The 57,374-nt window shown below is 31.2% G+C and overlaps 9 protein-coding genes and 1 pseudogene across 11 annotated transcripts; 2 read left to right on the top strand and 8 right to left on the bottom strand.

Annotated features, from left to right (window-relative positions):
- Window positions 1-4,377: 4,377 nt before the first annotated feature.
- Window positions 4,378-7,126, bottom strand: LOC114178506 (putative cyclic nucleotide-gated ion channel 16). The gene is made up of 6 exons (XM_028064446.2): window positions 6,640-7,126; window positions 6,354-6,566; window positions 5,929-6,242; window positions 5,705-5,816; window positions 5,383-5,619; window positions 4,378-5,252 (listed from the first exon to the last, which is right to left on the bottom strand). Exons 1-6 carry the CDS (start codon window positions 7,081-7,083, stop codon window positions 4,482-4,484), a joined length of 2,091 nt encoding a protein of 696 aa, XP_027920247.1. The 5' UTR covers window positions 7,084-7,126; the 3' UTR covers window positions 4,378-4,481.
- Window positions 7,127-15,103: 7,977 nt separating this feature from the next.
- LOC114179280 (WAT1-related protein At5g64700-like) lies at window positions 15,104-18,848 on the top strand. Its single transcript, XM_028065550.2, has 7 exons — window positions 15,104-15,455; window positions 15,575-15,637; window positions 15,836-15,952; window positions 17,525-17,774; window positions 17,866-18,024; window positions 18,135-18,286; window positions 18,418-18,848. Exons 1-7 carry the CDS (start codon window positions 15,283-15,285, stop codon window positions 18,527-18,529), a joined length of 1,026 nt encoding a protein of 341 aa, XP_027921351.2. The 5' UTR covers window positions 15,104-15,282; the 3' UTR covers window positions 18,530-18,848.
- A 2,924-nt stretch (window positions 18,849-21,772) lies between these two features.
- LOC114178126 (uncharacterized) lies at window positions 21,773-26,470 on the bottom strand. The gene is made up of 2 exons (XM_028063853.2): window positions 26,088-26,470; window positions 21,773-23,779 (listed from the first exon to the last, which is right to left on the bottom strand). Exons 1-2 carry the CDS (start codon window positions 26,271-26,273, stop codon window positions 22,124-22,126), a joined length of 1,842 nt encoding a protein of 613 aa, XP_027919654.2. The 5' UTR covers window positions 26,274-26,470; the 3' UTR covers window positions 21,773-22,123.
- A 3,484-nt stretch (window positions 26,471-29,954) lies between these two features.
- LOC114177408 (Plastid-lipid associated protein PAP / fibrillin family protein) lies at window positions 29,955-31,715 on the bottom strand. Its single transcript, XM_028062734.2, has 7 exons — window positions 31,354-31,715; window positions 31,137-31,252; window positions 30,813-30,935; window positions 30,594-30,692; window positions 30,458-30,502; window positions 30,281-30,354; window positions 29,955-30,105 (listed from the first exon to the last, which is right to left on the bottom strand). Exons 1-7 carry the CDS (start codon window positions 31,613-31,615, stop codon window positions 30,018-30,020), a joined length of 807 nt encoding a protein of 268 aa, XP_027918535.1. The 5' UTR covers window positions 31,616-31,715; the 3' UTR covers window positions 29,955-30,017.
- Window positions 31,716-32,495: 780 nt separating this feature from the next.
- Window positions 32,496-35,116, bottom strand: LOC114178353 (BolA-like family protein). The gene is made up of 3 exons (XM_028064195.2): window positions 34,934-35,116; window positions 32,976-32,998; window positions 32,496-32,852 (listed from the first exon to the last, which is right to left on the bottom strand). The coding sequence occupies exons 1-3, from the start codon at window positions 34,994-34,996 to the stop codon at window positions 32,657-32,659; spliced, it is 282 nt and encodes a 93-aa protein (XP_027919996.1). The 5' UTR covers window positions 34,997-35,116; the 3' UTR covers window positions 32,496-32,656.
- A 1,506-nt stretch (window positions 35,117-36,622) lies between these two features.
- LOC114178352 (carbamoyl phosphate synthase small chain, chloroplastic-like) lies at window positions 36,623-39,026 on the top strand. Of its 3 annotated transcripts, none has more exons than XR_014993510.1 (10): window positions 36,623-36,856; window positions 37,050-37,182; window positions 37,268-37,356; window positions 37,447-37,507; window positions 37,601-37,668; window positions 37,770-37,898; window positions 37,967-38,073; window positions 38,152-38,499; window positions 38,572-38,756; window positions 38,828-39,026. XR_014993510.1 is itself a non-coding variant. In XM_028064194.2 (10 exons), the coding sequence occupies exons 1-10, from the start codon at window positions 36,757-36,759 to the stop codon at window positions 38,908-38,910; spliced, it is 1,284 nt and encodes a 427-aa protein (XP_027919995.1). In that variant the 5' UTR covers window positions 36,641-36,756; the 3' UTR covers window positions 38,911-39,026. The 3 variants fall into 3 exon arrangements, 1 of the variants encoding a protein (XP_027919995.1); XR_014993511.1 differs by having other exon boundaries at window positions 36,624-36,856; window positions 38,676-38,756; XM_028064194.2 differs by having other exon boundaries at window positions 36,641-36,856; window positions 38,591-38,756.
- A 200-nt stretch (window positions 39,027-39,226) lies between these two features.
- LOC114178497 (histone H3.2) lies at window positions 39,227-39,910 on the bottom strand. Its single transcript, XM_028064434.2, has one exon. It carries the CDS (start codon window positions 39,795-39,797, stop codon window positions 39,387-39,389), a length of 411 nt encoding a protein of 136 aa, XP_027920235.2. The 5' UTR covers window positions 39,798-39,910; the 3' UTR covers window positions 39,227-39,386.
- Window positions 39,911-42,020: 2,110 nt separating this feature from the next.
- Window positions 42,021-42,706, bottom strand: LOC146887438 (histone H3.2). Its single transcript, XM_085670882.1, has one exon. The coding sequence runs from the start codon at window positions 42,642-42,644 to the stop codon at window positions 42,234-42,236; it is 411 nt and encodes a 136-aa protein (XP_085527008.1). The 5' UTR covers window positions 42,645-42,706; the 3' UTR covers window positions 42,021-42,233.
- Window positions 42,707-46,526: 3,820 nt separating this feature from the next.
- On the bottom strand, window positions 46,527-47,542 carry PSAN (photosystem I reaction center subunit PSI-N, chloroplast, putative / PSI-N, putative (PSAN)). The gene is made up of 3 exons (XM_028064192.2): window positions 47,092-47,542; window positions 46,893-47,018; window positions 46,527-46,767 (listed from the first exon to the last, which is right to left on the bottom strand). Exons 1-3 carry the CDS (start codon window positions 47,386-47,388, stop codon window positions 46,678-46,680), a joined length of 513 nt encoding a protein of 170 aa, XP_027919993.1. The 5' UTR covers window positions 47,389-47,542; the 3' UTR covers window positions 46,527-46,677.
- Window positions 47,543-51,122: 3,580 nt separating this feature from the next.
- LOC114177320 (RING-H2 finger protein ATL78 pseudogene) lies at window positions 51,123-51,987 on the bottom strand (annotated as a pseudogene).
- Window positions 51,988-57,374: the final 5,387 nt, after the last annotated feature.

Here is a 57,374-nt window from a genome sequence, read left to right as displayed (position 1 = left end):
TTCAAGAGTTACATTTTCTACCAACATTATCGTAGCTATAATTTACAACATTAATGGTTGACTATTGGATTTAATGGGTTATATAGTTTTAATTAGATTTAATTTGAATATGTAAATCTAGTGGTTGTTTTTCATGATATAGAGTAAAAGGGAAAAGGGAAAATTTTGAATAATTAAATTTTTTTATATAGTGAAAATTAGACTTCAAATATTCTTATGACTCCTGGTCTGTGGAACTGGGAAAGACAGTTATGCTGTACATGCATAACATGTTGATTAAGAGAAAATCTATGAAGATGACATTTATGTTCATTGATAGATACATTTAAATAAGGTTGCATGATTTTGTAAGATAATTTTGATAGATACATTCAAGTCCAATTGTATTCTTTCAAAATTGTACTGTTTTAAACTTATTTTTTAGATATTTTTTCTTAATATGTGTTGAAATAAAAATATTTTTTAGACTCATTAATTACAATTTTAACTTTGTGATGGTATTTTTTTATATTTTAATCTAAAATTTAAAAGAACACAATTAAAAAATGAGTTAGAAAATATAATTTCAAGGAAATAAAGTATAGTTTACAGTGTAAATTAAAAGAGAAATGAAATATTGAGTTGGGATTTAAGAAAAAACGATGTAAAATAGTCTTGCATATTTTTTAAAGGTTAAAATACTATATTGGTCATTATTTTTGTACCAAAATCTCAATTTGGTTATCATATTTTTATTAATTTCAATTAGGTTCACATTTTTATAAATCAGTAACAATTATATCATTTCGTTAGTATAGAAACTAACACCATTAAGTAACAATTATGGTTTACAATTTTTTTTAATGTAATTAATTTATGAAGTTATAAGATTTAAAATAAGTTCATGGATTTTCAGAAAGATATTAAAAACTACAATTAACAACTAAACGCATGTTAAAATTTTGATTAAGAAAAAATAAAATCAATACATTTTTTAAATATTTAAATAGCCAATTAATTTTAATTTCGTATAATTTTTAGTCGTCCTTTCACTTTCGAGTTTGAATAATAAGTTTAAAAATATGGTTTTTATTATCTATAAATACAAAAATAAAATATTGGTTCAACATAGAATTCATAATGATAACATCATAAAAAAAGGCTACCAAGTTGCATATGAATGCTTACATGACCTATAATAAAGAGATAAATATTATATGTGATTAGGAAAAGAAAAAAAAATAACAAACAATAAGAATATAAGAAAAGAGATAATTAAGAAAAGTCTCAATATGAAATGGTTGGAAGAGATTTCTGCATCTTACTGAAAAGAAACATCTTACAAGAAATACAACTAGAAAACATCAAAATCCTTTTTCAAAATAATTCAATCAAATTTGTACTTTTGGATATCAACAACTTTTATGATACCTCCACTGGAAACTTTTATTTCCATTTCACAATTGTTTTTATTCACCAATTATATATATATATATATATATATATATATATATTGATTAAATTGTTTAATTTAATATTTTCTTATCATTCATTGTTATTAAATGGATGCAAAGAACAATAGAGGCTATCAAAATAGTTTTTTTTTTTATTTGGTCGGAAAGATTAAGTTTTGGTCTTTTGGACCACAATGGGTACCATCTCTATTTTTTTTTGTTCAAAAACAAATAATGGTGACTGTGTGTTCAAAAAGATTTTACATTAAGATAAAATTATCCACAGCCCACTTTCCATGTTACACGTGTAATTTGCATATTCAACACGTGTGCCTTTTTGGTTTCCTACACTCATTTTCTCACAGACCACATAAAATATACATAATTCACAAATAATCAAGTCTGTTTATACATATTAACATTTATTCAAATATTATTTCTTTAATAGTATTACTAGGATAGTGTTTCCGTTGAAGTCTTTTAGATGAAAATGAATTTTAAATGTAAAAACGTTCATATAAACTTTTAATATACAGTAAAATAAAACAAATATTCGTACACGTATATTCTTTTTATTTATATTTACAATGACAATCTAAAATAATTTCGATTCTAAATATAATATATTCCTATATATAAAGTATAAACATGCAACTATATATTAATTTCAACATTTTACTAAATCAAATTTAATAAAACAACGTCAAAATTTTATAGATATATTAGTTATTAAATCATTTTTCACTGTCATAACAGAATAGAATTTCACAACATTATATTTAGAAGATATCCAATAAAATAAACTTCTAAAGAAGAGGTTACTCTTTTCTTCACTTTGAAAAAGTAAAACTTCAATAAAAGTATTTTTGTTAAAAGTAAGGTATAAATTGAAGAAATGAAACTTAATATATTAAAAGAAATATTAAATGCAAAAATATGAAAGTTAAATGTAGAAAAATAAATCAAGTGTTGAAAATGAATGAAAGAAAATTATGAACAAGCAAGTAAAAGACGCAAATTAAACGTATTATGAGTTGTTAAATTGCATAAATATTTGTGTTTTTATTTATGTATATGGCGTGAAGTAGCCCAAGTGTTTTATTATATTTATAAATATTTATTTTTGCCGATAAAAAAACTACATCGAGTATTATTCTATCCACTTGTTACGTTTTTCTGAATGATGATGAGTATCGCTCCATAACACCCAATTACTCCCTCTTTCAATTTTCTTATACCCTTTTTCATTCATAAATATTTAATGTGCATTATTCCCTATCAAACAACCATGGATATAATTAATATTCTTTTTGTTGATAACTTTCATCAACTAAACTATTATTAACTCAAATAATGAATATCATTTACCGTAGATCAAAGAAGGAATGACTCTTACTAACAATTCTAAGATTAATTTTTTTTCCCCTTGATATAACCTCTAAGATTTATTGCACTCAACTTACTAATAAGAGAATTAATTATTGGAAGTGAGTGGATAAAATAGATAATTAAGAAAAAAACAATGAAGAATGAATTATTTAATTTTCTATTTACATTTTTTTAATAAATTTTTATTTATTCTCCATTTATTTTAAAACTCTTTTATTTCCATTCTACAAAAAAAGATGATTCTTTTACAAAAAGATAAAAATTAATTAATTATTTTTTGTTACAATATATATTTATATACTAACATTTTTTTTTATACATAAAGAAAGAATTTGATTTATTATTTTTATTTTGACATCAACCTACTTGAAGAATAACTTGAATTAGATGAGTGTCACTTGAAGATGAAGAGAAATTCTTCTTAATAAATTCAACATAGAGTCATCAATTGCCTCCAGAAATCCCTTTCACAATCCAAAGTAAGAAATTCCTTTTGCAAGTTTTCTCACAAGTTCAACTTTGTATATATTTCAAAGGTGAATTACAAGAGGTGGTGATGGCTATTTAGAATCTCAAAAGTGAAAACAACAAATATATATTGTAAACAAACCACACACAAAAAAAAAAAAAAAACATCTCAATAATAATTGGATGAATAAAGAGGTTAAACATATTTAGAGACGATAATATAAGGCTAACCATGTGGACTAACCTGTTAGTCTACAAGAAAAAAGGTGCAGGTGGACTGAGTATTTTAGTCTATTGAGCCACTTAGACTTTTTAAAAGTTAATCATTTGACAAGTGTATCAAGTCGTACAAGTAGTAATCAATAAAACTCGATATCTTTTTCCAAGAAACTTATGCAATACTAAGCAACTATACAACTAGTAACTAATATAGACTAAAGAATGTCCATAATTTTGTGTTATGTGCGAGAAATTAAGATGAATAAACAATTGAAAACACTTTGGAAGTTTATTATAGGATGGAAAGATTAAAAATGAAATTGATTGATATTGTTGGAATTACATTTCACTCTCATGTACTTAATCACTCAATTCCTCTCCATTATAATGTCAAAGTCAACCCACAAATTTATTCAAATTGGAGTAGAATGAGCATGAATTTTCTTATTAAGTCAATTCTTTGAATCTCTAAATACCCGTAAATCGATCATTATGCGATTCAACCAAACTAACCCTCCTAATAACATTTTATAAGATTTTTATTCAACCATTTAATTTGTATTTTATTATGAATCACAATGTCCGTATTTACAAAAAGTTGGTGTCAAAATAATTCTCTCCAAATATACGTATAGTCTCGGTTAATCATGAAAAGTCAAGAAATGGGTTCCGTATTGGGCATCATCAAACTATAGCATGAGGATGATTAATTGTGTTCCACCAGATATATACAAAAGAAAAGGAAAATTATATTATTAATTACATCTTTTTGCCTTTTATTCATGTAATTTAGTATGGATAATTAATTTTTTAAAATAAAAAGATAATAATACATTAATAAATAATCTAAATAAGCTAGTTATGGGGAGAGAGAATCATATACCATCTATGAAAGTAAACAAATGGAATTGATAATATCATTGTCAAGAAAAATTGAATCTTTGACTCATGCATGTATATATACACTCTGAGTTAATCATGGAAAGTTGAGAAATCGGGTTCCGTAGGCTTGAACATCTTGGGCATCTTCAAACTATCAGAATCAGGAAGATTAATTTTGACCTTCTTAATCTTTCCTTTTCTGGTGTTCGCAGCGAACTTAGAAGCCAAAACGGTAGCCCCAAGATTCTGAAAACCCACACTGGGACCACTCGAACTCTCACCCGCACCACCTCCATCACCACCATCACCATCAACACCCTCCTCCTCCTCTACTATCTCCACCACATTCGAGTAGTACAGGCTCTCCTTCCCCAGCAGCTCCATTGCCAGCTTCCTCTTGCGGTGTCGCCGCCACGCAGCCTGGATGAAGTGTGCCCCCCATGCCCTCCAATGGTGGGAATAGTACCGGAAGGCGTGCTGCAGCTTCTTGCTGTGGAGCCGCTTGAACTGGTTCGCCACGAACTTCAGGTCCTCAGCGCGGAGCGCAAAAGCCTCCACTTCGGTGATGGACTTCACGGTGCGCGTGGAGGAGGGGAGGTTGAGGTTGGAGGAGGGCATGAGGGCCCACGTCAGCAACTCCTCGCCGCAGAAGTCCCCCGGTCGGAGGGTGATGGAGTTATAGAACCCTACTCTGCCACCGTCGGTGGTGGAACTCTCCACCTGCCCTCTGATGATGAAGAGCATCTCCCTCACTGGATCGCCTTCTCGCACGATGTATGAGTCTTTCGTGTTCAGCGACGACACCAACCTCTCGCATATTGCATCCAGAAGCTGGTCATCCATTTGTCCGAAAAATGGAACCTGAATCAATTCGACACCACCACGACATGTTTCACCAAAAATTCCATTTGAAACAAAAATGTTTTATTCATAAACACACACACACACACACGTTGTTTTGTTTTGTAGTGATAAGAAGATGCTTACTTACCCGACGAACAATGTCGAGACAGAGATGCCTCTGAATCTGGCGGCGAAGATCCAAAGGCAAAGCACACAAAATGGCTTCTTCGTCTACTCCTCTGGTGGCCAACCATTTATATTGAACAAACCTTCGAACACGTTGCTGCAGTTCTGGTGGAAGCTGCCGGTGATTCATCCACTCTTCTGTATCTTTTTGTCTAAGTCTCCACTCTTCAATTCTTGCAGTTGTAGATTGCAGATAATTCTTTTTTTTCAAAAAAGTGAAAAATCAACCCAAAGTGAAAATAATGAAATATATTGAGTTTCGATAGGGTTTGTAATATTTTTACTTGCATGTTACCAATGAGATGCGCGAACAAGATTAGACCTGCAATGCATATGAAACTTGAAAACAATGTTTCACCACTGTAAGTGCTAGTCTGAAGGTTTTGTCCGTATGAACTGCACACACAACGAACTAGAGAACCGTAATGAAGTCTTCAATCTCAAACCAAAATTATATTGAACATCAAATACGGAAAGAGTAAGTGAACTTAATGGAAGATGAATGCACCTTAGATTCTTCAAACCCCACCAGAGGCAGTAAAAGTATTTTTGGATGAATCTTGAGGAGGAAACGTGATCGGTGAAAGCATCAGCAAAAAGTCCAAACTGAAACTCGTTTTTGTTATTGAGGACGTCGCAATTACTGAGAACTCTGGTGCGTTTGAACCAAGCTTGCCTTTCCCGGTGGTCGAGGGTAGCACAGTCCAGAAACGAAGGAGTACAAGATGGGGAGTGTGTTCTGTTCATCTCATGTTTGCATGTTATTATCCAACACTCGTACTGCCTCTGAATTGAAGCTACATACCACGTAGCTCCCAAAACCTGCATTCACCACAACATTTCAAAGTAATAACATTTATCTATTTGTTACTCCTGCATTTCTCAACGAAATTCGACAACAAGAAATGTAGCAGAGTGGGTATGAATAGTTACATGGCTGGCGAGCATGTAGGAACCAAGATTGTACAAGGCTCCTGCCAAGGCAGTTTTGGCGATAAGTCCACTGGTCTTCAAGATTCTCCGTTGCAAAGGAAAAATCTGAAACAACCTAGGAATGAACTGAAGGAGCACAATTAAGGACAAGGTGTGGTTTACATGAGCAACCGTGGAATCTTTCACCGCCGGAATCACGAACCAGACCACTATCTGGAATTGCGTACAAGAAACAAATTATATCAAATACCATAAAATGACATATAAGTGAAAAGAAAAGAAATACCTGAGGAAGAGGAAGGGTTGCGAGGAGATCGACGATGAAATCATGTTTGAGGTAGCGTGAGGCGATGTCACGAGGATCTGTGACGAGTTCCTTGCGGCCATAAACGCGAGAGGTGGGAGCGATGTAGGCGGTGCGGAACTTGAGGACCATGTGGAAGAGGAAGAAGAGGTCGGCGATGGTGCGGGAGAAGGTGACGAAGACTCCGAGGACGAGGTCGGTCTGCATGCAGGCCTTGTCTCCGGTGATGGGGAAATAGAAGTAGAGAGGATCGAGGAAGAGCGCGGCGATGCAGACGTAGAGGAAGGTGCGGTTCCATTGGGCCACAAACTTGGATTGAGGGTTTAGGATTTGGTACCACCATGGCACTTTCTTCTGCAGAGAGAAAGATTTGGGGAAATTGCTGAAGTGCGATGAAACTGCGAGTCGATAGAAATCGGTGTTCATTGTTGCTCTTTCCTCTCTTCTTTCGTTACCAGATCATCAACCAAGGAACATAGACAGAGAGAAGGGGATTCCAAAAAAATGGGTTGTTATATAAGGAAAGAACCGCGATGAATATAGCAACGTAATGTGCATGCTTGGTCCCTGTTTTATGTTTTTTTTTTTATTTTTTTTTAAATTACGTCATAATAATACATTTATCTAAATTTCAAAATGAAAAATATTTTCATATAAGAAATAAAAAACATTATTTTTGTTGATTAGATAAATCATTAATAAATATCTCAAAATAAAGAATATATAAATGATATATGATTGTATAAAATTATTAACTATATTGTTAAAAACAGTTTAAAATTAAAAAAATACGTAAAATTATATCTTTACAAAACAATTTTTATATAATATATTAAAATCCGTACCTTTTGAACTAAATTTCATTAATTAATATTTTGAAATCGTGAACACAGCTTTACCTATTTAAGTAATATTTTCAAATATACACACGGTTCTCTTTTAAATGACAGGAAGTCACAAACAAATCCCCATGTTTATTTTATTTTATTTTTATATTTATTTTAAAAATATATTGATATATTATTCTATTTTTTTATTAATTTAGTTTATTTTCTTTTATATTTAAAAATCATAATTTCCCCTCTTCTAAAATTTTTGTTCCCCTTTATTTGATTTCTCTCTTCTTTACCTCAATTTCTCTCTCACATCTTTTTTCTATCTTATTTTTGATTCTCAATCTTTCATCATTTTTAAAATCAAATTGCATCAAAGTGAAATTGAAGAGTTAAAAAATATTTTAGACCAAAATAATTTCTTTTTAGTATGTTAAATTTTTATCTTTTTTTTTCAAAACAATATGTTTTTCTCTTGTACGTGACTTTTCTATGACATATCTTTTATCTTTTAGAGATCATAAAACCATGATCTAATTGTTGATCGAACTCTTATTTATATAAATAAAGCTAATTTAAGCTTTGATATGTAAGGGAAAAACAACATTAGAAATTTACTTCAAGATAAGGAAAGTTACATGTTAATTTTCTTAAAATATTGAGTCTTGGTTTTGAGATTTAAGTTGGGGTATTCATAATTTTATCTTTTCTTAAATATGTGAGAGGTGACAAATTTATATTAGAAATATGATGGAGGGTGAATTTTTATAAACAAGTATGATAATCTATATTGAAAGGGATATTGCAACAAGTTTTACTTCTGATTCAATTATTGAAGATTTTAAGTTATTGAAAAAGCGTAGAGCATCACTTTAACTAAAGGTAGTTTTTGCTTTTTCTAATATATTATTATTTATGATAAACTTTACGTTTCATTTTCATATATATTATTGTCATATTTGTTTTTATTCTACTATTATGTGTGCTTTTTTTGAGTAGAGTAAAAGATGAGAAGAAATGATTTTTTTTAATTAAAAATAATAATTCATATATAAAAAATATAATTTGGCCCTTCTACAATTTTTGTAAAAGTTCCACCACTAATACCTATATCAGTAATTTTGTTAAAAAATATCACTAATTTGATACCAAAACCTTCATTTTTAGAAGTTTCATGTATACCTTTCACATAATTATATAAAAATATATCAAACTTTAAAAGATGATATTCATTTATAATGAAGTTGTATTATTTTTTCAGCAGTTCAAGAATCACTCACCTCGAATGATATTATCCAGACACTCAGATAGGAATGATCAAGATATCTCTTGGAACAATGGAGTTAGGAGTTACAACATTTTCTAAAAACTTTGTAGAATATGATAAAACTTTTAGTTGTGTTAATTATAATAGTTTAGAAAAATTTAATGATTTTAGTTAAAACTGTAAATCCACAACTTTGCAGGTATATTTTTTTAACTGTTCTGGACCTTTTATGTTTTCAAGTATGGGAAAATTGTAAATACAGACAAATTAAGAAAAATAGCAATTTTTGATGTCTATATTTGCATTGACAAACATCAGAAAGTTGTTGTTTTTAACTCCATTTGATGCCATTTGAACATTGGGACCTCCAAGAACGGATGTTGAAAAACGTCAAGATTTTCTACAATTGACATTAAGGGATTGGATTTTAATTTCGACGTCAATTTAAATGTTATCTGATACGACATTGGAGTTGGAGCATACGTCAAAAGTCCAAAATAACTTTAAAACTTTTTTTTTTGTTTTAGTAAAATTATTTTAACAAAAGTAGTACAAACTTTACATAATTTTTTTTGTTGTAGTTGTAATCGTTACAAGTTTCGTTCAGTGGCGGATCTTGATCAAGAATTTTGGAGGGGCCAGAATAAAATAATTTTTTGATCATTTAATTGGACCATTAGTATAATACTTTAAAAAATGATTCTTCTATAAAACAATTGGATCGTTAAATTGAATTATTAGTATAATGCTTTAAATACTTTAAAAGTTATAAAAAAATATAATTTAACTTGTTTTCATCTTCACGTGTAGCTTCCCTTTTACTACTTATACAAAATAAATTAATTATTTTATTCTTCATTGATATGCTTTTTTTTTTAAATATATTAAAAAATAATTTATCATAATCTAATAAAATATTGAGAGACATAAGTATTAGAAGAAAAATATATTATAATCAAGTCACAATTAAAAATCGATTATAAAAAAACATATAATACATGATTTTTTTTCTTCTATAATCATAAAAAGTAATTATACAAAAGGCTTATGAGATAAAAAATAATTTTAATAACTATTAAAGTAATATTTCATTATCAAGTAAGACAAGAGAGAGTTACATTTTTTTTTTTTTCTTCGAGAAATGAAGGAAACATATGAGAAATGAGAACAAACATAATGAGTATGTGTCTAACTTCATTTTTCTTAAAAAAAAAACATATGATAGTGAGAGATGAGTACAATTTTGTCAAATTTTTAAAAGGCAATGACAGAAGAAAATAAAAAATATTTTAATAAATGTTTGGTTTAATTACTCTTTTGGTTATTGTTTCCAAAAATGTAAGTTAATCTTCCAATTCTTTTAATTTCAATTTAATGACAATTTGATATTTTTAGACGAAAACAGATACTAAAAGACTAATTAAACCTAAATATTTTTTTTTATTTTTTATTATTTTGGATTTTATGTTTTATTATTTATTAACATTAAATATTATATTTTATAAAAGAAATAAAGAGACACAATTTAATTATCATCAATTTTTAAAATATACTATTTATAATTTTAAAATTTTCAAAATTTTTAAAAATTAAAAAAATGGATATATAATTTTGAAAAAAAATCAAAAATATTTGGGGGCTAGGCCCTCCTCTCCTCTCATGCTCCGCCTCTGGTTTCGTTGTAATGGAAATGACATAATAATAACAAATTTTCTTTCATTCTTGTTTTAAGAGGTCTCTTGTTATAAACATTTAAGAAATATTAAGGTTGGTGAGCTATATATTGAGACATTATAAAGTTCACTATTTCTAAAAGGAAATTCTATATTAACAAAATTCATTCTACTCTACCTAATAAAATCTAATATTTTTTTATTTAATTCTTTTCAACTATTTATATTTTAAAACAAAGATATAATTACTGGTATTATATATATGTAGATGTAATGTAGAAATGAAAATGTTCATGGATCATTACCATTACTAGAAAGTAGATCATTAATATTCTATTCAACTGTATCTTTAAATATAGACCCAAATATATTTTCAATAACTTTTCTTTTTTCTTTTTACTTTAATATATAAAGTATATGTAATAGATCAAATTTTTGGTTACGTTAATTTTCTATATGACTATAGATTAATATTGACTGAAAGATATATTTCTTATATAGTATTTGGAGTGTGTTACACAAATTCTCGTAGCCACGTGAATAAAGTGTTGCAAAGGTATAAAGAGAAAGCATATACCATAAATCATAATTTGGAAGCAATCCAACCTAAAAACCTACTTACTATATGAAGTGCAAAAACTTTACCTTAAACAATAGGTTAGTGGACTTAGTTTGTCGTGTGAAGTGCTTAATTGAGTTGAAAGAATTTTTAATAATGACCATATTTATTCTAGTTATTGTGATTCCCATCTAGTTTAAGTCCTATAATGAAATGAAAGGAAATGTCTGTTTCGTAGAAAAGGGTTCTGAACTCAACTATGTTTCCATCTAACAACTATCATTGCTCATGTGCTCAATGTGCTTATTATATGTGGCTTTGTTCTTTTTATTAGAACTTGAACGAATGGCTTATAATTAACAACTTGTTTGGTGAGTACTAAATTGGCTTTAACCTCTGAGTTTCTAAAGTTTTGTTTCAAAGGTTTTCCACGATTTTAAGCGGGCGTGATATGTATAAAGGAACATATCAGGAATCCTAATAGCTTTGTTTTATTGTTGTAATCATTTATTTCCCATGAAAGAGACATACCATGAAACAAGTTTTGTTTCTTTTTGATTGAGGGAGGAAAAACTCCGTCTTTTTCTTCATTTCAAATAAACCTATCTTCTCCACAAAACTGCTTAAAATTTAAGGGTAATAACCTTATTAATAACTTTTAATCTTACGTAAACAAGTTGTAATTCAAGTTGAAAAACAATATTACAAGTACCTTAATTTTTAACACCAACTTCTACTAGTTGGAGTTGATTTTAGACTTAGATTCCAAAAATAGAATTTGTTGTATTTTTGAATCCCTTGGATGGAAAAAATCGATTAAAAAAATTCAAAGGATTTCACTCAAAGTTAAAGATAGTGAACTAAGTTTTCATCACATATTAAACTTATTATAATTTTAATTAGTTTTTTTTTCTCTTCATTTACAATACTTTTACATTAACGGGGATGGTAACAAGTTATAATAGTAGAAGTAATATTTATCCTTGTTATTTGTTGGAGATCTCACATCGACCAGAGATAAAGTGCCTTTATATTATATAAATGAATGCAAACATCATCTTATAAGTAGGTTTTGTAGGGTAAAGTTAGACTTAAAGTTCACATCTAACATGATACCAAAGTCATGAATTTGAGATTATCCTAGTAAAATTTGTTATTTGTTAGGTTTATTGTGTCACTCGCAATCGAGAGATTTGTTGCTTGTTGGACCTATTCCGCCACCCGTGGTAGGATCGTTATCGGATCATTCATTAATGTCTAATCTCACCCTTGAGATGTATATATCTTGACATGAGGAGAGTGTGCTGAAAATCTAACCAACTAGAGATAAGACATACTTATAATATATAAATATGTGCAAATATTATTTTATAAGCCAGTTTTGTGAGGTTGAATTATACTTAAATTTTACTGGTTAACATTATTATTACGTATTTGTGCGAGAAAAAAATAAACCTATATATAGATTTTTGTCTATATCTGTTATACACTTTTTTTTTATCTCTATTTTTATCATATTACATATATAATCTATATAACCTATCATTTTTTTTGGGTTTAATATGTTTTTGGTCCCTCAAGTTTCAGCGAAATTTGGAATTAGTCCCTCATCAAAACTTTTGACCAATTTAGTCCTTCATCTTTCAAAATGCGTGAATTTAGTCCTTTTAACCAAATTTTGTTAAGTTTATCTGACGTTTCGAGCGCATTTCATGATAGTATTTAAGTTAACATTGAAGCAAAAATGTGTCAAACAGTATAAATAATTTAAATACTATCATGAAATGCGCTTGAAATGTCAGATAAACTTAACAAAATTTGGTTAAAAGAACTAAATTCACGCATTTTGGAAGATGAAGGACTAAATTGGTCAAAAGTTTTGATGAGGGACTAAACCCAAATTTCGCTCAAACTTGAGGGACCAAAAACATATTTAACCCTTTTTTTTTCTTTCTCTAAATATATATTAAGTGGTACCGGTAGTGTAGCGAATGAATCATTATTGATGGTAGGCACCATTGATTGAAAAAGTAGCCAATCTGGGTATGGTTAGAATCTGTGCATAGATTGATATATAGATTTAAGTAATTTTGGGAATAGGCTTGGACATAAGAGAAATGGTCCTGTTGCAACTTTTTGTAGGTTTAAAATTGTGTCATGGTAGGTTTTGTGAGAGATGAATTGATTTTATATATCTGCATGGAAAGCAACTAGGCACTTATGACGTATCACCATCTGTTTGCTTTTGTTATACCGTCCAAAAGCTACTTCACAAACGTGTCAAAAACACCCAATAGCAACCTCGTTTACACTCGTGGTTCAATTTGCAACAACTAAAGTAGCTACATATCCTCTGTCTTTTTCTCCCTTTTTCTACGACCCAGCACTGTCTTTGTTTGTGGGGCTTTTCATAAAATATTGGACCTAAAATAAATAAAGCTTTTGTTTTAATCAATATTTTTATGATTCGACATCTAATTTAATCATTATGTCCGGTGGTTAAGTTGTGTGAAATCACTTTATGGTTTTCTTACTATGTTATCAGAATCACCTGATATGTCGCAAATGTTTGTTAGAGAATCTAATTTAACATCTATAATCATATTTTTCATTTCATTATATTTAAACACCAATTTCACACTGCATTAATCTTTATCTACATTATTTTGTACATCTTCGTAGTCTTGTATATTTATGGTTCAAGAAGCATACTATAACAAGAATAGTTTTACAGGAAGTAGTTTACTCACCCAATTACGAAGTAATACTAACAAAACACACTTTGTAAGTTAGTGCAAGACCTAGGTCAATATATGACTGATTTTACATACAAGTATGTGAAAAACATATGATTTTAGATTCACTTTCACTGTAATTGACTGATTGTAAACAGTAAAATTTTCAGCCATGTTCCTTCTGAATTTATCATTAAAGAAGTGATTGACGACCACTAACAATTATGTATCATTATGCAGATGTCTATAAAGGGAGACTCTATCTGTTGTAAAGTTAAAGTTGCACACTAGTTAACATGATTCATCATTGCGATCAGGAATATAAACGAGATATCAGAGAATTAAAAAAAAAAATAATTGATTTAATCAATGCAGATATATTTCATAGTGGAAACAGATGAATTCTGATGTTATTTAAACAAGAGTAATATACTAATACCTATATAAACACCACTGAATGCATCACTACATTTAGCATCGTAAATGTTCATGTATATTCATAATGGAATTAGTGAACACTCAGAATATTAGATAACATCTGAAAAAAAAAAATATTGATTAAATGTTTAAAAACAGTGAATATTCCACCTATCATAGCTTATTTTATCAGCCTCCTATATGATGACGCAGCATGCAATGGAATCCAAATTGTGGCAAACCTTCTCTGTGTTGCATTGCAACACACAGTAGCCATTGCTGGGACTGCACTTTTACCAATTTCACCATTGTGAATATCAACTCTGTATTTATATAATTATTTTTTCGTGTGTACGTATCTCAAAAACATTCTCTTAAAACATAAAACTGGATGACGAAACATTTTGCTGTATCATATATAGCAGTGATATTTTTCATACCGTCTCTGTTGATGAGTAAGAAGTGTAAATTACCCTTTAAGAAAGTTGAGAAAAAAAGTGTAGATTATCATCATTTGATTTGGGTAAGAAATTGAAAAAGAAAAAAAGAGCGTGAGTCCAAACTTAAGTTCACTCTTGTCAATCCAATCCAGCCAAGAAAATTCAAAGAAAGTGACCACAGTACAGCTTTTGTTTTCCGTTCGTGCCCTTCTGAGAGACAACAAGAAAATTGACGCTGAAGAATTACATGAGTTAAAAATCATCTCTTAACACTTTTAGTACTACAGAAAAAAAGTAATGAATCAGAGTTACTATAGTTGGAAAGAGAAGTGGCACGTGAATGGAAAAAAACAAAGAAATGTGAGAGTAATTAAATTGTGTTGATACTAGAAGGTGTAGCAGTACGCAGTGCAGTAGGAAATTAAATGCATGAAAGTTTGGCAGTGTAATAGTAGAAAGAAAGGGTGGTCCCCAGACATATAAAGAGAGTTATGATATTCACCACACAAGTCCCATAATAGAAAGACAAAAGCCAATGGGAGCGTGTGTGCTCCTCACTACTTTGAGCAATATCTTAATTGCCCATAAAAAGGTGGAACTCTTGCACAAACATCTGTGTCATTCAACTCTGAAGCATATCTTCATTCTCATCACTTCCATTTTGACCCTAAATTAGGTCACAGATCGTAACAAAAAACACCATGAAAGGAAACAAGCCTTATCTAGTTGTGATCCTCATACAAGCCATCTATGCTGCCATGTTTCTGCTCTCAAAAGCAGCATTTGACCATGGCATGAACAATTTCATCTTTGTCTTCTATAGACAGACCGCAGCCACCATATTCCTCATCCCTTTCGCTTTCTTCTTTCAATGGTATGCACAACACAACACACCTTATTGCATCAACATATATATATATCTCTCTAACTACGTACCCAACTTCGATCTCTTTTTCTCAATTTACTGATGCGATTTTTTGTTATTCAAACCAGGAAAACTGCACCCCCTTTGTCGTTCCTGGCCTTCTGCAAGATCTTTTTTCTTTCTTTTCTGGGGTATGTCCAAGTATTCAATATTTCAATTGAATAATTGATGCTATTATTATGATTAGATCCTATCCAAGTTGAAGAGTACTGATACATATATAAAGCTAGCTAGGTTTAAACTTTACGTTATATATCGAATTGAAATATGATTCACGTGAGATTTTCTTTTTTGAATTGATCAAAAGTGTCGGTGATTATAAATTTCAGGATCACTGCCAGCTTGGACATATATGGTATTGCCCTTGTTTACACTTCTGCTACTTTGGCTGCTTCTATCACAAACTGTCTCCCAGTCATCACCTTTTTCTTAGCGTTGCTGTTCAGGTACAATATTACTCAAGGAGTGACTTGTTTTCGGTGATTATGGTATTGCTTCGGATTAACTATGGCTCAAAACAATAAGTATTGTTTTGTGTTTGATCTACCTCATCATATATCACCATTTACTTTGTATTTCATTCAATTCAAGTCTCTCAGAAAACCGAAATTTATCAAAATGGGTGAGTTTCTTGCTGTCAAAATCCTAAAAGACCTGATAATATTCGATCACTGGTGGAGATTAAGATTCACGGGTTCTTTATGAACAACATACCTGAAGCACATAAAAGCACCTCTTATTTATTTTTTCTCTTGTTCAGATAGTTAAAGCATAACTTTAAAAGATGTAGTTGTAGTATGCAGGTGAGTATTTAACCGTCTAGAAAAGTATATACCTTGTAATAACCAAAAACTGACGATAAGAAAATTATAATAACCCTTAGCCAAAAGGAAGTATAATCGGAAGATTGATGATGGTAGATGATAGATGATAGATGAACCCCTCTTTATATCAAACACAACAACAGTCATTTTTTCTTTTTAAATCTTTGTTCTTATCACATATCACACTTCTTATTTTACATTTTCCCTTCTTTGTTGTTAGGTATTGAATTGAGTTTGATATTTTCTAAACTTTTCCTAATGCTGGAATAGAATTCCATTGAATTTGAATCATGTTTTTTAAATGTGTCAGAAAAACAGTTTAGAAAATGCCAAACATAGGGAGAACACATGTACTCTCTCTGATTAAAAATATCAGGGTTGTCTACTAAAAAGAAAGAAGCCCGAGGAGATTTTTTCCCTAGCAAAAAATGCATTATCATGTGGTCACTTTTCATGAAAATTAAAGGGAAGGAACAGGTAGGGGTTAGCAGTTATGCACGGATAAAAAATATGCTTTCTTTATGGTATATCTTCATGTCGGAAGACCAAAATTTCAAGGACAGACGACCCTTCAAACTGTACTTCATTTTTCATTGAATGCATATATAGGTCCTTTTCCATTTCTGAAATAGGAAGTTTTGCTGGTCTTATTCCAATGAGAAAACTTTTGTTGTGCTTGGTAGGTCATATATATCAAAGGAAAAACACAATGGATTCACAAAAAGTTAACTGAAACAAGAAAATCTACTCTCTTTTTTTTAACTGAAACACTTTTATTTATTTCTTATTTCATTTTCATCAACATACTACTGTGACCTGTTCTGACAAGGTCTTAGGCGTTTCCAACTGGGAAAGTGAACTGCACTTATTTTCATGGTTTAGCTTTTGGAATGTATTGCATGAAAGTGGGTAACTTTCAGAGATTGGACCAGTTAGTAGCAGCAACAAACAAGGTCCATTTGTGATCAGGTTTTGTAGCCACAGTATCCTTCAATGCATAGCTGTCCAATATATGTGTCTTTTTGTTTTCAAGGGAAACGACACTTTCACAAAAGAAAAAGTGCATGTTATAAATGAGCACGTGCGTTTATACACATATATCTATATGATAAAGTGTCTGAGAGTGAACCACTTTGTTAGGTGTTTGAGCTTTGACCAAACATCTCTGACAGATAAGAGTTTGGTTTGTTTCAGGATAGAAGTTTTGAAGGTAAAGAGTGCCCCTGGTGTTGCTAAGTTGGTTGGAGTAGTGGCATGCTTAACTGGAGCAGCAACCCTTGCTTTCTATAAAGGTCCTCATTTGGAACTTTTAAGCCATTATAACCTTTTAGGGTACCATAAAAACCAACAACACCTGGGTCATGTTGCATCTCGTTCATGGATAAAGGGTTGCTTCCTCATGCTCCTCTCCAGCACCTTTTGGGGAGTGTGGCTTGTGCTACAGGTAAATTTAAATTTTCTTCCCTCATATTCAATATTCTTCTTTTCATAATTATTCATATCATTCTTCAATGTTCTTGTTGGTAATTGACCAGACTTTTGTCATAAAAGACTACCCTTCAAAGCTGCTCCTCACAACTCTTCAGTGTTTCTTAAGTTCGATTCAGTCTTTGGGCATTGCCTTGGCAGTAGAAAGAAACATTGAGCAATGGAAATTAGGGTGGAATGTCAGACTCCTTGCTGTTGTTTACTGCGTAATCCTCTAAATCTTACCAGAATTAAATTCATGACATGTTTTTTGTATGCAATAATATTATCAGCTAGCAAATTTAGTACTAATTTTTGAATTAATTTATTGTGGTAGGGAATTATGGTGACTGGTGTAACATATTACTTACAAGCATGGGTTATAGAGAAGAAAGGACCAGTGTTTCTGGCCATGGCAACACCACTGTCTCTCATAATGACCATCTTCTCCTCCACATTTATCTTGGGCGAAATAATAACTTTGGGAAGGTTATTCATCAATCATCGTCCTTCTGAACTATTTTCAGTAGTTCTAAAATTTTCAATCTTCTTCTTTAATTGCACTTTGTTAAGTAGCTATTAATTAATTAATTGTATGGTTGGTTTTGATGTTTGAGAAGCCTTTTAGGAAGCATCGCTTTGGTTATTGGACTTTACTGTGTGCTGTGGGGAAAGAGCAGAGAGCAAATGCCAAAAGCTTCCTCGGATATGGAGGAGGCACCATCGAGTTAGAGTGATTCACAAATCACAAACTTCTATGACACGTGATATATACTATACTTACAGCACCACCAACACTTTCTTCAGTAACCTTTTTCCGATACTTTTTTTATGAGAATCATAGAAGCAGTATTTGAGAAAAAAAAATGTGAGAGAGTGTTATCATATACACTTGAATAGTATATTGTTCGGTAGTGTTAATCTGTCAGAAAAAAAAAATGTATGGTTGTAAAGGCATATGTTAACTGTGTATAGTTTGAATTAGTGCCCAAATTCTGTTAATATTTATTACGTTTTAATTATAAAGCAGCTTGTGTTACTTGTTTCCAAAGAACTTGTATGAGACAATTTTGGTGATTGTTTCCTACATAGAAGATTCATGAGAAGATTCTTATATTTGACTTTATCTAGATCTAATATATGTTTAACTATAAATAGACTTAATAATTCATATATAATTTTAGAACACCAACGAATTTGGATTTTTTCTGGATTTTTTCATTATTTTTTTATTGTACTTTGAAAACACATTGACACTTATTTTAAAATTTTAAAATATATTAAAGATATTTAAAATACTAATATAGTATATCTTTGATTTTCAATAAAAAAAACATCACAAAACTAAATAGAGAATCACCTATTCACAATTTATTGAGATATCTGAGCGTTATACTAAGACAAGGTCTTTTGTTTTATAGAAATTCTTTAAATTAATGTTTTGTTTATGCCAATTGCTAAATTTGAGATAATTATATAAGCAATATACTACCATAAGGTACCTTCTTAGAAACTCTCTAATCTCATTAAAATACAACAAATAATACAGTGTTTTCAAGTATTTGGCAGAATAACGATAAAAAGCCATGACAAGAGATGAAATACATTCAATTAAATTGTCATTTTTACGAGAGAGATAGTTTGTTAAAGCATTATTATGTTAATACATGTTAACATGAAATACCAACTTGTTTTGACTTACTCATCAAAGCTCTTTCTCACAATGTTTTTTTTCAAAATTATAGGCTAAGTTGAGTATGGAGATATTAGTGATCAATTATTTGTTTCTTTTGCAATTATATTTTGTTGCATATTTATTTATCTGTCTATCTATATCTTTTTAAATATATAATAAAAGAAACTTTTATCTTCCGTTTTGGTGGAGTGTCATGAATAAATAATATGATATATACAAGTGATTTAAGATAGATATAGTGTGTTTCTTAACTTTTTGTCTCGTATAATAGTGTTGATATGTAACAAAATTTATACGTATTAGAAATAGAATGGTCCGTCCTAGTTGGAGAAAAAACTTTGGTAATTTTAGTACTATAACCTAGGTATGCCTTTTTCTTTTTTCATGCATCTCAAATTTTGTAGTTTTCGAAAATGACTAAGAATAGAAAAGGGTTTTATAATTGATATTCGTATATTTTATTATTAAAAATTATAAAGTATAAAAAGAATTTCATTTAAACGAGATTCATTTTATAAAATCATTCATCTCTCTAAATTTCTTTTATTTAAACCTCCTATACCTTATCTTTAAAATTCTAAACCTCTCATCAAAAGCAACAAATATGTTAGATCATATTTTGTTATAGAGTAAGTTCTCTTTTTGTTCTTTTCTTGAGTCTATTCTAGTTTTTGTCGCATGTGACCTTTGAGACGATTGCATGTGGCTTTAAATAATTCTAATTGATTCTCTACTATTTTATGTGATCATAAGAGTTTGTTTAGATTATTAATTCGAGCTTTTTTGTGTAGTTAGAACTAAACCTAAGAGCTTTGATATGAGTGGACTCACTTAGCTAGGGCTCTTCATTTGAGCTAAGGAAAACTAGTTTATTTATAATGATTATATTGCTTTAAGTTGATGTATTGAATATGACGAAGGAATTGAATTGAGATTTTAATTGTTAGAACTGCTACTTTTGGAATTATATTGGTATTGTTGTTTATGGAGTTTATTTGATTTGACTAGAACTGTCAATTTTGTTCTGTCTAAGGGTTATTTTGAACAAAATAAAGTATTTTAAACTAAGAAAGAGTAAAAATTTCATAGATGGTCAAGTTAGACAATTTATCCGAGTCAAATTAGAAGTTGAAACTTTGATACAATGTCGAACGATACCACACAACCATTGGGTGTCACTCCTAAAAACCAAATCAGTGAGCTCTAGTGGTCCAGGGCACCGAGTGCAACTCTGGTATCGCTAAACACTCATAATTGAGTGAGTTAGAGGAATCCAGGATGTCAAATGTCACTTTGAAATCATTAGACACTCACTTGACCCTGAGTCCCTAATAATTGATTATGTTGACAAACAGTTATGTTATAAGCATATATCATAATCAATTATAAACAGCATATATTATAATCAATTATAAACGAATGCATGTTTTTAACATAACCAATTTTATCTTTATTATAATTAATTATGAATCTATTTATTTTTTTATGAATATTTTCATTTTTATTCATTATAATAAAATAAATAATTAATATAATATATTAAAAGTAAAAAAAAAGTTATTTTTTTCAGTCACACCTTTTATCAAAGATATTCACTTTTACCATATTCAAATATCTTCATCTATACAAAGTCTAAGAAAGTAAAAGCTAAAGGTAGGAAATTATGACGTATGTTATATTTGTTAGTAACATATTCTTAGTTCTGTGTGTTGATTTTGTGTGATTGAAAATGCACTTTGATTTACACTTATAATTAACAATTGACCATGACAATTTAACCTCCAATTCAATTGACTATGGTGCAAGCTTAGTGCATCTGGCTTTACCTATATGCATACAATCACTAACACATAAAACAAAGTCTTTAAAACTGTTTTTTCATAATATATATTCAAAAAGTAGTATCTTTTTCCCAAAATCATACATACATGATACGAATATATTTTTATTATTATTTTTAATGATCACGCAAAGGCCACGATTAAGAAAAAGCTAATAGACTTGTCAATTAATAATTTCAATCCCATAATATATTCTATCTCTTTTTTCAATCATTGCTTGTTGCACTTCATACATTACCTCCCCCTCCTCCTTCAAGTCTCATTTTTTTCCTCTCAATATTCTCAAATTATCTTTTTTCCGTTAACTATGTATATCTTTCAACACATCATAATTAAAATCATTTTTATAATTACGAAATTAGTTTATAGATTGATTTAAATATATACTTATCATTGATTTTAATTATATAAAAACAAACATTTATCATATATAGTGTATAAAGTAATAAACTAAACCCTTAGATTTATAAACCAAAACTAACTAGTTTGTTCAGCTTTATGTAACATTTGTACAGTACTTGTAGTATTGCACAAAGTTCCACGGGATTCCCACTTGCAGAACACAACAAAATTACAATTTACATTCTTGAAATTGACCTACCGATACAGATAAGAAATGATAGAATGGATTGACAAGAACAAAAATTGGTTCTTCAAACTATATATGAAAAAAAAAAATAAAGAACACAATGAAAATGTAGTTGGAAAATCTCACACAATGATTCGATTGGGATGAAACAGAGAACAACCTGAAACTCTGCAATGTTTCTAGTAGTTCATGATTCTCATTCAGATTTCAGGTTTCAGCGATTCAGTGCCAGCATCAGCAACCTTAGTTACCTTCTCCACAGACTTGGCATCGTTTGGAACAACTTCAATTACTTTCTCCTCAGGAAGAGCTACCTCCGTGTTTATGCTCTCTTTAAACAGAGTCTCGGGTTTTTCAGCTTCTGAAGCATTCTTCTTTGATTCCCCACTTGGCTTTTCTGTTTCTGATGGTTCAATAGGTGGCTCCTCTTTGTGTTTGATGGGTTCATTGCTTCGTGGTTCCTCTGAAGATGTCTCTTTAGTCTCTATATGTTTTTCCTTCACTAGCTCGCTGCTTTTATTCTTTTCCTCCGAAGCTTTCTCGGCTTTTGGTTCTGGTTCCTCTGTTTCCTTAGCAGCTTCATTGTTAAGAATTTCCCCTGAAGGTTTCTTAACTTCTGAGTCTGGTTTGACTGTTTCCTTAGCAGGTTCAGTTTTATGAGTTTCCTTTGAAGGTTTCTCAGCTTCTGATTCCTTGGCTGGTTCACTTACACTAGTTACCTTTGAAGGTTTCTCAGCTTCTGATTCTAGTTTCACTGTTTCCTTGGCTGGTTCACTAAAACTAGTTAACTCTGAAGGTTTCTTGGCTTCTGGTTCTAGTTTCACTGTTTCCTTGGCTGGTTCACTAACACTGGTTACCTCTGAAGGTTTCTTGGCTTCTGGTTCTTGTTTCACTGTTTCCTTGGCTGGTTCACTTACACCAGTTACATGTGAAGGTTTGTCAGCTTCTGATCCAGGTTTCACTGTTTCCTTGGCAGGTTCACTAACACTAGTTACCTCTGAAGGTTTCTCCGCTTCTGATTCTAGTTTCACTGTTTCCTTGGCTGGTTCGCTTATACCAGGTATCTGTGAAGGTTTCTCAGTTTCTGATCCAAGTTTCACTGTTTCCTTGGCTGGTTCACTAACACTAATTACCTCTGAAGGTTTCTCCGCTTCTGATTCTAGTTTCACTGTTTCCTTGGCTGGTTCGCTTATACCAGGTATCTGTGAAGGTTTCTCAGTTTCTGATCCTAGTTTCACTGTTTCCTTGGCTGGTTCACTAACACTAGTTATCTCTAGAGGTTTCTCAGATTCTGATTTTAGTCTCACTGTTTCCTTGGCTGGTTCACTAACACTAGTTACCTCTAAAGGTTTCTCAGATTCTGAGTTTAGAGTCACTGTTTCCTTGATTGGTTCACTAACACTAGTTACCTCTAAAGGTTTCTCAGATTCTGAGTTTGGTGTCACTGTTTCCTTGGCTGGTTCACTTATACCAGTTACCTGTGAAGGTTTGTCAGCTTCTGGTTCTTGTTTCACTGTTTCCTTGGCTGCTTCACTTACTACGCTAGTTACCTCTGAAGGTTTCTCAGCTTCTGACTCTAGTTTCACTGTCTCCTTAGCTGCTTCATTGATAAGAATTCCTTCTGAAGGCTTCTCAGTTTCTGATGTTTCTATCTTCACACTCTTTAATTCTTGTTTTGGCGATTCCTTGCTTTTACTTTCCTCGGACAGCTTCTCCTCTGGTTTTGGAGATTCTGGTTTAATTGTTGGCTGATTGCTTTTAGTTTCCTCAGCAGGTTTTTCGCCGTCTAACACTTCTTTCACAGTCTCCTCCACTGTGGTTTTCTCATTTTCTGTGGAAACCTCAGAATCTTTATTCTGCAAAACACACAAAGTTATAAACCAGAAAAGATAAGAAAGAGCTAAGGAATGACATTGTTGGATAATAGTCTCTTTGGAATGGTTGGATATCGATCAAGTGGGAACTGATGAAGAAATTTTTTATATTCCTTGTTTTCTTCCGCCGTTTTCACAAGTTAGGCACTTGCTCGATTAGGATATCACAAAACAAAAAATTAATTGATGATGTTAAATTCGAAACTTACTGTAATAAATCCAAAAGTTCTTACTGGTTTTTCTCTAAGGTTGGAGATAATTTCTTTTAGTAATGCAATTCTAATAAAATTGGTTCAGATAATTATGCTTGAATTCAGGGAGTTGTGTTGGGTAACTGAAAATGATAATGTGGATGAGTTGAAGGGTATACGAAGATACGCCTCCAAACTTTACCTTTATTTATTGAAACAGTGTGTACTCAAAATTTAAACAATGCATTAATTAAATTTACTAACAATAATACATAAACAAAGCATGGTTCGGGACATAAATAATTGGATATGCAGTATTTCATTCATGGTACCAACACTTCAACCAAGTTTCACAATGAAGTGGTTAATTTTAACCAACATAAAATAAAAAATACTCAACAAATTAAAGAGAGAAAAATGTCATATTTTAGATTCTCTAAGTTTGTGACAATGAGTGTAACGCTTCTATTTATATTTTGTGTGTGTGAAAAAAATGGGTGCAGACACTTTTCAGAGTTTAGTGTCATACTTTGTTTGGTTCTAGATTCAGTGAATTACAGTTTCAAAACACACATAAGTAAAAATTATTATAAAGCTTTATTTTTTTAAGAATACTTCATTGTCCACACTTTACTTTTCATCCTGTTTTCTTTCACTTCCTAAACATCCTTAAAAATAAAACTTACTTTCATTCCAACTTTTTTCTTTTCCAAAAAAAGTAAAACAATAGTATTGGCCATTGGGCCTTTGATTAAATAAATACCCCTGATGCGTTTGGGAAATTCAAGACACCAAATTTAGGGCGCAAAACATGCTAAAAATTGGCTTAGGGAAACCCATACTCTAATTATATTACCAAATACTACATGGTACAAAACAAAACCAGTTAACATTTATGGTTTACACCAAGCATTATTTGTACGACATCCACACCGCCAATCATGCACAGATATACATGGACATCACAACATATCTAGGTCCATTTGTTTGTCCAGGCTCCACTTCTGTAATAGTCAAACTTTTGACTTCTATTATTTTGTTCTTCCCAAAAAAGCAAGACAGATAAACTCATCACAACATTTCAAAATAAAAAAAGAAAGCTCTGTACTTTCTTACTTATTTCGTTCTCAATCATAAAACTTCACTTTATTTATTGTTTCCAAAATTATAAAAATTAGTCATAAAAATATCTTTTTTTTGTGTTATACTTTATAAAATCGAATCGGACAGCATTAAGAAATATAAAATATAGTTTCTGAATCCTAATTTTTAACCTTGCAAACATAACCCTCATAATGTGTGCTACGAGACTCTGTCCCAGTCTTTTGTTTCCAATCATTAATGTTTTGTGGAGAACGGACACACCGATTAATTACTATAATGAAAGCATGAGAACGATGATAGCGGTAAACGTGATCAATTGGATCCAAACCATGGTGGATCGCACGTTTCATTGTCATGTATTCTGCGTCTGACTTCTACATTCGAAATTTAGTATGATTATTTTCAAAAATTTATTTTTAATGCGTAATTAAGACGCGTTCTTAAATTAATGCTAATCTTTACAGTCCCATCAAAACACGAATTGATTAATTTAAAAGTCAGTATCATGATTTTTTTTCACAGAAATATTAAACCCTTTAATTTTAACCGGAAAAGATTGGTAAACGAATGAGAGGAGGAGTAGGTGATGGAAAAGAAAAGAAAGGATAATAAATATAGTTAGGAAAATATTGTTAAATGTTTGTTGATGCGCATGATTGGGGTAGCTACCCTAAAAATTTTGCCATTAAACCGAGACAACGGTGATTCTGTTGGGTAAAGGTGCAGAGTGGACCAAGAATTAGTACGGTAAAGTAGCAGTGAATAAGTTAAAAGGTGTGTGTGAGTAAGTGAGCATTTCCTTTTCTTCGGATGAAACGGAATCACACGACAAAATCTGTTTACCCAGAAAAGGAGGAAACAACCAAAACAATTAATTCTACCACTATTCTCCATTCCGTCAATTTTTTGAAAAACAAATCAGTGCAAATATTTCATGCAACATTTTGGGGAAATTTGACGCATAAAATAATCGGAAATGGTTGGTTTGTGCGTACCTCCTTGAACAACAAACTGAGAGAGCGTCGTTTGTTTGCTTGGTCATCGTCGACGACGTCGGTGACATTATTAAGGTTGTCTTCGGTTGGAGGTTTGGTTTGGAGGGTGTCAGGTTCGGTTTCGGGTTTGGCTTTGGCATGGTTGTCTTCCAAGGAAACCTTTGGCTTGGTCGCACATCCTCCCATTGGTGTGGTTTGTGAGAGTTATTTGTTTTGTTCGTAGGTTTGGAAAGAAAGAGTGGGAAAAAGAAGAGGAGAGAAAGGTGCGGGGAAATGAATGGCAGTGAGAGAGAAAGAAAAGAGAAAGAGAAAGAGAAAGAGAAAGAGAAGAGAAGAGCATGCGGTGGCTGAAAAAGTTTTAGCAATTTAAAACCATAGTTTGTAGTAGTTTCTCTCTGTTCCTCTCCTCTGTTATGTTCTCTTCTGTCCCCACAGACCAACCACGCACCCAGTAACAAAAATCCCCCAAAATATAATAATTATAATAACCAAGGCCTCTTTTCTTTTTCTTTTTTTCTTTTTTACTTAAGTCTATATTAGCATACATTTCTTAAAATATTAACTGGAAATAAAAGATAAATAAGTTCACAATTTAATTATTTTTACATTGAAATTAAAAAACATCATTGATATCAGTGATGAGAATGAGAGAAGAGAAATTCTATTAAAAACAGCTACTTAAAAGCGTATCAGATAAAGAATATATTATTTAAATAGTTTTTAGTTTTTAACTATAAATGTCAGATCATCGTTAAATTATTAATGTTTCGAGACTTTAATCAATCAACAGTATTTTGAATCTCTTAGTGACAAACTACCATTTTAGTGAATTTCACTGAAGTTGTTAAATATTAAGAAATTCTAACAGAGAGAAGTGCGACAAAAGAATACATTAAATACTAAATCATTAATTTATCAATTTAAGTTTTTATATTAATATTTAAAAATTGTAAAGAAAATGATTTCAAGGTACAGGGAATGATTCAAACCGTGCTATGTTTTTATTAAATACAAAAAATAAAAAGTAACAAAAATTAAATAATTAACTATACCTACCTAATAACATTAAGAAGTTAGTTGAATGTATTGTCAGTACTCTATAGGTTTCACTTTACATTAATTGATTCATTACTAAAAAACTAATTTTAAGATAGGTTTTGACAAGTTTCTATACCATAAATTTTATAAAAAATAAAATAAAAATAATTTGGTATATAAACTAATGTATACAAAAAAAAAATTAATATATATTTTTAACTTAATTAAGTTCTTGAAAGACGTAGAGCAATATTTTGTAGAGAGTGAAAGTGATTCCAGCTAGATGGGAGTTGGAACGACAGGTACGAAGTGAAGACTTTGTTAGATGTTTTCTATGTATTTCTGTTTTCATTAGTTGGTGTCACGTATTGGTATTGCTTCCCACTCCACAACCTCAAACCTTAAACCTAAATTAATGAACATAATACTAAAAATGTTCATATGTATTCAGTGCTTAATTATTATAATGATATTGGTGACATATCAGTGTTAAATCTTACTTCAATTACATCACACAGCCCATGCTTCAAACACTTCTTATTACTTCACTTCACTATCATTGCAAATATGATTAGTTTCTGATGAGACATCTTCAACATCTTCTCCACTAACATTCTCCATTTTTCTTCACAGACAATTCCACAAACATCTTCAATACATTATTCTTTTTAATTCATACCATTTTCAAATTATAGAGATTCCTTTCTTTACAGGGGAATCAATCAAACATTTTAATTCTTCCACAATTTTTTTCTTCATATAGAGAGAGAAAAAGAGAATACATAGAGAAAGAACGAGGTATTGATTACATTATAATGTATTAATGTTAAAATAATTAAATTCATAATATATGATGGTAATAATATTGATATGTGAAAGGAAATTATTTCAGTGCTAAATTATATAAAAACAATTGCTTTTGCTACAGAAAAAGAAAGAACTTTAATAATTGAAGATTAACAATAAGTATTTGGTTGTATTACCTTATGTTATTTCTGTCATTAGACTTGTTTTCGTCTTTTTCTTATTTAGTTGGAGTTATGATAAAATCTTTTCAAAATGTCTCTTCTAATTTGGATTTTTTCTTATTCATTAGAAGAAGTTGGGTTGTCAAATCATTTGACTTAATGTTTCGTGCATGTAGGAAGGAATTACATGCTTTTTATTTCATCGTTTTTCTATTTAAACAGAATCTTAATCAAGTTTATAAGGAAACTCAGTTTACAGTTTCTTTATAAATTAAACTTTAATTCTAAATATAGTAGTGGTGATAAAAATCCTTAATCAGTATAATCCAATAATAATTATCTTTTAATCAACCCCAATTAACAAAATTGATAAATACTAAAAATAAACAAACTAATATCTCGTACAAAAGCAACATGAATATGATTTATATGTCTTTTTGTCTGACCTAATTTTTGTGTTGAATTGTAGTTGCTTGACCCATTCAAGCCGTCTTTGATACAGTTGAGTCTTCTTTCTTATAACTAAAAAAATTAGACGGCATAAAAAAATCATATTTGATTTACGAGGAATAAAGTATAGTGGTATTTTCTTATAATTGGTTAAGTTTAATTTAAGTTTTGATTCCATTTAATTCAGTTGAGTTGAGTTTTAGATTCCTTCAACGAGTAATTTAAAAAAATGTTTTATTAAAAGGTTTAATATAAATATTTTTAATACTTCTTAGTAATTACAACTTATAAGAAAATGACATTATTTATAATCCATGTTTAAACCATACTCATAATAAAATAAAAATTTATTTTTATGATAGTAGATAAATAATATTTTTATTATATTTTTGCAATAAAACCGGATTGAGATAGCTCTAATATGATTCATTGAGTTTGAAATTCACAAACGTGTTACCTAATCAATTTTAATTCATCTAAAAAAAAGCCAACTAAGTTGGATTGAACTGATTATAAAAAAATAATGAGTGTGTCGATAAGTTTAATTTCTACATAATTTAAATATATATATATATATATATATAAAGCAAAACTAATAAAATCACGTGACTATAATAAGTTAGTCATTTGATAACAAATATAATAATTTATGCTCTTTAAAATCCCAACAACACTTTATAAAAAGGATATTTAAATATTTTGTCCAAAAGCAGAACACAATTATTTCCATAATAAAGAATATAATGTCATCATAGCAATTCTAATTCGTTTTTGTTCATAGAAAAAATAATTTATCTTTCCGTATGGAGAAAATTTTAACAAATATTTTTTGGTTACTGAGTCTCTAAACTATACAAATCATATATAAATGCTTACAAAGGTAAAGTAAGCTATCACTAAAGCATTACTAGATACTTGGACTCTAAGAAAAATGTTTATTTTTCTGCTATCTGCACCCCTCTTTAACTTTTCACACTCCTTTTCTTTTTGTTTTTTCTTTTCAACTTGTTTTCCCTTTTATCCTTATCTTCTTAAAGATTCAATTATTACTTCTTCAAAAGTGGTAAATTTTTTAATTTGTTTTCTATATTTTGCAAAGTTCAAGATCAGATCACTTTATCTTTTAATCAAAAAGGCTTCTTGTTCTTGAGAGAAGGATCTCTTTGCCTTCAAGAGAGTACTCTGATCAGTAGTATAACATTTTAATGAAAATATGCATCGAAAAGCTAAAACTGGTGAATAAAATTGTACAAGCAGAAACAAGTGATGATGACTAGTGAGAGAATTAATAAAACAGTGTTACAAGAAAATTAGTTGCTTCCCTTAAGCAACATAACATTCTTATTTCTACCGTAATAAGTAATTTGTATAAGAATTTTGAGCAACAAAATTGTGAAATGAAGAACATATATGCAAGGATACAAAAATGGCTCGCATAGTATTAATTTTGAACATCAAAGAGGAAGAGCAATAGTTAGGAGTTTTCACTGTCATCAAATTTTTCCAGTACAAAGATATTGCTTTTGTCGTCCCTTCCTATTCTCATCGAATCATCAACATATCTATGCCATGGCAGACTTCAGAAACAACAACGAATTTCATCAATTAATAGCAAGAAACCATAGCTATTTGATTTTAGAAAACTGAAAGATCAAATATGTGTGAGTGAAGACTTTTATAGGATACTATACGAAAAAATAGAAAAAGAAAAAGAAAATCTTGAAAGCATTAGGATACGTGATTTCCAGCCATCCCTCTGGGTTGAAGATGCTGAGCAGAAGATCATAATTTTTCCGGAACACATTCATCAACTGCCATGCAAGGAGGAAAAATAATTTAGCTACGCAAAAGAATATTTTCGTTTAAATATTTAAATATTGTTTTCATTCCAAAAAAGGTAAAATAGTAAGATACCTGATCAGGAGTGATAGTTGAATTTTCGAAACTAATGTCAACCCTCTGTGAATTTGAAGCAGTAACTAATTAGGAAGTTATTTGGTAATGTTTTACAGAGAAAAAAATGACCAAAAATAAGTATTGGAGTTTTAACTGTTGTGGAAGCAATCTTGTAAGAGGCTTCAATACTGAGTTGTCCAGACAGCAAACTCAATCCCCTTGCACTGAACTTGATCATGTTAACTGCTTTGCTCTCCATTTTCAAATCACATTACCAATGTTCAAACTCAGTACATTAGAAAGTAAAATTGAAATAGTGGATTAATTGAAAAGTCATATGATACATTAATTCAGAACTTCATTGTCTTTTTACCTTGGATATGTCAATGGTCTGGAAAAATTCATCCAGTGAGATAAAGTCTCTGAGGCCTAACTTTGTCCTCTTTGATCCCAAAATTGAGATTGTACTGTAAACAAGCCTCCAACACCCAGCTACCTGCCCATGATAAAAACATTAGAAAATGTTTCATGACACTCATACCAGTAGACACCTGAAGAGGGAAAAAGATTAAGGAAAAGTGTGTGTGATGTGATGAGAAAAGAAAAGAAAAATAGAGAGAAACTAGTTGTGTCAAATGGGGTGTTTGAAAAATACTATGTTAGCTTGTAAATGTCGATGAGAAAGGATTGGTGTTACCATGTGAAGTTCTTGAGTTGGGTATGGAGTAGGATTCAGAGATTCTAGCTGCTGCACCAGACTTTCAATTTCAGATTTCTTGGCAGATGGCATTCCGAAAATTCCCCTATTGATTCCTTGAAACACGTTTGTTTGCAACCCGCTTCAGTCATATTACTCATTTTGGAGTCTGAAATTTACAATAAGAGAGGGAGATGAAAATAATGCAAGTGTGTACCTTCCACCGCCTGGTAAAGCTCTCTTTTCTTCTGAGCAAGTGTTTCAAGCTCAACTAAGCCTGACCCAGAATTGTGTTCTGCAACTCTAATGATTGTAACGGGTCTAAACCATAATGGTCTCTCACCAAATCTTGAGGTGTTTATTCTTGAATGATTTCTGGGTGGGGCAAAATTTCGAAGCTTCATGGCATTCATGGTTCTACAAATGAGAGGACTCGCATGGGAATCTGTCATTGGAGGGTGGAGTAGGTTAGTGACCATTGAATCTTCATGTGGACAGAGTGGTTGCTCTATCTCTTTTGGTGATAAGGAGTAACAAGGCAGAAATTTTCGGCAGAAGGGAAACTATGACACGTTTGCATTTCTTTTGTATAAAGACTGTGCTGTGGATAGGTCTATCGAGACATGTGGCTTAGAAGTTCCCATTCCAAGGACACCAGATCCAGTTGATAGATACCTTATTATACGGTGGTTTTCTACGCAACCCATGTCCCAATAGCAAAAAATTCAGCCGGGAAAGTGGTTTTCAACCATTATTTTGCAGATTGACAAAAAAAAATAAGACCATTATTCTGTGAAGTTTCTGTAAAAAAATACTGAACATTTATGAATTGGCCTTGGCCTTTCACGCTGCATACAACATTCATCTTCTTTTAGGAATTGATTGAGTTGGCATGCCTACTTAGTTACAAAGAAAGTGCATATGTGCAAAGACGTCTCTGAAGCGTGTGAGTATACCTGCTAGTGAGATAAGCAGGCACAAATACGAAACTTTGGAAAACTGCAACAAAATTTCCAATACTTACCTGGCAACAATTCGTTAAACCTCGAGTTAAAACTCATGTGGCAAGTACTTCGATTGAACTAAATTTTGGAAGTGGACAAGTTTCATAGAAAGAATGCGGTAAGAAATAAAATCTTACAAGAAACAAAAACGATTGTCTCCAGACACCAAAAAATTATCCTTGATTCATCCTCGTTAAAATAACAAAAAAGGTTAGAAGTCATGATCACTGGTGGCACGAAAGGTGGGCGTTTTAAGACTACAATTGATTTCAAAGTTTCTACTTGAAGGGGTCGCTCGACAAAGTGTAGTTGATGAAAAAGTTTCTACCCAAAGAGGATCACGTTACTTAATAACTAGGGGAAAGAAAGAAATTTTGTAAATTTGACTTTAGTACTACAGTTACAAATTTGAGTGTCGATAAAAGTACATAGAACTAGAATCCATAAACAGTGTCAAAAGTCAGCAACACACTGGATTTCTTATTTGTAACTATTATTGTAACCGAAACATATGGTCTAGGCAGCAGCATTTGATTGGTTGGCTTCTTGCTGTTGTTTCCACTGCTCTGGGGTAACAGTTTTCTTTATCGAGAGAGCATGAATCTCTTTCAGTTCCTCCTCTAAGGCAGCATTCACCATTCGATGCCTCTCCAGTAGCCTTTTCCCTTCAAATTGTTCTGATACGATCTCCACAACAAAACTTGCACCGCACCTAATAGTCACAACACGGAAATTACAACACTGTAAGATAAAAAAAAAAAAAAAAAAAAAAAAGGAGGAAGCAAGCAGTGCTATAAGTAGAGGACACGAGGTCAATAAGTGGAAAGAAACTTACCCTCCAGATGTATCAACCACTTCCTGAAACACAAATAGAATAAAATTAGAATGGAAATATCGAAGAAAAGTGAGTGTCAAACTCAGTACACCCCTGAAACAGGCATATTTCATCTTTGGTTTTTTGTTTTCTTTTTCGATCGGCAAAATATATTTATAGTAGAACACTAGGGTGCTCCAACCCTTTGGTGCATAAAATTTGTTCTGTTGTACGTAACTACCATGAACATAGACAAATTATATCATTATTAAAAGAAGCTAGAATTAACAGACAATCCCTAAACCCTTATAAATAACCCCTTGAAGTTTAACAATTTTTCACATTAATGCACAACAAATTCCATATTACAGACCCCATGTGACAGGCAAGGGGGAAGCTCTTCATTAACGTACTGAAAGAAGTTTTTGTAATAAAGCAAACCACAATGTTGGAAAAAGTAAATTTTTTATAACAATAAGATCGGACATGTGCGAAAGATTCAAGATCCAACACTAAATGAAAGTACACTGCATAAGTCATTCCCACTGTCAAGTATCAAAGGAAATTCCAAAATTGTTATATGGATTTCTGATAGCCATAGATAAAACAGGTAGCCTGTAGAACAAGAAATTTTTAGATTGCATAAAATTTCAATGCATTATCTAAACATCCAAGATCCAACAGATAAATAGAAGCACCATGAACTATCTATTCCTACGCAATTAAAAAAATATATATATCAAAGGTAATAAATTTAGTAGGAGAAGAAAGTTTATATGTCAGTGACTCTTTGATATCTAGAAAAGGTTGCAGTCAGATAAGGAACTGACTACCCTGCATGAACCAGCCTAGTTGGCGAGGGAGATAGTTTGCACAAGATCATTCCGCCTTTGTGCAACAAAAAATTGGAATATGGATATACTTAGGACAAAAAATTACTAATGTTCATTAAAAGGAGCAAAGAACAAGAACAAAGCAGTATAACCCTATGGAAAAGAAATCACAGAGCCAAAGATATATATTCTGGCGGTACATGTTAGAGATTTGGATATGCTGCATGCCACTTTGCCAAGTACGTGGGCATATACTTGTTAGTTGCGGTATGCTTTTGTACTTGCCTTGTGATGCAAGTGTTTCCTTCCCTCCCACACCCATCAAAGAGAAATATTCAAAGATACAAAGAAATTGAAGAACTATTAGACACACAGACATAACCATCCACAATCATCATCATTTGCAGAGTGCAATTGGAGGTCTTCGGGGCATTCCCATTCCCACTCCCTCCCAATACTGCTGCAAACCCATTCTCCAGTTGGGCTGCTACATCTCTCCACTTCCCATTCAATCTTCATCAAATCCAAATTCCACCCACTACCCATCTTGACTACTGTCATTTTCTTGACTCTGCAAGAATGGAACTAACACAATTCGCTGGTTAACCATGAATTGCATTGCTACTCACAAACCAATTCATTGGTTCCCTAAATAGACCAATCCATTCGGTATTTACTGCCATATAGAAAGTAAGAACCTTACAAGCTAACAAAACCTTTAGACATTAACTTATAAAAAAACTTATTTTGATTCCTATTTTATTTTCTTTTTTTCTAGAAATGCTTTATAGAGAAGTTGATCCAAACAAGTCTTATTCTAGGTTCTCTACCAATGCTACGAAAGAAACAATTTTCATATAGAGCGAAACCATTCCTGGGATTTGGGTAAAAACAAGAAAGGAGAGCTCAATTGAATGCAGAAATTAAAGAACGTGACTTTGGACAACTCTGGATAAAGATTAATTAAAAGCTAGTAAAGAAATTAGTAAAAGGGGGTGATCAGCAAACTAGAAAGTTATTATGTGGCATAGCATGCAAAAAGGGTGAAATGCTTCTGAATTTGATATCTTAAAAGAAGAAACAGAGAGAGTGGGTTTGAGTGAGCGAAGTGCAGAGTAAGAAGAGGAAAGAGAAGGAAAGGCTTACAAGATGAGAAGGGTTGAGTTTGGCCTTCAAGGTTGCTTCAACGTTTTCCTTCGTCACGCCCATCTTTCTTCTTTTCTTTGTTGCCCTTCAAATTATTTTCTCTGTTCTTTCGCTTTCTCCTTCAAATAATCAATATATATGTATATATTCGCCTTCTCATTTTGGGTTCGCAGCACGCTCATAAAATGAAAGCAGTGACTAAAGTAATAATTTTTTTAAAATGTTCCTAAAAGGTAATAATTTTGTGTTTTAGCCTTTTAGGTTTCTACTTAAAGGCAACAATTTCATTTTGTTGACTAGATATAAGAAATTAATTTTTTCCTTGATATTTTTTTTTTCGCATTTCATTGCTATTGACATTTTTCAGTGTATTTAAGTGATGAGTTTCGACTCATTATTTCAACTTTATAATAAAGTAGGTCATTTCTTCTTTCAATTGCAATAAATTAAAGTTCACAACCTAGCCAATCCTTTGTGTACGTTGTTAGCCAAATCATCTTCCATGCTTTGTATAAGTTGTTGGATATTTTAAATATCATTATACATTATACTTATACTAATTCTTTTTAACATTATTGTATTATAAATGATAAGTTCATAAAAGGGTAGTACATTATAACTGCATAACAATTTTCTTTTTCATTGCAATATTTTAATATTAAATTAATATTATGTAATACAATTTATACTAATTTTTTATATAGTTTTCATAAATGATAATATAATAAAGTTTAACATATCTAATATTAAATATTATTAATATGTTAGAAATATACTTAATTTAAACCAATTTACAATTTTTTTATAATATCTATATTTATGTCTTTTTTAAATTAAAATCAAATTTAATTTTTTAATAAACATTATAGTTTTATTAATTTCAGCGGTGGTTTTCACTTTGAGTGGGTTATCACTGTTATGTGCTCATTTGGACGTTTTTGAAGTGCCTTAAAGAGACATAATGCTATATTACCATATTGTATGGGGTGCTTTAGATGACATCAAAAAGGTATAATTCACAATCGATGATGGAACACTACACATCTAATTTGGTTCAGTGACTCGTAAGCAAATTGAAACCACTAATAAAAACAAGATTAAGTGCACTTTAGAAAACAAATTTAAAAGATAAATTCACTTGATATTTTTGTAATTGTGGTCAAAATTCCAAATAAAGTATCACGGGAATGTTTGAGACATCCGCAATATAGTATATACTCACACATCTCTTACAAGATAAAGTTGAATAAGTTGTCATGCTAAATCTATCCTCCATTGTAAGATTAAATGGCTTGACATATATTAATAATAATTTAACATGTACTTGAATATTTAAATAATAATTCACCCATATAAGATGATTAGTTTTATAATAATTATAGTGAAGTTAATGTAAATAATTAAGAGAATATTTTTTATACTGAATATAATCTTATTTTTTAAAACTGAGAAGAGATTAACTAGGAAAATACTGTCTATAATTAATACGGAGTATTTGAAAAGTAGAAAAAATATTCTTTGCCACAACTTGTTTAGACATTGATGGTGCAAAAAAATCTAAGTCGCAGAAGTGCTTGGTGAACCACGCAAGTGGAATTTCCCTTTTTCAGAAACCAAAGAAGAAAAGGAGATGAAGACGGAACAAGCACATCAAAAATTAAAAACAGAAAAAGAAAAAAAAAATGTGTATGAAAACGAGTGGTATCTGTTCTCAAAACGACAGAACAAGAAACATAAAAGGACAACTTTCATGGAAAAAAAGAAAAGAAAAAACCATAATCCGAACCTGAACAGAAGTGATTTCAGAACGGTTCTAGGTGGCAATGGCAGCAAAATCTTTGGGCGTCGGTGTGCCTCTGAGTCACCTCGTCGGTTCCAAGTCGCCACCTAGGCTTTGCGCCTTAATTATCAGATGCTCTGCTAGTAATTCCTTCTTCTTCCTTTCTCTTCCATTTTCTTTACCAACAAACCGATTTCGTGTGCCATGATTTTTATTCCAACCTTTTTTTTTCCTTTTGGTAGTTTATGATTTGGTTTACGCTTGAAGTGAACACATTCTTTACGTATACATGGGGCTTGAAGAAATTGATCAATTTTTTTTTGGATTGAAATGTAGAGAAGGGTGAAAGGCCTTGGAAAACTTCGGATGCTAGGCTTGTGTTAGAAGATGGATCAATCTGGAAAGCAAAGTCGTTTGGTGCTTCAGGAACCCAAGTGGGTGAAGTGGTTTTTAATACATCATTGACTGGGTGAGATGAGATAAATTATGGATCATACATGCATTAGGTCTGAATAAGGATATATGTAACTTTTTTTAATATATGTCCACTGCAGGTATCAAGAAATTCTAACAGATCCTAGTTATGCTGGTCAATTTGTGCTGATGACAAACCCGCATATTGGTAACACTGGTGTAAATTTTGGTGAGTATTTTTAGATTTAAATTCTAAGTCTCTTGAATCTTGGTTCTTGGAAATTGTCTAAAAGTTACCTTTTGATGCTCTTACTGCCAGATGATGAGGAATCAAGAAAGTGCTTCCTTGCTGGTCTAGTAATTAGAAGTTTAAGCATCAGGTTAATTTACATTCTCCAGAAAGCTTTTCACTGATTGAACTTTATATTTTACTATGCTTACTTTTTCTTTGTCCTTGTAATAAATCTATGTAGTACCTCAAGCTGGAGATGTGTAGAAACTTTAAGTGGTTACTTATCAGAAAGGAATATCATGGGAATTTGTGAGTAATGTATACGAATGCATAAACCCTGCAAGTGTTACTTTGATAAATTCGTTTGTAGCTTTTGGCTTTAACTTTGGTGATGCTTTGTGATGCAACAGATGATGTTGACACACGGGCTATCACACGCAGATTACGACAAGATGGCAGCCTTATTGGTGTGTTGAGTACCGACAATTCTATAACAGATGAGGAACTACTTAAGATGTCTCGTTCTTGGGACATTGTTGGTATGAATATGAATCTCTGAGGCTCTGGAAACATTGTAGAAGCGAGTGACTGTTGTTTCATTTTGCAGGTATTGATTTAATAAGTGGAGTATCATGTCAAACTGTGCATGAATGGGTTGATAAAACAAAGCAAGAATGGGATTTTAGTTCTGGAGGGAGTGGAGAGACTTTCCATGTAAGTGTTAGAAAGAAGCATTCTTTAGGCACTTCCACATTCCTTTTTCTTTGTCTGATGCCGTTTAATGAATCACAGGTTGTTGCTTATGATTTTGGAATCAAGCATAATATACTTAAGCGTTTGGCGTCTTATGGCTGCAAAATCACTGTTGTACCATCGACGTGGCCAGCAACAGAAACTTTGAAGATGAATCCTGATGGGGTGCTTTTCAGCAATGGCCCTGGAGATCCATCTGCTGTTCCTTATGCAGTTGAAACAGTGAAGAAAATTCTGGGAAAGGTGTCTGTTTTTGGAATTTGCATGGGCCATCAATTGCTGGGTCAGGCTTTAGGAGGCAAAACCTTTAAGATGAAATTTGGCCATCATGGAGGGAATCATCCGGTTCTTAACCTTCGAACAGGCCATGTTGAAATTAGTGCTCAGGTATGCGATCTGATGAACTTTCTACACTAAAAGAAAGAGGGTTAGTAACATTTGATCTTAAAATAATGACAGAACCTTAAAATAATGACAGAACCACAACTATGTCGTTGACCCTGCTACATTGCCAGAAGGAGTGGAAGTTACACATGTTAATCTTAATGATGAAAGTTGCGCAGGCCTTGCTTTCCCTGCTCAAAGAATAATGTCTCTTCAATACCATCCCGAAGCCTCACCAGGACCTCATGATTCTGATTACGGTATGAAATACAAACTGCTGCTATAATTATTCCAGTTGCAATCGTTATAAATATTGTTGTTCATTATGCAGCTTTCGGAGAATTTATAAAACTAATGAAGCAGCAGAAGACAAGGAAACTTGAACCGAAAATATCTACATTATCTGGTGCATAACCATTGAAAATGTTTACTCTGCATACTGCTCCAAGAATCACATAATAGTGTAATTTTGAGAGTGTTGGTTAAGGTATGATCAATTGGGTACCCTCTAAGGGTTGAATTAGCTTTTATATACTCTGTTTCTGATTGAAGACGGAACATTGTGTGAGTATTTTATAAAAATAAAAACAATGAGAACAATTTTTACTCTCCCATCCACTGATAGCGTAACAGAGAACCAACAATTTATTTTTAATTCTTGCAACAATAATTTGTAAGAACAGAGAATTATACCTTGAATAAAAACAAAATTAAAGATGCTCGAGACAAATATTTGAAAACTAAAATTATGTAACATGATTAAGTACATAAGGGTGTCAATGGAAGAAGTCACCAACTCCAGATTCTAAGATGCACACATAGAAACCACAAAAGACTGAAGAAAAACACACAAACCCTAAAAGCAACAAGTAATAACACAATGTTTAAAATTAAGCCCTTTCGCCTCTGATTCTACGAGCAAGTTGAATGTCCTTAGGCATGATGGTGACCCTCTTAGCATGAATGGCGCAGAGATTAGTGTCTTCAAAGAGTCCAACCAGGTAAGCCTCAGCGGCTTCCTGAAGGGCCGAAACGGCACTGCTCTGAAACCTCAGATCCGTCTTGAAGTCCTGAGCAATTTCACGAACTAAACGCTGGAAGGGGAGCTTTCGGATCAGAAGCTCTGTGCTCTTCTGGTACTTCCTGATTTCCCTCAGAGCAACGGTTCCTGGTCTGAACCTGTGGGGCTTCTTCACACCGCCGGTTGCCGGAGCAGATTTCCGAGCAGCCTTTGTGGCCAACTGCTTCCGGGGAGCCTTGCCACCGGTGGACTTGCGGGCCGTTTGCTTTGTACGTGCCATTTGGAAGCTTCTGGAAGGGTTGTGTGTTGGTTAGTGGAAGAGCTGAGAAGCTTGGAAACGACTCTGGTGTAAAGGAAGAAGCAGACTCTGGTGTGAAAGAAGAAGCAGAGGGGGTTCAATTATATAGGTGAGACTCTCAAATTTTGGAGGGAGATTTTTTTTCATCTGAGCGCTTTGGATTTTTAGTGATCCGTGTGAGACTGGATCCAACTGTCAAGATTCGGTCTCGACGTATCACCCGGATTCATGTTTTCCATCTTTTAGATTTTCTTTTAGGCTTTTTTTTTTCTCGAGAATATTCTCGAGTTTTCGGGTTCATTGGATTGGGAATATCTGTCCCCTTCAATTTGGTAAGAAGGATTCTACTTTAGTTGGTAAAAATAATTTCAATAATTTTAGAAAAATTATTGAAATCATAACTTTAAGCTGGTTTAAATGAAATTCTCTAAGTATTTTAATTTGTCTATGGTATAGGATAAACATTTTTCTACATAATAGGCAGATATTTTAAATATATAACTATGTATTAAATATATAATAAATAATTTCAATTATACTATAAAGTGTTTTTGTTTATTAATAATTTATCTAAAACTAATCTATTTAGTTTAATATTTTTATATGTAAACAATATATCAAAAAATATAAAAACAAAAGATAATCATTATCCGAGAATTTCTTTTTTTTATACATCTCAAAATATCAATTTTATCATTTAAAATATGATTATTTATTAAATTTTTAAAAATTGATTGTTACTTTTACAATTTTTTTTTTATTTATTAACAATTACTCTCTTATCTTTTTTATATATTTTATTTTATTTTTAACAAATATTAGTTTTGTTTTATATATTAACTTAATAATATTATATTATCATTATCTATTAATATCACATATAGTTAAAAGATGCGTACACATAAACGGGACAGCACCTATGTACGTAATAATAGTAAAAATAATAATAATTTGGTTTTAATGGACGGTAAGAATAAAAAAATACTATATTATTATTAACATATATATATATATATATATATATATATATTTATGTTTATATTTAACAACAGAAAGTTTGATAGGAGAAAAAATTATATTCTTAAAAACCATAATCCCCAAATTTTAATACTTCTAAAAGACAAAGTTATGTATTTACAACAATATTTATATGTTACTTTTATTACAAAAAAATATTTTATTTTTAATTTTTAATTTTATAAAAGTAAACTTCTATTTTATTCATGGAAACTTTAACTAGACAAGATTAATTTTCTACAATATTATGCTTCTGACGAAAATTGATCAAAATATGTTCTACAAAAATATTGATTACCGATGAATATTTAAGCTACGTATCCTTTAAAATAACAGTATTGGAAATGACTTCTGAATTTAAGATATTTTGTCAATATTTTCATTAAATTTTTGTCTTTAAAAGATTTTTTTAAACTTATGAAAAACAATATATTTTTTTTAAATGATTGTAAATATAATAAATAATATAAATAGAATATAAAAACAAAATTAAAAACAAAATTTCTAATTAGTACATGATATTGAAAATTTTATTATCCAATTTCTATATTTTATATATTTATAACAAAAATAATAATAAATAATATCTATATTGATCCTCTTTAACAGAAATCTTGATATACGTTCCAACAAATTAATGAATAGTTTCATTTCCGTTCATTAAAAATCATTCTTTGAATCAGAAAACCAAAAGGTTTTAGGTTTTGAAAATCAACAGAAGAATTCAGAATTAAATAAATGTGAGTAATGATACCAAATGCATGATTTATTCAACCTATGGTGTGAAAGAAAAATAAAATCATAAATGAATTTCTCTTCTGGTCAGACAAATATGGAAAGACCTTTCACTTAAGTTTTAATATTTATTTTGACTGAAAAACGAAATTGACCTTTTATTGTACACTAACTAACTGAAATATATATTGCTTATTTACTAAAAAAATATATATTTTAATCCATTTTTTGTATCTATTTTTAATTTAATATTTTAATTACTATCATTTATTTTATTTTTTTCAATAATGTAATGTGATGATTTAATAATAATTAAATTGATGAATTAAAAGCGGATAAAAAATAAATTAAAACATCATTATTTATTTACTAATAATGAAATCAATTATTATAAATTGAAGTATCCTAATTTGTACTTAGAAAAAGCTAAAAAATCATTAGAAACTTAACAGGTTTCGAATGTCAACAGCACTAGTAAGTAATGTCTCTGTTTGTTTTAATCAGGAAAAAACTTGAGTACTACACATAGAAGAACAGAAAACAGAGATCAAAACATGGTATACTAAACCCTTCAAGATCCATAAACAAACGTACCGTCACCTATACTAACAAATGGCAAACCCTAAAGCCAAACAAAAAAAAATTAAAAAACAAAAATCAAAGAAACTAGGCCCTTTCGCCCCTGATTCTTCTGGCAAGTTGAATATCCTTAGGCATAATGGTGACTCTCTTAGCATGAATTGCACAGAGGTTAGTGTCTTCAAAGAGTCCAACCAAATAAGCCTCAGCAGCTTCCTGAAGAGCCGAGACAGCACTGCTCTGGAATCTCAGATCTGTTTTGAAGTCCTGCGCGATCTCTCGAACCAATCGCTGAAAAGGAAGCTTTCGAATCAGAAGCTCTGTACTTTTCTGATACTTCCTGATTTCCCTAAGAGCAACAGTTCCTGGTCTGAACCTGTGGGGCTTCTTCACACCGCCGGTTGCCGGAGCAGACTTTCGAGCAGCCTTCGTTGCCAACTGCTTCCGGGGAGCCTTGCCGCCTGTAGATTTACGGGCTGTTTGCTTAGTACGGGCCATTTGGAAGATTATAGAAGATTCTGAAGATAGTTGTTTGGGTATAGATGGATGAGGGTGAAGGACAGAGGATTTAATTATATAGGTGAGAGCTTGAAAATTGGAGGGAAAACAAAATCCATTTGGAGTGATCCGTGTATGGGTTTATCGGACGGTCACGATATAACGGGGATTCATCTTTTTCCATATTATTGTTCGTTTGGCGCCAGCAAAAGATTTGGTGTATTCATTGTTTCAAAAGTTTACCTTTTAATCTTATCATATATAAGTTTAAATACTAAAAATTATTTTTTAATTAATTTTGTTAATATATTTTTTTATTATTATGTTTTCAAAATTTGATGTGTATACAATTTACCTGCATAAAATAAACAAGAATAGAGTGAATATATACTCAAATTTACTTGCATAAAACGATAAAGAAATTTGTCTAAGTATTTAAAAAGATACATAACTTATTTCTGTCCGATTCCAATATAATTGCTTAGTTACGAAAAGTAGTTGATAAATTAATTAAAAAATATTTACTCAAACTGCATATCAATATAATTTAATGTTGATTTGGAATTTGAATAAAAAAACAGTTTAATATGATTACATAATATCTTATTGGTTCTTCAAAATTAATTCAAGAGTGATTTGATTATTTTACTTGTTTTGGTATGATTAAAAATATATATATATATATATAGAAAGACAGAAAAAGAGGGAGGTAGAGAGATAAGCATAAAGATAGATCCATATAAATATTAGAAATTGTACTAGATTTTATGAATGAATAATAAAGCTAAATATATTGACACAATTTATATCAAATAATATTGAGATATTATGAAGAAAAATCAATAGATGATTATCCAATACATTAATGTTTAATCATGCCTGTGAGAAAAATATGTAATTCATTAACTATTAAGATTATCTACTTTGTAATATTTTATTTTACAGTAGAAAACTAATAAAATAATATATTTCATAATAATATTCGAAGGTAATTGAACAGAATAAAAAATATATTAATACATTTTTTTAAGAATTTAAATTATAAAAATATACTATTTATATAATAATATTAAATATACAAAAATATTTTTATAAATAACGTATTAACCACTTGTGCATTTGCTGTAATCTTACAACTCTAACTAAAGATTTCCCATCCTTCAAAGGTGTCTATAAACTTGTATCTCTATTTGCTCACACAAAAATGGTGATTATTGGAAAAGAAGAAAACAACACAAGACCATAAAATGTGTGGGTAGGTTAATATACAATAGAGTTATCATAAGACCATTTAGATCATACCAATTATAAGTCATACATGGAGAAACTAGAATAATTCATATAATTGCACACGGATATCTTGGAGAGTTTGGCTGCTCAACAAATAAGTACATTGTCATCTTTGAGACTCGTTGCTTAACCAAATTAGTTGGGAGTTTGACTGTGCAACCAACAAGTAGATCGTCGTTTGGGAGACTATTTGCTCGATCAAATTAGTTGAGAGTCTAGTTGATCAACCAACAAGTAGATTGTCATTTAGGAGACTAATTGCTCGACCAAATTTGTTGGGAGTCTAGTTGCCCAACCAACAACAGAACACCATTTGGGAGATTAATTGCTTGACCAAATTAGTTGGGAGTTTGGCTTCTCGGCCAACAAGTAGATTGGCATTTGGGAGACTCATTACTCAACCAAAATAGTTGGAAGTATGGCTACTTAACCAACTAGTAAACTGACATTTTGGAGACTCATTGCTCAACCAAATTAGTTAAAGTTTGGCTACTCAACAAACAAGTAGTTTGTCATATTGGATATCTATTACTCAACCAGATTAGTTGGGAGTCTTAACCAACAAGTAGATCATCATTTGGGAGACTAATATTTCTTTTTGTATTTTTTTTAGGGAGACTAATGCTCTTTTTCATCTTTTGGGAGACTAATGTTCCTTTTCGTCTTTTAGGAGACTGATGCTCATTTTTGTCTTCTGGGAGACCAATGCACCTTTCCGTATTTTGGAAGAGTTAATGCTCCTTTTTGTCTTCTTTAACATTTATCCAACAAAAATCTAATTAAAAGTAACTAGAAAGAGCCAAACAAAGCGGATGCCAACATGCACAAAATTTGTAAGTTATAATTATGTGAGTACAAAATCAAATGTAAGATTAAAAATAAGTAGTAAAGAACACCAAATCATGTAACAAGACAATTATAACTTCAACAACCAACCACACATTCACTAGTCTTTTCCTTAAAGATCACCATAATCCAATTGCCAAGAGATAAAAGATCATAATTCAATCAAGTGGTCATGATCGTGTGCTAAAATTTGACATTCTTTGGCCCTCCACTATAAATTTAGTTATGCGTTGTTCATGAGATCTCCTTCCACCATTTTCACATCCTACCCCACAAATCGCTTTAAAGAATAACAACTCATGAAATCTACAACTAATAACAAAAGTTGATACATTTAAGAATATAAAACAAAATATAGAACAATAGATAAATTATAAATTAAAAATCTATGGGAATTTGATGAATTATGAAACCACATGTCCATTGCTTGTCTTCCAAAGCTCCTAAGGAGTACAATGGTGATAGTGCTTCAAAAGGCAAATTGGGAAGGCACACTTTTCCTTTAGACGTGGTGGGTTTATGGAACACGATAGTCACGAGCCCCATGTTGGATGCTAATATTATAGTCAAAAGAGTAAAATTTGATCAACCAGAACATATATTGAGTTATATGCCTTTTCCCTAATACTGATTGTCCATCTATCCTTGTCGACCTCTTAACTTTTTGCCTCCTTTATTTTTTGCCAAATATCTTCTTTAATTCTGCCATTCACATTTATTGTCGTTCTTAATTGTCCCACCCTTAGCATCTTTTGTGAAACCTTCCATCAATGTTTATTAAGTCCGATCAAATCCCCAATAATATTAGACGTCCCACCACACAATTAAATCAACAAACTTTAAAACTCATTGTATAAAAAATATATTACAACTTTTATATAATTATTTTATCTCATATCAACAAATAGGTTTCTCTATCACTAAAATACTATTATATTTTAATAAATATAAAAATATTGGTAGTGTAACATAATTAAATTGTAACTTTCTAAATAAGTATACATTTACACATATTTATTAATTATTAATTAACTTTAAAGATATAAGATTATAATTTAATATAATAAGTTGTTTAACTCATATACTATGAACATTTTTAATCCAAAAATCCGAAATGATTTAATTTAGTATGAGTATTTTTAATCCAAATTCCCAACTAAATTTATCGATGGAGAAAAAATACATCAAAATTCCAAAAGATAATAATTTTAATTGTTTTATTTTTCATCTTCTCTGAATTGTTTCGGTTTAATGCAAAAGGCTTAACAAAAAGGAACAAAAAATAAATTTTGTTTGATGCTTATTTGATTCACATGCGTTTTAATAATCTAGCATATTAATTAAAAAGATTATTAAATATAAATATAAGAAAAGAGTTGTGATAGAAAATGTCGCTCATAAATATTGTAAATATAAAACGTCCATGATCAGTATATGTGTCATATGCTTCCCATGTAAACTTTAGCTTTTTGAATCATCAAAGGCAAAATTAGCGTGTGATTATGCTCTGAGAACGAGTTTTCAGCAATGAATGTAACTTATTCATTAATCGGAGGTTTTAAAGTATGATTTAGTATAATATATATTTTGAAATTATATCCAAGAACACAACGGATAACAACAAACTGCAAAAAAAACAAAAAAGCATATAAGTTTGATATCTGTTCCTGGAGTTCTGATTTGGAAAATAATCAGTAAAGTTATGAATTTCAGAAGAACAAAGAAGGCATTTGGAATGGCTTCATGTAAACGAAAGAGGCGAGTAAGATTTAATTTCTAATGTTTTTACAACCAACATAGATTATCATAAACAGCAGCAATGATAATATTAAGAATAACACAGAAAATTATGGCACATTGTCAAGGAGAAGCTTGACACGGGAAAATGTTGTCCATTTCACCATTTCCAGAAAACATTAGAACCACACTTGTATTTGTCCTTCCCTTCACATTCTAGCTCCAAATCATCAGAAAGAAAAGGCACTTTCTGCATTCATCAAAAGAAACCAGAGTAAAACTTTGAATCAGTGTTACACAAGTTGGATAAAGATCACAACCTTTTTCTTCATATTAAAAACTCATAATATTCACGAAAAGAAAGTTCAAAACTACCTTTTGCTTAGCTAGATCTTGGCAACCGGTGAAGTTTTCAGGGAACTTGCAAGTGCCAAATTCCACAGTGTATGCTCTTGCAAAATTGGCTCCAGTGGTGGCTAATCTTTTCTTGTCGTTAAGTTCCTGTAACAATATAATCCATTAGAAACTAGTTGAATTACGATGAAAAAGAGAGAAACCAAGGGTTTGAAAAGACCTTGTTGGTCTTGCTCTTTTCAAGGTATTCTTCAATGATTCCTGCATTGGCTGAAGAGTTGGAAGCAGCAGCTGCAGCAGTGAAAAGGGTAGCTGCTAAGTAAACAAGGGCACTTCTTCTTCCTTGGTTTGATTCAGATTCAGTAACCTTTGCTTGATGAGCCTTTATCACAGGCAACTTGAGTGCAGAAACTTGAGGAGATGCAACCGAAGGCATGGAGGCGAGCTTCGCATTCAGATCGGAGCATCCTGATCTGGCATAGTTACAGGCCAAGACACTGGAGTTCATGGCGGACATGGTGGATGCAATTAGTTTTCTGGTTTTGATCGAAGTTGAAAAGAAAAGAAAAGAAAACTAGGTTGATTTGAAAAGACCAAAGGCCAACTCGAATTGTGTGCTTCTTAATCCTAGTGGCTCTATTTTTTTGTTTCTTTAATTCGTTTTTCTTGTGTTGTTTGAGGCTGAGGTTTTGTGATAAGGAGTGGATACGATAAGTGTAACGTAATTTGAGGTTGTGGTTGGAGTGTGGATAAGGTGCGATTGCCTCACTCCTTATTGGCATATCTTGCAACCATTTTGCTTTTGTGACACTTCAGCTTCTTGTGGTTGCTATCCCTGGCCCCACTTCAAAATTCCCACTTCTTATCTAGTCTTCATTTATTCTATTAACTTTTTTTATGCATAAATTAACTTAATAAATTAATTTTAAATATTTAAAAAGCGTTTATGAAGAATTTTATATATAAAGAAATTATTCGTTTATTACGCTCCACAAAGTAACGGGTTCTTTTATGGGGCTTAAAATCCTTACAGAAGCCCAATACGAGCCCAAAGAAATTTATTATAAACAAAAAGTTACCCGGCCCACTTGTGCCTACGAGAACCTCCATTATTGTTTAGCAGAAAGAAAGAGAAAGTGGGAATTTCAAACTTATGGGGTGAAAAAAGTAATCCCGGTCACTTGCGACGACGATGCAATTTTTATTAGATAGGTTAAGAAAAAGGTTGATTTGTAAATAGAGAGAATAAATTAGTTATAAAACATTGTATGGTTGGTGTGGTGAGGCATTCACACCGCACTTACCTGAATGCAGTCCAAGAGTTCTGATTTCTGCATATCGTATCATGCCACATTCTCATATTTCAACCAATCTTTCATCGTTAGTATTATTTAATGAATTTATAGAATCAATCAAAATCAAAATCACAACTTTTTATACTTTTTGAAGAAAAATAAAGTAAATAATAATAAAGAGTAATGTTAAATGGTAGTAAAAAAAAAAGAGTGATACCAAAAAATACAAGTGTCCTAATTTATATTTGTCGGTTAAATATAAATATTATTTATTAAAATTATATTTTATGGCATTTTTTGAATTCACAAAACTTGAATTACATAAATGTAATAGAAAAATAATACACTAAAAAAATCATTAAATAAATAATCAGTTTTAAAGGTACATAATTAATTAATTACTATATTAACTAATATATCATTTTCTAAATTAAAAATTATTAATATTAAAATAGTTTCTTTAAAAATAAAAAATTACAATTGAATAGTCTAAATTAATTTCTAACCAAGAAAATTTTAGTCATTAATGAATTAATGTTTAAAATCATCTTTAATTTAAAATTAGAATCTAATTTATAATTAATAATATTGAGTGGCTAAAACTTGGTGCTTGTTAAAAAATAATTTAAACTCAAATTTATAAATTAATTATAATTTTTTATTTATATCAAAGATACTAATAATTTTTAATTTATAAAATAATATCTTATTTAGTCAATCTAGTAACTAATTATTTTAGTATATAAAATTGGTAGTTATTTAATGATATTTTTGTAGTAATACTATTATATCACTTATATTTGTTTGCATAAATCTTTGTTAACTGGTTATCTCTTCCGTAGATTAAAGACAGTTAGTATAAAACTTGACCCTTTTAGTTGAATGAATTTTAAGGCTTGATAATTAATATATTCAATTAACAACTTTACATCAGCGTAATCCAAATCAGGAAGAGATAACATATTTTCAGCCCTAATAATTACTATTACTCCTATAAAGTGAAATAAAACAAACAATATGTTAAAAAGAAACATAATCCTAAACTGTATCTATTTTAAAAACTTCTCTGAACCCATTTTTCAAAAAGCAAAAAGTTAAAGTATATTCACTAATTTAAATTAAACCCATTTCGATCTTAACCAATTAATTTGATCTGGCCATGATTACTTTAGACAATTAATCTCACTTATAGACCTAGTGGGATACATGCATAGAAACATACCTTAAGAAATTAAATCTGATTTCAGGTGTGAATTATTGGCATATTTAATCTGAATTTGCTTTTTCTTTGTCTCTCTCTTGTATTTTATATGTATGAATTTATATTGTATATATACCTTTGGCTTTCCCGGTTTTCTGGTTTTCTTACCCTCCGATTTGCTCTTACATAGTTCATGGCAAGAAAATCTAATATATAATAGAACTGATAAAACGGATAATCTGATCCGATCCGGTTCGATTTACCATGGGTTGATTATTTAGTAAACCAATCCGGTTTATTTATTAGTGAGTCAAAAATATTCAAATCCGGTCCGGTCCACCGCGAGTTGGTGGGTTAAACGGGTTGGCTCACGAACTCACTTAATTAAAAAATATATTTTATTTATTTATTTTTCAGTCAAAAATAAATTATAATTCTAATTAAAATCTAAATAAACTTTAATACAATCCAAATACAAATCAAAATCATAAAAATACAAATTATCTATGTGTTGCCTAGAAAAATACAACCTAACATGACCTAAATGTGCGACCCTTTATTTGCGGGTTGGTGAGCCAGGTTGGCTCACCATGGGTTCAACCCGAGTGAGCCGGGTTCTAGGTGAATCGGGTAAAAAATAAAATCAACCCGTATTGAAATTTGTAAGAAAATTTCAATCCAATCCGATCCAAACCCGTGGTGAGCCGGATTGACTCGCGGGTTCAACCTATTTTGATAGCTCTAATATATAACATTACCCTATCCATTTGCTACAACGCTATAAAATGCTATGGCATGATCAAAGCATATATCATGCGTTGAACTTCTATATAGCAAATCAAAGTTCAGCCACTTAGATGGTATATGTATGTATGAGTTCTATGATACACCATTTCCCTTTTAGTGCATTTATTTGATTGGAACTTGATTAGTGGTTTCTGCATCAGCTTCCATTTATTATATATTCATGCTCTATGAACTGGATAAAGTATGCAGCTTTCTGTTTTTCTTTTCTTAGTTGTTAACAGCAACAATCAGGGGCGGTTTATTATTCACTTGCACCATTTTGAAATAAAATCTGAATCCAAAAGATGTGTATCTTAATTCTTAGATTACTTCCCCTAATTGAAGAACTGGGGTTAAATCAAGATCAATCGAATCTTGTGTTAGCAGCAATGCCACTAGCCATAATTTTCTTGTGATGTTTTATTATGTAAATAAATAAATATGAATTCTTTGTCCTAGAAATTTTGTTGGCTTAGACAAATTAATATGAATTTCAAATTAAACCATTTTATTAAATTGTGGGTCTAGAAATATTTGGGAGGTTGCTTTATCTGTTACTCTCTTGTTATCAAGCAAAGTGATATTAATTTATTACACACTAAAATATTGATATCAAATACTCTTTTCGACTTAAAAGAATAAAATAGAGAAAGTGAAGGTAATAAAATGTGTATTTTTTAATTGTATAAAAAAGAAGTGGTGGAATGCATCTGCAAAGGTTAATTGGATTATGCAATTTTTAGTGAACTTCAGATTGAGAAAGAGTGTGTTCCATTTGTTTCATTCAAAATGGTCACCTTATAGTTCTACTTTATTAAACATATTAGTTAAGTGGAAATAATAATGATGGTGACCATAAAAAAAAGTTAACACTCGTGTTTTCCCTTATCTTGCTCCACAGTAATTCACTTCTATATCTTCATCCTCATAGATATCTTTAAATTAAATTTCATGAAAACACTAGCAATCTTAGTTCCAGTAATAAGAACTCCATAATATCATTGAAAAGAATGCAGTAACAAAAAATTAACTAGTATATCTTACATTTGAGGTTTCAAACAGAATTGATTGTTTCTCATAGCAGAGTGAGAAATTAACTAGCATAGTTCCCTATAGTTACGCTCGAAACCTTCATGTTCTAGTGGTTGGATCCTTATAATGGTTTGTGGCACTGGTGGCTGGGATCCAACAATTTTCTTACAAGTCTCAATGAGGCACTGTCTGCACTTGGGGCAGGAGGAGTGTGAACTCAGCCATCTATCAATGCAGCGAACGTGGAAACCATGGTTGCATTTTGGCAGAATGCGTAGCTTATCACCATTGACAAACTCGGAGAGGCAAATCACACACTCGGTGTCCAAACCTGGGAGTTTGAACTCTGTTGAGTAGCTCACAGTGGGAAAAGTCTTGAGGGCTTTCTTCTTGATTCCTGTGTTGGCCAAACGAGATGAAGGGTTGCTCACACTTGAAGGGTCGCTGATGACTATGTTGGAGCACCTCAGCACACACTTTATGATGGAGTTCAAGCCGAGGGAGCAAATGACAGCACACAACAGCACTGCCAGGATCATGACAACATTTGCATCGAAGTCACGACCTTTGAAATACGAGTCTGTCGTGTTGTAACTCATGGAATCTGGGGATTTGGGCAAGTCAGCTACGTTGATTGATTCGTGAACTGGGTCTTGAAGGAGTAGCTTTCTGGAGCTTGAGTCCATGAGAAGCTCATGAAGCAATTGTGAAGTGAAGGAAGTTGAAGCATACATGTTTGATGGGATGTTGAAGAAGAGTTAGTTGGAGCTTGAGGTTGGTTATAGGTTTTAGGCAATTATAGGTATATATATATAGGGGAAGTTGGCACAGTAGTAGGGTATAACATATGATTATGATATCTAACTAGTAGCTTTCTTTGATTAGAAAATGAAAGTATTATTGTTGTTTGGTGAGTGGTGGATGGTTTTAGAATATTCCTAATAAGGGTTTTTGGGAAGGAGTGGAAATTAAACTTTTTTATCTTGGTTGTTAGAGATAGATTAGAAGCATATGATGATATGGAACATCCACTGAGAGAGCCTTTTGTATATTCGTTTCTTCTGCTATCTGTGATGGGTCCATTTTATTTCCACTTTAGACGAAGTAGGATATGCCAGGTGGAACAGTGAACCCATGAATGAGTTGTGAAGCTTGAAGATGAATTGAAATATGATATCATTCAAGATTGATGGAATAATGTCCCATCTTTTGGTTCCTGTGATAAAAAGTTGAACTGACTCGCATGAAAAAGTTGTTCAGTAAATGGTTTTGTTTTTTCTCCTGCCGCCAATTTCGTTCAGGTGAACCCGTTCAAAACTCATCTTCTATTTTTCCTTCAAAATTTAACCGACAAAATATCTTATAAACTAACTTTCGATGATCTTATTATGTTTTAACTTACGTTTGTTTTGCAGTGTTTCACGTGGATGTTCCATGTGGAGCTGCTGCGACTAATTTAATGGTGTTATGGTGGATGTGGCAGATGTTGGAGAAACTCGTGTTTTTGGCTGGCCCTTCCAAGTGTGCTCCCATATACTATAACCAAAAAAGGTGCAATATCTAGAAGAGATTCATTCTAGATATGATTATGATACACAACATTTTTATACCTCTTCCATTGTTTAGGACAAATATTAATGTCGGATTTCTGTCTACATTGAACTCAATTGTCTGACACATGGAAAGGATACAAAGAAATATGAAGAGCCAAATTTGATTTCAAACATGAGAACTAGTTAGGTAAGCCAAACTTCCTAATTAAGATAGTGAAGGTACAGTGATATATTTTTTCAAAATTTTCCAATATAGAATTTTTATAGTTTCTTAAAAAAATGTACATTTTTTTTTATCAATCTTTTGAAATACACATAGTTTCTATACATACATATATATATATATATATATATATATATATATATATATATATATATATATATTTTGTACTGACTAACGTTAATCACTTGGACGATAATTTTTTTTTCTTCAGAGAATTTCATACTCAACTTTAAAACTTTTAAAGAGATTAAAAATATATTTTATATTTTATTTAATTTTCACTCTGTTTTCCTTATAAATTTTTTTATAAAATAATCTTTGTTTTGTTTTGCTGTAATTCTTATTTATTCTCTCTTTAATTTTTACCTATTTCTGCTCTTCTCTCTCTATTTTCTTCCTCTCAACCGTACACACCCTTGTATGACATGGTTAATGCAGTTTTGTCATACTATCAACTAATTAAAACTCATTCTTATTACGCCTTCTAAAGAACTCTTTTTATAACGTAGTCCATAAATTTACCATGTATAAAATTTATAATTTGATAAAAAAAGAAAAAAAAATTACATTGTCAATAAATATACTATTCACTTTAAATCTATAGTATTTGAAAAGTATGCAAAACACAGGATGGATGCAAGGTAAAATATGTTCTACTAAAAAAGTATATGAAGATAAATAGAATGATAAGGGAAAATATACGAGGAATAATACCGTAAGTTTTATGATTGCTTAAATTATTTTAACCTCTTCTTAATAAAAATTATGTTTATATTTTCTTTTCCTATAGATATTTCGCAATCAATAAACCATAAATAATATAACTGCAGAAGATTTAGAATTCTCAAGGAGATATTTATAAAAAGAGAGAATATTATTATAAAGAAATACATTGCAACGTGTGACATGTAGAGCTATTTTAAGAAATCATGAATTAAATCTCACTTGCTAAAGTTTATACTGATGGTAATATTTTCCTGTAAAAGGAAAATCACACGGGACACTTGTAAAACATTTTGATATAAAAGTCTTAAAGTAAATAAAATAAAATTGCAATTAAAGTATTATATAACCTCTTTCTTTCAAAAGCAAATCTATTTGGTACAGAACGAAAGGAGTTCTGAAAGTTGTGTAATTGTTTTCTCACACCTCTTTACCCGACAGATAGTGATAGTGGCATTTACATTTTTATCAAAGAATAATGCTACTTTACCCCTACATTTTCAATCATAACTAACAACAGCTGGTTCCTTGCGTGTGTTTGTGTTTGAATATAACTAATTAGTCATTAAATCGTGTCTCTGTTCTTATTACATTAATTTAAAGTTGTCACTGGCTTTGTCCTGATGAGATAAACAATTTAAGGTTTTACTATAATAAAAGTTTCCAATTCAAATCAATAACATAGTTAAAATTTTGATCCTGAAACTTGCAGAAACTTCATCTGTATATATATGTATGCCACAACGTATATTCTGGTACAGCTCTGATCTCATGTACGTGTGATGCGTCATTCCTTGTACATAATTATACGATGTTTGCGATATGTTAATAGTTATTTGGCTGTCGTATATGATATATTTTGTTTGGATAGAAAAATGGTCTTGTAATCTTCAGAGATGCAATAAGATAGATCAGAATCTGGTGGATTTAACAAGATGTGGCTACTAATTAAAGAAGCGTGGTTAATGATAACAAGTGATCAAATTGGCAACATGTTTAAGCTAAATTTGATCTCCAATCTGATTTTATTTGTCGACAAGTTGTACTTTTCAGGAGGAAATTTAAAGTGGTTGATTCAGGGGTGGGGTATTATTATAAATTTAATGAGGTAACGTACGAGGAGAAAAGTGGTTTATTTTTGTCTTTATTTATTTTTTATTAACTTAGCTGTGTACTGTTTGTATAGTGATTAAGAAATGAGAGTCGTGTACAGTGAATAAGCAGCGAAGAGAGAACAGTGGGTTTGGGCATTTTAAAAGAAAATGCTTTTGCTTTTGCTCTGGCAGTACTAGAAGTACCACTACTTTGATCCGTATCTTGGTGGGTTGGATCTCACTACTACTGTTATTGTTTCTCTGGTCCCACATCGAGAGAGATAAGGGAATTACCGACAGAGCCAATGCTCTTTTCAACAATATATATGTATAACCACTATGCATAACATACTACTTAACAGGATATTAGATTATGTTGCGTCCATTTTGCTGTCCAATAATAATGGCCCAAAATTTTATCAACCCGCACTCTCGCACATGCTATGTCTTCATCAAGGATTACACATATACATCTGTACTAGGGTTGCATCCACCCTGCTTATTAATATTCGTCGCTATTAATAATATTTTTTTTTATTTTAGTTTCTGAATTAATCTTGTTAGGATAGATCCTTTATCACTAGATCAAACATTATAGTCACTAGTCACGACGTAACTATATTTTATTTAAGAATGTAACAATCCAAACGTCACATTCGATTATGACTCGATCCACCACATCTCCATCACAGGACAATTGATGACATATGCAACAATCTCTACCTTAACAATTGTCTACTAGGAATCGAACTCCTGACTTTAGCTCTGATATCGATTGGTAGGATAGTTAGGAATTAAAGTGTGAGTCTAAGTCCCACGTTGAGTAAAAATGAGAAAGTTGAACATCATATAAGGATAAAAACTCATAAACTCATTGTCTTAAAATTTTGGATTAAAAGTGGTATCAATTTTTTATATATGGGTTAGACTCATGTCTCATTGGTGTTTTCTTTAAATATATTTTTATTTTTAAACTTTAAAAATGAATAGATATAATTATTTTAACTAAATTTTATGTGTATTTTTTTAATTGATATAGCGAGAACGTGTCAAATGATATAAACAACTAAGATATTAGTATGAAAAAATATTATATATCAAAGAAAGAACAATATGCATTTTTTTTTAAGTCCAGAGATCAAAAAGACAAATTTCAAATTTGTGTACAGCAACTAAAAATATATTTTATGTTAAGGCTTGTGATATATACTTATGAAGATCTTGCTGTATTTCATCCTATCCATCACGGTTCAGACACACTCAGAAGTCACAAGTGGTTTGATTTAACAAGTGAAAGAGTGAAAGGTTGCTTAACTTGTGTGTGTGTGTGTATATATATATATATATACCCACATGCATTAATCTAGGGTTTTGCAATTGCGGCTACCAGCTCCATAATCGCAATGGATAATCCTCACCTGTTACTGCTCTCTTTAATCCTCGGTCTTTTTTTTTTCTCCCACTTATACACGCCATGAATGGGACTTCCCAGCCACATGTCTACATTTGAAACGCCACTTCTACTTTTCGTTCATACTAAACCCTAAACAGTGTGCCATTTATACATAAAATTGCGCAATGTACGTGTGATGGTAACAGGAGATGGGAAGAGTGGTTAATGCAAACCTGAGTTTGATTTTTGTGGTCCAAAGATCTGATGTTTGATTTTTGTGGAGCTTTTGAGTATTGAATTAGTATTTGAATGATCCCTTTTTGGCTTTTGCTACCTTTCTTTTTTCTTCTTTTTGTTTCTGTGGTTTGCTCATTGTTGTTTCACTTTATTAGGTCATCCCACTTGATGTATCATATCATATATACTTTTACTTTACCATCCATGCGTCCATCAAACTTTCATTTTCTTTAACATATTATTCTCATGCACACACACACCCTATTTTTCCTACAAATTAAATTCCTCATACAACCATTCGCCATATCCAACCTATCATCATTTTGCATTCTTTCTTTCAAACCATCTCAAGACTGGACCAAGAAACTGTTATCGTGATATACTTGCACTACAAGAAAATTATCCATGGAAATTTAATAAATTTATTGTAACATGAGTTTACGTAAATTTACATGTGTTTTATCTTTAAATGACATGGACTACACGTAATGATGGAGTTAATATATATGCAAGTAGTAAGATCGTAATCTCGTACTCAGATTCCAATAGCAACCAATCTATACTTCGTAAGAACATCTCTTTCAACAAAGATCCTAAAATCAAATCTTCTTGTCACCATCTCTTGATAAGAATTATGATGTGAGAGGTTCTCGGAAACAACTTTGTGTTTTTCTTACAGAGATCAATGGTGTCAATTTTTATTTGTTTTTATGAAAGAAAAAACTCCTATTGCATTTCACTATTTTAATCAAAAAGTGTTAAGATTTAGTTTTAATTAATTACATTCTACACCTTATGGTGTCTTCTGCATGTTCCTCCATTTACAATCAAATTAATTAATCTTTCTATACAAGTTATATGTATTCTTCCAATGAAGTCCATTTTTTTCTTGGAAGTATTAAGCTACAAGCTTATAGTTTCTATTAATTTCTTTTGCAAATCACTTTTCTACCGAGCTTAAGTTGA

The sequence above is a fragment of the Vigna unguiculata genome, chromosome 3, assembly GCF_037176805.1.
Source record: "Vigna unguiculata cultivar grain cowpea cultivar isolate G323 ecotype 2 chromosome 3, ASM3717680v1, whole genome shotgun sequence".
Lineage (NCBI taxonomy): Eukaryota > Viridiplantae > Streptophyta > Magnoliopsida > Fabales > Fabaceae > Vigna > Vigna unguiculata.
The sequence above is the reverse complement of the archived record's forward strand: the minus strand, read 5'-3'. Positions and strand labels throughout refer to the sequence as shown.

Excerpts from the sequence above, each read along its gene's own strand:
- LOC114178506 (XM_028064446.2), bottom strand. The coding sequence starts at position 7,083 with ATGAACACCGATTTCTATCGACTCGCAGTTTCATCGCACTTCAGCAAT. Across the intron at positions 5,817-5,928 it reads TGGGGTTTGAAGAATCTAAG|TTCATACGGACAAAACCTTC; the intron begins GTGCATTCATCT and ends TTGTGTGTGCAG. Across the intron at positions 5,620-5,704 it reads ATCTCATTGGTAACATGCAA|AATTATCTGCAATCTACAAC; the intron begins GTAAAAATATTA and ends TTGAAAAAAAAG.
- LOC114179280 (XM_028065550.2), top strand. The coding sequence starts at position 15,283 with ATGAAAGGAAACAAGCCTTATCTAGTTGTGATCCTCATACAAGCCATC. Across the intron at positions 15,953-17,524 it reads TTCTTAGCGTTGCTGTTCAG|GATAGAAGTTTTGAAGGTAA; the intron begins GTACAATATTAC and ends GGTTTGTTTCAG. Across the intron at positions 18,025-18,134 it reads TCCTTGCTGTTGTTTACTGC|GGAATTATGGTGACTGGTGT; the intron begins GTAATCCTCTAA and ends TTATTGTGGTAG.
- LOC114178126 (XM_028063853.2), bottom strand. The coding sequence starts at position 26,273 with ATGGGAGGATGTGCGACCAAGCCAAAGGTTTCCTTGGAAGACAACCAT. Across the intron at positions 23,780-26,087 it reads TCAGTTTGTTGTTCAAGGAG|AATAAAGATTCTGAGGTTTC; the intron begins GTACGCACAAAC and ends TGTGTTTTGCAG.
- LOC114177408 (XM_028062734.2), bottom strand. The coding sequence starts at position 31,615 with ATGGTCACTAACCTACTCCACCCTCCAATGACAGATTCCCATGCGAGT. Across the intron at positions 30,936-31,136 it reads CAACTCAAGAACTTCACATG|GTAGCTGGGTGTTGGAGGCT; the intron begins GTAACACCAATC and ends TATCATGGGCAG. Across the intron at positions 30,503-30,593 it reads ACAAGATTGCTTCCACAACA|AGGGTTGACATTAGTTTCGA; the intron begins GTTAAAACTCCA and ends TCAAATTCACAG.
- LOC114178353 (XM_028064195.2), bottom strand. The coding sequence starts at position 34,996 with ATGGGCGTGACGAAGGAAAACGTTGAAGCAACCTTGAAGGCCAAACTC. Across the intron at positions 32,999-34,933 it reads AACTCAACCCTTCTCATCTT|GAAGTGGTTGATACATCTGG; the intron begins GTAAGCCTTTCC and ends TTTGTGTTTCAG. Across the intron at positions 32,853-32,975 it reads GTGGTTGATACATCTGGAGG|GTGCGGTGCAAGTTTTGTTG; the intron begins GTAAGTTTCTTT and ends TGTGACTATTAG.
- LOC114178352 (XM_028064194.2), top strand. The coding sequence starts at position 36,757 with ATGGCAGCAAAATCTTTGGGCGTCGGTGTGCCTCTGAGTCACCTCGTC. Across the intron at positions 37,669-37,769 it reads AAGGAATATCATGGGAATTT|ATGATGTTGACACACGGGCT; the intron begins GTGAGTAATGTA and ends GTGATGCAACAG. Across the intron at positions 38,757-38,827 it reads ACCTCATGATTCTGATTACG|CTTTCGGAGAATTTATAAAA; the intron begins GTATGAAATACA and ends TTCATTATGCAG.
- LOC114178497 (XM_028064434.2), bottom strand. The coding sequence starts at position 39,797 with ATGGCACGTACAAAGCAAACGGCCCGCAAGTCCACCGGTGGCAAGGCT.
- LOC146887438 (XM_085670882.1), bottom strand. The coding sequence starts at position 42,644 with ATGGCCCGTACTAAGCAAACAGCCCGTAAATCTACAGGCGGCAAGGCT.
- PSAN (XM_028064192.2), bottom strand. The coding sequence starts at position 47,388 with ATGTCCGCCATGAACTCCAGTGTCTTGGCCTGTAACTATGCCAGATCA. Across the intron at positions 47,019-47,091 it reads AAAAGAGCAAGACCAACAAG|GAACTTAACGACAAGAAAAG; the intron begins GTCTTTTCAAAC and ends ATATTGTTACAG. Across the intron at positions 46,768-46,892 it reads AAGATCTAGCTAAGCAAAAG|AAAGTGCCTTTTCTTTCTGA; the intron begins GTAGTTTTGAAC and ends TGATGAATGCAG.